Genomic DNA, 71600 nt, shown 5'->3' on the forward strand with positions numbered 1-71600 from the left:
TGAGCAGGAGAGGGAGAGAGAACAAACCAACAAGGGAGCAGGGCAACCAGCTGGGGAGAAAGGGGGCACTCCGACAGACAGATGCACACCTAACTTAGAAAAAGTAATTTCTAAGTTAAATGTGCCGTTTGTCTGCGCTCCTTGGGTCGTTTGTTCGGAGCACTCCTGCAGACAGATAGCTGCACACCTAACTTAGAAATCAAAATTCGAAGTTAGATGTGCTGTCTGACTACAGGAGTGTTCCGAAAAAAACGACCCATTATTGCCCCAAACCAAAATTAATAATGCCCCCTTAATGCCCCACCTGGTATTTCCTACCCATGTATTGTCGTCACTTTTAAGTAAATAACTAAATAAATACTCGCCTATCCCCATTCCCACAGTGCAGCTCTGTGTGTCTTAAAGTATTAAAGGGGTACTCCAGCGAAAAGCTTTTTCCCAGTAATTGTAACACATTAGAAATTTACACGACTTTGTAATATGCTTCAATCACCTATCTGCCCCCCTTCCCTATCATTCCCCCCTCAGTCCCTCACCAGGAAGTGAAGTAAAATCATTCTTACTTAATGACTGTTGACCCCATGCTGTTCTGTGGCAGCCATTTTGTGACAATGACAGCATCAAGAGGGAGGCGAGTCTAAGCCCTGTTACGCCGGCCTCCCTTTGTCAGATAACACAGGTTACTCAGCTCTGATTGGCTGAACAAGCTGTAAGCCATCTAACAGTCTTACAGAGTCAGTTAGACATCACAGGAGACAAAGAGCATCATGGGAAAACCCAAACCAGGAAGTGAAGAAAAAATGAAGTCACCAACTAGAGCTTCAGGGACCTGCAAACAGCGGGAAATTCAAACGGAGACAGACTCAGTAGGGATGGTAAGTGTAAATACTATGTTTATGATTGATTGGTTATTTATTTATTTATTTTTTTAATCAGTGCCAGAGTACCCCTTTAAGCCCACGAGTTGCCATATAGAATCCCTGAGCAGATGTGATGATGTCATATTATTTCACCAGAGCATTCAGGAACACTTTCCAATTGGCTGCAGGCCTGAAGTGCTTTTGGCCTATGAGACTAAATGGTAGGGCAGGGAACTGGCAGATTTTTGGTCCCCAATTGTATCTAAGTGTACCTGCATCTAGATGACACAGATCAGGGGGTCAGCCAGAGATCCAGAATGGTGGCCATAAAGTTCAGGGCTTGCGTACCAGATAATTTGAGCTGGTAATGCCTCTCCACCCACCCATCTGGTATTCGTGGCCTATCCTAAGGGCCCTATTCCACCGGACGATTTTCGTTCAGATTATCGTTAATTCGTTCGAATCTAAACGATAATCGTTCGGTTGAAATGCAGTTAACGATTAACGACCGAACGAGAAATCGTTGATCGCTTTATAAGACCTGGACCCATTTTTATCGCTGTTCGCTCGCAAAACGTTCGCAAATCGTTCGCATTGAAATAGCGAAGAAAAAACTATCGCAATTACGATCATAACTAACGATTATGGTTCCATGGAAATGAGTGAACGTTTTCAGGTCTTTCGCAATAGCGGTCATTTGAGATTGTTAATCGTTAACGATTATGCAAACGATCGTCCGGTGGAATAGGGCCTTAAGGGTGCCTTTACACAGAGAGATTTATCTGACAGATTTTTGAAGCCAAAGCCAAGAACAGACTATGAGCAGAGAACAGGTCATAAAGGAAAGATTGATATTTCTCCTCTTTTCAAATCTATTCCTTGCTTTGGCTTCAAAAATCTGTCAGATAAATCTCTCTGTGTAAAGGCACCCTAAGGATGAATATCAATATTGTAGCCCAGTAAAACCCCTTTAAAAAAAAAAAAAAAAAAAAAAGGAGAATATGTTGCTTCACGGCTTCGATTTACATAACATCCCTCACGCAGGAAATGACCTCCATATGCTCAGATCTGGCCTCCTGCCCGAGGAAGAGAGACATATACCTCTAATTGTTTTCTTCAAAGCCGCATTATGTCTCCAAATGAAAAGCCAATTACGGCACTTCCTCGTCTATCTCACTCTCTCCCCTGCACCAAACAAGGAAAAACTATTTTTGAAGAAAATAAAAATGTTCTTTTCATGAGTCTAAAAGGAAAAAATCTGCAAAGAGTACATCACACAACCTTCTATTTCTGGACATGAAAACATGTATAACACTATATGAGTTGTGTTCTCTACTGGGGATAGCCGGGGATTGTTAGTAGTCTTTGACATCTATGTGAACTAAACAAAAAAAAAAAATCAGTGTCACGCCAAAAAAACAAAAACATTCTAATTCATATTTTGTATGTGATGTTAGTATTAGTCATATTGACTGCTGTGTCCTTGAGTGCCCTAATAGATCTGACCACTTGGATAGAAATATATGGTGAGAAAAATAATAGAATGCTGATAGGGGTTTGTGATAAGCCGCCAAATAGAACAAAAGCAGCAGAGAATCTATTATTAAAGGGGTACTCCAGCAAAAAAACTTTTTCTTTCAAATCAACTGGTTTCAGAAAATTATATAGATTAGTAATTGACTTCTATTTAAAAATCTCAAGTCTCAAGTACTTATCAGCTGCTGTATGTCCTGCAGGAAATGTTTTCTTTTCAGCCTGACACAGTGCTCTATGCTGCCACCTCTGTCCATGTCAGGAACTGTCCAGAGCGGGAAAGGTTTTCTATGGGGATTTGCTACTGCTCTGGACAGTTCCTATCTGAGACAGAGGTGGCAGCAGAGAGCACTGTGTCAGACTAGAAAGATAACAATATTTCCTGCAGGACTTGAGGTTTTTTTACATACAAGTAAATTACAAAATCTATCTAACTTTCTGAAACCAGTTAATTTGAAAGAAAAAGATTTTCGCTTGATAACCTCTTTAAGGCCAGTGTCAGACTGGGGTTCATTAAGCCCACCAGGGAATTTAATTCTAGGGGCCCACCCTACATATACCAGATATAACCAGCGCCAAATTACTATAGCGACTTTGCACAGAGCTGTTTATGTGACCAGTGATGGTAGCTTACTGCTAGTGAGTTATCAGTCACTCTATGCGAACAGCATAACATGCCATGTAAGGAGAAGTCCCATGAAACTAACAAATCTCAGACTAGCAGGGGGGTATAACAAAATAACTAAAGTATACTTACCCGTCCCCATGCACTCATAGCGCTTCCTTAACCCCTAGACGACCCTGGACGTAGGGTTACGCCATGGAAGTCTGTCCCCAGACGACCCATGACGTAACTCTACGTCCTGGGTGTTTCTCCTGCTATTAAGCGCGCTCCGGAGCGGAGCGCGCTTCATAGCAGGTGGGGGCCGGCTGCAGTGAGCAGCCGGGACCTCACCGGTAATGACACGCTGCAGCGATCGCGCTGCCGCGTGTCATTAACCCCTTAAACGCCGCGTGACAGTGTGACTGCGGGGGTCCCGATCGTTGAAACGGACCGCCGGAGGTCTCTCACCTGCCTCCGTGCGGTCCGATCGGCGATCTGCTACACTGAGCCTGCACAGGCAGGCTCAATGAGCAGATCGCCGATAACACTGATCAATCCTAGGCCTATGGCATAGCAATGGTCAGTGTAAAAATCAAAGTAGTGTATGTAGAAGTCCCCCAAAGGGACTTCAAATGTGTAAAAAAAAGTTAAAAACACTACTACACTACCCCAAAACCCCTCCCCCAATAAAAGTTGAAATCACCCCCCTATCCCATTATATAAAAAAAAAAAAAATTAAAATAAATAAATAGATAAACATATAATATAATGTAGCGTGCGTAATTGTCCGATCTATTAAAATATAACAAGCGTAATTGTGATCGGTAAACGGCGTACACGAAAAGAGGGGAAAAAGTGCGCAGATTACCGATTTTATGTTACATTATATATTTTAAAAAAATCAATAAAAAGTGATCAAAACGTCCGATTTTCACAAATATGGTATTAATAAAAACTAGAGATCATGGCGGAAAAAATGACACCCCATACAGCCCCATAGGTGAAAAAATAAAACCGTTATAAGCGTCACAATAGGCCCATTTTATTAATATTTAATTCCCAAAAAAAGGATTTCATAAAAAAAATACATATATAACATTAGAGAATCTGTGTAACCTGCATATGGTTGTGTTCGGACTGACCTATAGACTAATAGTATCATGTCGCTGTTACCATATAGTGCATTACGTAGACACAGGAACCCCCCAAACGTTACCATATTGCATTCTTTCTTACGATTTCACCTATTTATATCTTCATAAATAATATATTTGAAATTCCATCATACATGTTATGGTAAAATGAATGACGCCATTACACCGTACAACTATTCCTGTAACAAACAAGCACTTACATGGCCTGTAGATAGAAAACTGAGAGTGCTAGAGCTCTTAGAAGGGGAGGAGGGAAAAACGAAAACACTAAGATCAAAATTTGCGCGGTCCACTGGGTCATTTTGGGCCTGGTCCTCAAAGGGTTAAAGGAGAAGTCCGCCAAAAACTATTTTTTAATATGTTATTACTTATGTAAAGTTAGACAAATTTCTAATGTACATTAATTATGGGAAATGCACATATAGAGCTATTTCCCTTAATTTAGTAGATCAGGGAGACTTCAGATTCTCTAAAAACACGAACTGGGGGTGTAATTCCAATGGAGTGTCCAGCAGGGGACGCACTATATACAGAAGTCAATGAGTACCATTGACTTCTATATATAGTGCGCCCCTGCTGGACACTTCATTGGAATTGCAATGGATGTGTATGTAAATGTATTATACAGTATGTTTTTGATTGAATACATTTATGGAATACTTTGGGGAGCAAGTGTCCTTGCTCCCCAAAGTAATCCATAAATGTATTTAACCAGTACATTTGGAGGGCACCGAGCAGGGAGGGAGAGAGGTGCATCTACCTCCCCCCTCCCTCCCTGCCTGATGCTGCTGCTGCCACATATACACAGTACTACTAGTCCCATTATCTGCTCATATTATGAGCAGATAATGGGGGAGTAGTACCTGTGCTATCCCCATAACGAACGCCGCCGCCGCACAGCTGCTTGTCACAAGAGCTTCAGGATGCCCCCTCCGCCGCTCCCCCTCCTCCTCCCAGCTAACAAGTTCAGGCAGATGTCCAGCTTTAGGACTCAATATGTGATGGATCCCCAACTCCCAAGCATAATATGTTAAACCAAAAAACGTGAAAAAAAAGACACAACACATTGTAATCAGGTGTCAAAGGGTCCCAATTTTATTTAAAATTACAAGACACTGAAAATGGCAGACCCCCGACTCACGAAGAGTCACCCTCCAGCACTCAGGCAAGAAAAAACCCCTGTGGGGGAAACCTCAAGGGAGCCATGGCTGGAAAGTTGCCCCTCCCCTGGGCTTAGAGGGTAATACCATATTATACATATAATAAACTGGATGTGAGAGAGATGAGTCTGCAATATCTGTCACCTTATTGATGGCTGGCGGATGTATCGCTTCTCCTTCACAGATCCAGGTCCACTTGTCAAGAAGGTGGAGACTCGATGAAGGGGTAGTCTAAAGCAGACCACCCCTTTTCCTCTGCTGGAACCTCACAAAAAATTAAGGGTAGGGGACAGAAAAGTAGCCAAGCTCAAGGTCCTCTGGCGCATCCAAGATGGCACTGATCAGGGCGCGGTGCATTGCTTTATGGAACCTTCTTTATGACATCAGCGCTTGTCATCACACTGCACGGTTGCAATGGTTACTGCAGGTGAACGCATCTGAAGCATTAACCCATTAATGACTGGCGATGCACTTTACTGCAGAGGTCACTAAACACATATGTAACCAAGCAAACAGCTTATGGTTAGGCCACACCATAAAAACTAAATAATATGGTTTGATGTGGCCCCTAGCAACCAATCACAGCTCAGCTTTCCTTTCTCAATTAACTCCGGTAAAATAAAAGCTGAACTGTGATTGGTTGCCATGCACAACTAATAGTGTGTTTAAACAGAGACATTTATCTGACTTTATCTGAGTTTTGAAGCCAAAACCAGGAATGGATTTAAAAAGAGGAGATATCTCAGTCTTTTCTTTATGGTCTTTTCACTGTTTATAGTCTGTTCCTGGCTTTGGCTTCATAAATTTGTCAGCTCAATCTCTCTGTCTAAACACACCATAAGACAGTCTAACTTGCCCATAGCAACCAATCAAAGCTCAGCTTTAATTTTATAAGAGCTTCTTAAGATATGAAAGGTGAGCTGTGATTGGTTGCTATAGGCAAATCAAATCAGATTGATAAAGCTGCTCCATTGCTGTAAAGTTTATGATTATGATGATGATGATGATGACTGAAAACACAGGACATCAAGCTTTCCCATAATGCTTTGCAGTCAGCCCTTCCTCCATACCACCCAACTTTTTTCTATTAAAAAAATTTCAAGTATTCCAGTACTTATCAGCTGCAGGAAGTGGTGTATTCTTTCCAGTCTGGCACAGTGCTCTCTGCTGCCACCTCTGTCCATGTCAGGAACTGTCCAGAGCAGGAGAGTATGTATGTAATCCACAGTTATTCGTTCTGCAATGCCATCTATGTATTCTGTATGGTCATAAAGGGGTTAAACATTAAAAATTAATTAATTTTATATTTTTTCATAATATCAACAACAATAAAAAAAAAAATGTAAAAAAAAAAACATGAAGCCCATAGCAAAAATCAAGGACAAACAAGTCCGAGGTGCCACGGATAGCGAAGCTTATATCTTCTCTAGTCCAAATAGTATCAAATTCAGTAAATTAATAAAAAGAGGATTTAGTCCTCCAAGGATAATAACATGTTATATATATAGAAAGTGTAATAAAAAGACATCCTGCCAGTTCGCATGCATCTATAAGACGTAATAATATTGAAGGCTAGATGTCTGTAGTCGCCATAATCCGAGTAACCATAAAGAATCCGCATCATATTGAATTTAACACATCACTGTCACCTGCAATGGGACGAGGGGAGTCTGAAAGCATCTACAGCTGAAGGGGGGTGATATGTTGTGGCATTAGTTATTTATACAGTATTGCGCCATTATTTATGTCTACTGTAAAGTGTCTTCATTAGGTATGTGTACAGATGTGGCAGCATTATGTGTACGTTATATTACATAATATGTACAGTATGGCAATATTACCTACATATATTATTGAAGTGATTTATCCTATGGGTGTTCATGGGCCTGTGTGTGTGTGTCTGTCTGTGTGTCTGTGTGTATGATGCAACAGTTTGATCATATAGTATTGTCGCATGTAAAAGAGAAGGCCTGTGCAGAATAAAATAAATTATTGTGCATAAAAAACTATTGCTTACATATATTATTGAAATGATTTATCCTATGGGTGTTCATGGACCCGTGTGTGTCTGTGTGTATGTATGTGTCTGTGTGTATGTGTCTGTGTTCTTTTCACTGGCACTAAGGTATCTAGCCCAAATCCCTGACAACATCTCCAAGGCATTATTTGTTCTCTACTAGAGATGAGCGAACCTGGAGCATGCTCAAGTCCATTCGAACCCGAACTTTCGGCATTTGATTAGCGGTGGCTGCTGAAGTTGGATAAATCCCTAAGGCTATGTGGAAAACATGGATATAGTCATTGGCTGTATCCATGTTTTCCAGACAACCTTAGAGCTTTATCCAAGTTCAGCAGCCCCCGCTAATCAAATACCAAACGTTTGGGTTCGAATCGACTCGAACCCGGTTCGCTTATCTCTACTTAACACCTCTCCGTCCAATGTTTGGCATTGAGCTTGGTGATGTAAGGCTTGCATGCTGCTGCTCAGACATGAAAACCCATGCCATGAAGCTTTTTGTGCTGATTTTAATGCTAAATGAGGTTTGGTCTCTGCAGTTATGGACTTAGCAGAGTGTTGGTGACTTTTCTGTACTGTGCTCCTCCACATTCAGTCACCCCACTCTGTAACTTTACATGGTCTCCACTTTATGGCTGAGTTGTTGTGGTTCCTAAATGCTTTTACTCCCAATAATATTGCTCACAGATGATGGAGAAAGATCTAGGAGGAAAGAAATCTCATGAACTAATTTGTTTCCGAAATGCCATCCTTGGATCCTGGCATCATGTGGATGTTACTGTGACACGTACCACCTACCTAAACGAAGACCAAGTCACCTCTTCATGGCAGCGGGACTACCTTTCAGCAGCATAATGCCCGGGGTCATGCTGCAGGCATTGTTCATGACAAAGGGGTCACGTTGATGACTCGGTCTCCAAAATTCTCTAGTCTCAAGTTGAATTCATGAAGGGTGAACCTCACAACTTACAGGGCTTAGAGGAGGGGTACTCAACAACTTTTAGTGAAGGTCCACTTACCGGGGTCTATTGTCAGAAGGTCCAAGCTGAACATCAGTAGTAAACGTGTTTTGTTAACTTTTCACAAACGTTGTTGAACTATTTACATACAGAATAGATGCTTAGTAGTGGCTTTTTTTTCTCTGTCACCGGCCTTTATATAGACCCCCTGTTGCTCCCCCAGTAGTATATAGACCCTTGTGCTCTCCCCCAGTAGTATATATACCTCCTGTGCTCTCCCCCAGTAGTATATAGTCCCCCTGTGCGCTCCCCCAAGTAGTATATAGTCCCCCCCAGTAGTATATAGCCCCCTTGTGAGCACCCCCTAGTAGTATATAGCCCTCCCAGTAGTATATAGCCCCCTTGTGAGCTCCCCCTAGTAGTATATAGCCCCCTGTGCACTCCCCCCAGTAGTATTTAGCCACCCCCAGTAGTAAATATCCCCCCTGTGCGCTCCCCCCTCAGTAGTATATAGCCCCCCGTGAGCTTCCCCCAGTAGTATATAGCCCCCCTGTGTGCTCCCCCCAGTATTATATAGACCCTCAGTAGTATATAGCCCCCTGTGAGCTCCCCCCCAGTAGTATATAACCCCCCTGTTCGTTCCCCCTACCATATAGTATCACATAAAAAAACAAACACTTATACTCACCTGGGTCCGGGTGTCTCCTCTTCTCTTCGCTCTTGTGGCCGTACTGCAGCAGTAACTAGAGGCCGCTCTCGTCGTCGCTCCAATGACGTCACTCGAGCGCCAAAACCAGAGGTAGAGTGCAGCCTCTTGTGACTGCTGCGGCCACAAGAGTGACTGACAGGAAGGGAGCCAATGGTTCCCTCTCTGTCAGTGCTGCCGCACGGTAACTATGAGCGCTCGTTACAAGTTCTCATAGTTACTATGCAAAGGGGAGCAGCGCAGCTCTGTATACAGGTATACTGAGCTGCAGCAGGGGACTGGACAGCTGGCCTCCGCGGTCCGCCAGTTGAGGACCCCTGGCTTAGAGCATCTGCTCTTGGTGAAGATGCCACAGGATACCGTATCAGGTTGTGTGGAGTCCAGGCCTTGATGGTGGCACCACAGTATTAATGTTGTGGCTGATATATAGATAGATAGATAGATAGATAGATAGATAGATAGATAGATAGATAGATAGATAGATATGAGATAGATAGATAGATAGATAGATAGATAGATAGATAGATCGATCAATTAAAAGAAATACTCCGAAAATAATATAAGACCCTGTCTTATTTTTGGGGAAAACACATTATATAAATAAGCTAGGTCACATGACTGTATGGGCGCCGTTGGAGTAATTGGCGCTTCTTTCTTTATTGTCTTCCTGTTTTGCTTTGTGCTCCTTTCATTATTAGCCGTAATTAGTAGGGGTGGAAATGCTGCTGATAAGATATCAGAGGGCAGGAAGTGGTCTGCTTGTGTGTGCCCCCACCGCCAGGAGCCCAGGCCGCCCTGCACTGTTTGCCAGTCACGCTAAGGGATCTGGCCCCAGAGGTCAGGCCTTCTCATGATGGAAGAGATAGCGACCATTTTAAAGCTTATACAGAAGCTAAGGGTCACCAGGAAGTTCTCAGAATTAGCAAATTCTGGAAGCTAGAATCAAGTGAAGCTTGAAATAAATAGAATTGTAATGTCAGCAATTTACTAACGTTAGGATAGACCATCAATATGTTATTATTAGGGGTCTGACAACTGGAATCCTACCAGACAGCAGTAATTGCTTGTTTATTCATGAACAGTGCCATGCATACAGATGAGGCTGTGCCTGGTATTGCAGGTGAGCCCTACTCACATACATTCACTGGAAGAATGTAGTACCAGGCATAGCCACAGCTATATACTGTATATGGCACACAAGGTCAGAGAAAATATGAGTGCAGCCTGTAAAATGCACAGTCCGTATGGGGTGATTTTTGTTAAGCAGCTGGGCAATGTTCAGGAGTGTTAGGGTGGTATTACACGGGCCGAGCAGGGCCCGATAATACCTGTAAACGAGCAGCGATCTGCTAGATCGTCGCTCGTTTACTGGGCCTATTACACGGCCCGATAATCGTTTGACAAGAGCTGCAAGGACATCGTTACCGATGTCCTTGCAGCCCTTGCTAAACTGGCATACATTACCCATCCACGTTCCAGGGCTGCTCCTGCCGGCCGCTTCTCCCGGGGTCCCGCGCTCTAGCTTCACAGAGGCCTGTCAGCTGAAAGGCCGCTCAGCCAATCACAGGCCGCGGCGGTCCCGGCCTGTGATTGGCTGAGCGGCCTACCAGCTGACAGGCCGCTGTGAAGCTAGATCGCGGGACCCCGGGAGAAGCGGCCGGCAGGAGCAGCCCTGGAACGTGGATGGGTAATGTATATCGTTAGTCGCCGGCCACGCACCGCTATTACACGCAGCGGTGCGCGGTCGGCGCCCGACGAAAATAGGGTCTAACCTATATCAACGATCAGCCGATGATTTACACGGGGAGGGATGATCCCAGCCCAGTCAGGAGGCACTTCTTATGTATTGTGTTGGGGAATATACCCTTATGCCTATCAATTCCCTGCGGACTAAAATTTAACTTTTATTTTATATTGATTAAAAGCAAAAGGGAAAAAACGTTACCAACAAAAATACAAACAATATTTACCGAAATCATCTAATTCACAAGTCGGTGCAAACAATTATCAGCTTTATAACCCATCACAACAATGTATTACATCATCTTATGCATCTTCCTTACAGCCTGCTCTTACACCTTCGACAATGACACACACGCTGCCAACAAACAACGCTACAGACAATCTAACCAACATACAACCATTGAACTTTCCGGCACCCCTGCATACTCAAATACAAATACCACAAAATATACAACAACCCCAAGTACCTTTTTTAGGAATGACAGGGGCACAACTCAGGGATCGCAACAAATGGGGCTACAATGTCAGAGCCTAACAAATCAAAACGCTTGTGACAAATTACAGATTTGCAATCTATCTAAAACAAAGTTTGATCAGGAGGAACTGGAGATTTTGCGCAAAGGCTTGTCTTTTACACCTACTCCAAAATATGATAAGTTTTCATGGGTGAAAGACATTCATTTGTTCGCAAGAAAACTTGTGTTGTATAAATATTACAAAAACAGACAACAAAAAGAGTATGGCCTCTCTATGAGAGAACGAGAGGCACTAGAATCACTAGTAGATCTTCAGGTAGAAAATGAGACGGGAATTATGATCTTTGAAGCTCCAGCAACAACGCTGAGGCCAAGATCACAATTCACCCCCTCTCTAGCCACCTGTCATGCCATAGACAGATTTGTACATTTAGTGTGTAACGAATTAGAGACAATACAATGTAACGTAAATGATTACAATTCAAATCTTAGTTCAAAAGAAAGACAGTCATTGAACCGACTCATAAAAAAAGAAAATGTAATATTCAAACAGTCAGACAAAGGGGGAAACCTGGTCATCCAGGATACAGAAGATTACAAAAATATGGCCCTGAGACTATTGGAAGATAAAAATACCTATCGACAGCTGAAAAATGATCCAACTAAAGATTATCTTAAAGAACTAAAAACAATCCTCATGATTGCAAAAGAGAATAACTTGATTAGTGATAATGAATTTAAAGTGCTATACAATAACACACCTACAATACCTACTTTCTATGCACTCCCGAAACTGCACAAGGAACGCACCCCAATACCAGGCCGACCAATCGTATCTGGCAATTCAAGCCTTACAGAAGGCATAAGTAAATATGTAGAAGAAATATTGTCACCATTTGTAAGTACGTTACCATCTTTTCTTAAAGATACTAAGGAAACTGTAGGCAAATTACAAGACATCAGTGTAACACCAAACACGAAATTGGCCAGTCTCGATGTGGAGGCTTTATACACAAGCATTAAACATGAATTAGGGCTACAAGCAGTTGAGTTTTACTTGAAAAGCAAAGGGACATCATTTGCACAACATAATAAATTAGTCCTACAACTACTCACTTTTTTGTTAACACATAATTATTTCACATTCGACGGGAAATATTATTTACAGATCACCGGCACAGCGATGGGCACAGTTTGCGCACCAACTTATGCAAATTTATTTCTTGGGTGGTGGGAGTCCGAACACGTTTTTACCGATTCTTTAGAAATACATACCGATCACGTGGTAACCTGGAATAGGTATATAGATGACGTGTTCATCCTTTGGGACGGCACAGAAGCAGCCTTCCATGACTTTGTAGAGATCCTCAATAGGAACAATTTGGGGTTATCTTTCACCTCTGAAATACATGAATCACAGATTAATTTTTTGGATCTCACTATCCAAATTAATGATGAGGGGACTATCACGACAAACATCTTTAGGAAAAAAACGTCAACCAATAGTTTCTTGCTCTGGAACAGCCATCATCCTGCCCCCTTAAGGAAAGGTATTCCAGTCGGGCAATACTTAAGAGCAAAACGCAATTGCTCGAATGACCAAGATTTTGAAAAGGAATGCTTGGAACTTCTGAGGAGATTCACTGAAAGGGGATATCCAAAGAGAGTTCTACATAAAGCATATAATAGAGCAAAAAATACCCCTAGATCTGACCTCCTCAGACCATCCACACAAAAAATAAAAAATGACAGGAGAATCATACGTTGCATAGGGACTTACGATGCGGCTCATTGGAAAGTAAAACAAGTTTTGGGAAAATACTGGCCTTTACTAACATCAGATCCAGATTTAAAGGACATAATAACAGTAACACCTAGTATTACCTATAGGAGGGGAAAGAATCTTAGAGATTTAATAGTGCACAGCCACTTTGTACCATCAGAAACCCCCCCATCAACTTGGTTGAGGTCAAACATAAAGGGATCCTACCCATGTGGAACCTGTACTTTTTGCCAGTATTTCCCAAAAACTAAAGAATTTGTAAACCCCAAAGATCAAAAAAGTTATGCGATACGCGACTTTATCAATTGTCAGACCTGTAATGTTATATACGCGATAAAATGCCCCTGCGACCTAGTGTATATTGGTAAAACGACACAACAAATAAGAAAAAGGCTAGGTTCACACATTAGTAATGTACGACATAATGTCGAAACAAGTGTAGCAAAACATATAAATAGCCATCATGCAGGTAATATTAAGAGCATTAAAATATACGGGATCCAGATAGTCAAACTTGGACCGAGAAAGGGTAATCTGGACATGAAGCTTCTCCAAGTAGAAGCAGAATGGATTCACAAGCTAGGAACCCTAGCTCCTCATGGCCTCAATGAGGGATTTGCATTTGCACCGTTTGTTTAATAACAAAAAATATATATAAAAAATAGAGTTTTGTAACTCAATCACTCTAACCCAGTAGCAGCAAAAATACAGATTTACAACAACAACACAATAAAATAAAAACCAGGGAAAACTAGTGCAGAAACATTGACATCGGAAAAATCTTGCAAAATGATAAATCATAACATCTAATATGGACGTATATATAATTTTGGTGGTGAAATAACGATACCCGTTGTATCTTAAGATATGAACTCCAAGGAAATCCATTCAAAAATATACAAAATTACCAAGGTCACATAGATAGAGAACAACATTAATTAATAAACCATAAAAATAAAAATAAAGAAAAATAAAAATAAAGAGGTACCTTATGTATGAGCTATGATCCGGAGCATTAGGTTATTGTTTCAAATAGGTCAGAGAAATCAGCGAGTGACCTTGAGTCCATCACTTTAAGTACTGAAAATGGTCCAGATTTATCGGCTCTACATCCTTGTGTAGGTAATGGAATAAATTCTAAGTCCCTTGACATGCGCTGTGAGAAATCATTAGCCCATACCGATGCGCAACCAACAAAAACTAAGTCTTGTGACATGCGTGCTTGAGAATACATAAGTCTTCGTAGACTAAGTCCGATGACATGCGCACTGACCCTGCTTAAAATTAGCTGAAGTACTAAGACATGCGCATTTGCAGGACAAGAGATAGCAACTAAGTCTACCGACATGCGCACTAAGCATATGTGGTTTCTCTATTTCAAGTCTTATGACATGCGCAGTCTCTCAAATCTTGCACTAGAGAACCTAATTAGCATGACATGCGCAGTAGAGGTTTGGTGTTTTTCCATTTGCTAAGCATTATACCAAGGATCACATGCTCTATGATGTCACGATAGGAATGTCCTGCCATCCAGGTCCGTGACCCACTCATTGGCTAATGGGTGAAAAGTGGGCGGTTCTATCACTCCCCTCTCTGCAAGTTTGTCCCTATAAAATGCCGGCTTCTACTGACAGCGGGTTAGATTGCCAATTCTTTGAGAAAGCTGATGAGATATCAGCGAAACATGTAAGGTTGCAGGCAGATAGTGATTTTAATTGAGCTGTATGGTGTAGAACGGGTCCATCGTGCGTATACAAAATCGCACTGCTGAGCGTACTCGCTTCAGCCCCTTATAAGGGAATCCTTTTTTCAGCTTAGACTGAATTACAAATTACAGGCAGCCATTGTTAGTGGTTAGAGAGATGAGTGTGTCTTGCTTATCACTCATCGCTAAGGTAGAGTAAAAGTCGATAGAACTTAAGTTCACTTGCTAAGCACCAACGGCCGTGGTGCTACCTGTGTTAACCACTATTCGCCTAAGTAATTTGTGACATACATGTGGAAGAAATACACGTAACCCAAAAGGTATTATACACCGCAGCCATTTTAAACCAATTCACTGTTTAGATTGAGCACAAACTGTATTTCATTCATTTATTTTTAATCAATATAAAATAAAAGTTAAATTTTAGTCCGCAGGGAATTGATAGGCATAAGGATGATTTACACGGAGCATTTATTACACGGAGCGATAATCGGCCGAATCGGGCCAATTCGCCGATTATCGTTCCGTGTAATAGTACCCTTAGAAGTATACAGTGGTGCTCAGCGTCAGCTAAGTAAATAGTCCATAGTCTCAAGTACAGAAAAGCATGAAAAAAAGACTTGATGCGGCACTCACCATTAGTAGAAATCTTCTTTATTTCATACAAAAAATGAAAGTCCTGGATCAAAGCAAAATGATCAGCCGTTAGGCTACAGCATGTTTCGCAGGCACTTGACCCGCTTCCTCTGGCCTCTATATACTGTATGTGGCACTGTGCACAGGTAAACAACCAAGCACCCTGGTTACTTTGTTTTGCTAAGGATAGGCTATCAATTAAAGGGCTTGTCTGGGCTTAGGAAAACATGGCCACTTTCTTCCAGAAACAGCACCACTCTTGTCTCCAGTTATGGTGTTGTTTGCAACTCAGTTCCATCCTGGACAATCCCTTGTACCTTTACCTGCACCACGACGTACAGTTACGTTGTGGTGGAATAGAGAGGGTTCCCAACTGGAGGCCACGGCTAATAACTGGCAATGGAGCAATCTCCTTTGCTGGCTATTTCAACTGTTTAAATGGCCCTGGGAATTCTGACAGTGGCATGTAAAGGATATAAATACCTTCCATTGGTGGTGCAGTGGCCAGATCAGCTTCCTGTGATGCCAATGCTGTTTTGAAGGCCTTTGCTATGCATCACAATTGCTACAGCCTGCCTTCTGTAGCCTGTAGCAACTGAGTGCCGCTATAATGAATCAATGCAGTACATAGTACTGCATTGATCTCTATGAGCAATTAAGGTATTGCACATAGAAGTCCCCTAAAAAGACTATGAAAGTGTTTAAAAAAAAATAAATAAATAAATAAAACTTTTTTAAAATATAAATAATATTCATTTGATAATAAAAGTTAAACGTTTCCTATTTTTCAAATTAAAAAAATGTAAACAAAAAATAATAAACATATTTAGTATCATTGAATGCGGAATCGGCCGAACTTTTATAGCATCACATTCCAGATCTTGCACGGTAAACTACGTAAGCACAAAAAAAAAATGCCAAAGTGCAAAATTGTTGATTATTGGTCACAGGATCTCTGGCTACCTTAATAACCGATCGGCACCCTACGACAGCCAGTAACTGACACACACAGGGCAGGCTCAGCTCACTCTATATATAATGACCGCCATGCTGCCGTAAAAAGGTGTATGGGTGGTCATTAAAAGGTGAAAAAAATTCTATAAAGTAATAAGGGTCTCTTGTATGGATAACAAAAAGTTTGCGACAAGAGCCTGTTGGGGGCCAGCTAGCCTCCTGGGGACTCTAAATGGGTCAGTATTGGGTCCTACTCTATGCCAGAAACTATAGAGAATAATTTCTACACTTGCAGATGGACTTTAGCAATCAGAGTCAGGCAGCTGCTGCCAAGGCAAATACAGTCGTGAGGGGCAAAATTACATATAATGAGGACTAAGTAAATAAACTACTATTCACACCTCATATGAAATATGGTGTATAGCTTCTGACATCTGTGGGTAAGAATGACATAGCAGAGCTGGAGCGGCTTCAGAGGAAAGTGACAAGATTAATTGAAGGAATGGGTGAATTACAGGCATGGTTAGCACCAGCATAATAAAAGTAGCATAATAAGCTATGTACACATATTAGCATGTAACAAAAATGTATGTGGTCAGCATTTCATTCTACATCTATGTCTAGGCATTGCTGTGTGGGGAGGAACATAGGAAACTGGGTGGTAGAGGTCACCTAGGTCCCCAGGACATGTGCCCCAGGTGTCCTCCCTATAATCCAGCCCTGACATACGATCCTTCTAATGTACCAAAGCATCTATCATTGTAATGTCACATCCATGATGACTGTATATACACAGCCACATACAATAGGAGCCTCCCATATACAGTGTCGGCCCATCTCCCCCCCAGAAACATTGATTGAAGATGATTGATGAGGAATTCCAGTCTATGGTTACATTGGAAATACTTTCAGAATTAACTAATGACACAGGAAGGGTTAATATACACAGAGCGGCTGGTACAATAACACCATGTACTGTACATTACACAATGTCCTCCAAGACAGGGCTGTTATGTCACAGTGTAAGTCGCCCGTCTGTCACTCCTCTGAGTGGGAAGTGAGAAGAAAAGCCATTGTTAGCGGAGATGGGCGTAACGTTCCTGTACCAGCTCATAATTGCCATTAGCCGGCTTTTGCTTTGAGGTCGGATCCACACAGACGTCTGGATGTACACAGTATAAACACATAGATCAGTCACCCCCTGACTCGCCCACATCTGAGGTGATTGCACCGACCTCCATGTCTCATTCCTAGTCATATTGATCATGACTGCTGCTATCTATACCTATATTCTTATAGAGAAGATTCCCATACCTCCCAAGTGTCCTTCTTTTAGAGGGACAGTCCCTACTTTTGACCCATGTCCCTCTGTCCCTCTTTGCCCCTTACATGTCCCTCTTTTTTACCCAGAAATGAGATTGGCATTAATATACTTCCTATGTTGCTCTAGAAATTGTCTGGTTTCTTACTGTATAAGGGTATGTTCACATTGAGTAACTCAGGCGGGATTCCTGAGTCTATGGGAGAGTGCGTGCTCCTCCGCTGCCACCGCTCTCCGCTCAAAGTAGTGGCATGTCCAATATTCCAGACTAGTCGTACCCAATAAACATTGACATACACAGAAACCATAGGCCCCTATAACAAAACTCATGTCCATATTAAAGTTAGAGTGTTTGTTCCTATAGGGCATACAGACATCGGATTGATGAAATCCCACATGGCAGTTTTAGTTTTTGTGCCAAAGACAGAAGTTGGAAACTCTTCTGGTTTTGCCACAAAAACTGCAGTGACAGTTTCCCCCAAAAACTACCATGTGTGATTCCAGCATAAACACCAGCTTCCCTGTTGCAATGGACAACTACTAGTGAAAGAACCCCACCATGTATTATATAGTGTCCCGTTAATTTAGATATGTGCATTAGATGTGTGCATTGTAATACCACAAGGTTCCTGCAGGGGGAGCCTGCAGCTACCTATTAAAAAGTCCTTCATCTAATAGATCTGATTAAAGGGGTTATCCAGTGCTACAAAAACACGGCCACTTTTCCCCCTCTCTTGTCCCCAGTTCAGGTGTGGTTTGCAATTAAGCTCCATTTACTTCAATAGAACTGAGTTCCAACCCCCCCCCCCCCCCCCCCCCAATCTGGAGACAAGAGAGGGGAAAAATGGGCATGTTTTTGTAGCGCTGGATAATCCCTTTAATAAATCTGGTGGGTTACATTACTTGTCATCCCGCATTGTAACCCTTCTCCTGCCTATTCCCCCTCAGCGTGGTAAAGAAGATGTCTATCTGCCAATACTAGGGCCTTCAAGGGCTTGAGCCAATCTCTCTAAGTCCTCTTGTGGTTGGCAGGTTGGGTACCCAGAAGTCTGACATTCCTGTTGCCAACCAGACTAGTCCAATACGGTAGCTCCACTGGGCATCCCAACCATCTTGAAACCCCTACAGGCACACTAAACAATGCAATGTGGCAACGTACATAAGCGTGTATATATATATATATATATATATATATATATATATATGTATATATACAAAGTCAAAACAGACAAAACTGTTCCTCGAAACAGTCTCTAGGATGAAAACTATCCGTTAACAATGACAGGCAACTGTTTATAAAAGGATATAGTCTTGCAAGGGAGACTTGACACTTCCCCCCCCCCCACCCACAAGGTCCTGAGTGGTCCATTACCCTTCCATGTCCTATTGTGGTCTTCCTACATGAGGACTTCTGCTCTCCAGATGCTCTGCAGATGGAAGAAGTGAAACTTGAAGAAAGCTGCCAAGAAGAAACGGCATACATTATGTACAGTAAAGAGACGGATCTGGTTTCCTCTAATTGTATCGATGGTTTTCCACAACATTCTTGACCAGGTCGTAGGAATGACAAAATGTAAGAGCTCACTCATCAATCTCCATTATTGTAAAGAAGACGGGACTTCTCCTCCCCTAAGCTCCTGGACATGACCACTTCTGCTGGAGGAACAATCATTATCGGACTTGTAGCCATGATGTCAGCACCAAAAAATCTAAGACTATTCCAGGTCATTTGCTGATGGAGAAGTCAACTGTGCCAAATCTCCCATTGCACCAGAACATCACCTCAAAAGACCTGGTGGTCCCCGCACAAAAGTAACATTCTTCTTCATCAAGGCGCCCTGCGTGACCTGGGATTACAGGTCCCTCTCTAAAGAGTAATCAAAGGCTGCAATATCCAGGTTCTATGAGTCATTGACCGATTAGCTAAAGCTGAAATAAAAGCCGACAAGAACATGAAACCAGCCATCGTGTTCAGTCTCTATTCTGGAAATTAGTATAAACAAACGTCTTCTCGAGACTCTGACACTAAAGTACTTAGTAATAGACTGAGTCATGCTCGCTGCCCCATAGGAAAACTCCAATATCCTGGAGCAGGGAATAATAACCAGTCCTCTAGGTGAGGATCAGTGATGTCACCACTACCGTCTAGTGATGTCACTGAATGTCATCCATTCTCTCTTAAAGGGAACCTGTCACCCGGCATTACGGCGCAGAGCCCGCCGGGGATACTTACCCTTTCCTGCAAGTCCCGGGATGAAGATCTCGCCTTCAGAAGTCGTGCGCGCGCTCTGCAGAGATGAGTCCGACACCTATAGAGAATGATGGCTCCAGTCATTCTCTATGGGCATCGGACTCATCTCTGGTTATAAGCATACAGCGCACACTCACCTTCGGGCGCCGATATCTCCGTCCGGGGCCTGGGTACAGGAGCGGTACTTGCAGGAAAGGGTAAGTATCCAGGGCTCCACCGGGGGCTCGGGTGGGCTCTGCGCCAGAATACGGGTGACATGTTCCCTTTAAATGAATCCCTCTCACACAGCTGCTAAAATTATAATTTCCCATTTAGATTACTGTATTCCAACACTATATGGCTTATCACTAGACCAAATGGATCCACCACAATCCATTCACTGCAGCCAGGGCGATCTTACTTTATTGCAGTAAACAGAGAAGAGCTAACATCTAAAAGTTCAGCTCGGCAGGGTTTGCCGAACTTTAACCCGAACCAACCCTTAGGCCATTGCAGGCGTTTAGCTGTCTTAGTGCGGTTCAGCAAGTTTACTCATCGTTACTTACCTCTCTGTGGTCCTCCGGTGTCCCCTGCTGTTAGCAGCCGTCTCCACTTCCTGAGATGAGAAGAGCTCGCTCAGCCAATGACTGGCCACAGTGCTGTCCCATCTCAGTCAGTGATTGGCTGAGCAGCTGGAGGCAGATTCGATCACTGGGGAAACTGGAGACCTGTAGGAGGACACTAGGGGAGCTTGGACAGGTAAGTATAGGCCTTTTTTTTACTAGGTGTATTAAAATGTGCGGCCGCCATCTTTACAAACTCGTTACAAACTTTGCAAAAACTTTGGTTCTGTAATTAATCGAACTTGTTCATGAAGTACGGTTTGCTCTTCTTTAGTACTTATACTAATGCCGCTATCCTTTGTCACGTCTGACTCTGGCTACCTATTGCACCACCCAATATCTCTGCTCTAAAACCCATTCCTTCAAGGATGCCTATGTCATATAACCATAGTCCATGGCTCACACACAAGCAAGCAGTAGCAAATCCCAATAGAAAACCTCTCCTGCTCTGGACAGTTCCTGACATGGACAGGGGTGGCAGCAGAGAGCAATGTGTCAGACTGGAAATAATACACCACTTCCTGCAGGACATACAGCAGATGGTAAGTACTGAAAGACTGGAGATTTTTAAATATAGTAATTTACAAATCTGTATAACTTTCTGACACCAGTTGATATGAGTTGAGTAGTAAAGTGCTGCAGAATTTACCAGTCCTCAGAATAAACAGCAGAACTCCTACTGTTGTGAAATGGCTTGGCTGACTTTCCTTTACATAACACATTCTCTCAGTCCCAGGTAAAGTTAAAGGGGTTATCCAGGATTAGAAAAAAAAACACAGCTACTTTCTTGAAAAACAGCACCACCCCTGTCCTCAGGTTGTATTAGGTATTACAATTCAGCTCCATTCACTTTAATGAAAACCCCACACCCAAACTGAGGACAGTAGAGGTGCTGTTTCTTGAAGAAAGCTGCCATATGTTTCTGAGCCTGGATAAACCCTTTAAAGTCTTAATCTGTATTGTGGCTACAACTCCCATACCTCCTGCAGTTCTACTGAACTATACTGGATAGCTATGATTTATGTTACACAAAGTCTTAGAATACCACCGGCACTACTCTTTTTATCCACAAAGTTGTTATGTTGTGCACTACTGGACCTTGACACGCTTGGGACTGCAAAATAACGCAACGGAGGTGCACCTCACAAATAGAGGTATTGTGAAAGCAACAAGTTCAGTAAAAAGCTGAGGGCACTCACCGGAGTATTGTGATGCTTCTTTATTTCAACATGTAGTAAAACCTTCTGCGACACATGACCATTTCGCGCGCTTGCGCGCTTCATCAGATCATTAGGTACTGTCCAGAGCAGGAGAGGTTTTCTATGGGGATTAGCTGCTGCTCTGGACAGTTCCTGACAAGGACAGAGGTGGCAGCAGAGAGCACTGTGTCAGACTGGAAAGAATTCATAACTTCCTGTAGGATATACAGCAGTTGATAAGTTGAGAAACCTTGCCAAAAATTTTGGTTCAGCAACATTCATCTGAACCTAGACACTCAGGATTAAATTCCTGGTGGCTGAGAAGCTGGATGCAGCCTTGGTTAGTTCTGAAAAATCTGCCATAGGCTGTATCCATGTTTTTCTGGCAGGCGTGGGGATATACTCCAGTTCTCCATTGACCTATGTGATCCAATGGTGCAGATCAGAAGGGTAATGTGCCTTGTCGTAACAAGTAGGTTGCACATATCACACAGCCGTGTGCCCACCCATTCATCATAGTACTGAACCAGAAGGATCACAGAGGCCTGGGTGCTGCATAACCCCAGGGGTGGACGACCATCACTAACATTAGGGTGACCATACTCTAGATGTATAATGTTATGTAACAACATCACATGATCAATACTATGGTTACTATGTTACTAAGATGGCATTACACAGAGATTCGTGTGTGTGTCTAATTTTCTCAGCACAGATTTGGCCACAGCAAACCAATTGCAGGTTTTTTATGGGGATTTGCTACTGCTCTGGACAGTTCCTGACGTGGACAGAGGTGGCAGCAGAGAGCACTGTGTCAGACTGGAAAGTGTACACCACTTCCTGCAGGACATACAGCAGCTGATATGTACTGGAAAACTTGACAAATCTGTATAACTTTCTGGCACCAGGTCATTTGACAATAGTTTTTTTTAAATCTGGAATACCCCTTTAAGTGAGTTCTGTTAGAACTGACAACAAAGAGGGTGGGCTCTCACTGAGACCCCCAGGCTCGATCAGGTTCATAGCCCAGGTTTATTGAGCAGCCCCTCAGAACCGTCTTGTGATGAGGCCTACCTTACGAATGCCCTAGTACATGGTATATGGTGGTCACCAACTTATAGTATCCCTAAGACTGGAGAATAGGTCCCTCTAGTGGTCATACCTGGAAATGCAGCGTGGTATACTAATGAATAATAGCTCTAATAAATCTCCATGAATTAGGCTGAGGTTACAAAGGCTGCAAGATTGGGAATCACTGTGTAGCCCCAGTCTTATATGTATCTCTCTTTCCGCACCCTTTATGCAAGAATCATACAAGAGAAAATGATCCAAGTAAGAGGTAGAAAACTTGTTAAAAAAAATAAAACAGCATCCTTGGTCCAGCGTTGCACCCCAATGCATCCTCAGCATATATGCTGTAGCCAAACACTGCAATTACATGCAAGAGCAGGTGCACATAACCCCTGAGGACAGAGTTAGTAGCTACATCCCATGTCAAGCTTTTAGTGCTCGTCTGCCACTGGGTCATTTTCACCAAGGGACAAAAAAAGCCCCTTTAATTTATTTGGTGGGGGCACCAAGGGGTTAATATGTGAGGTAAGAGCTCCTGAACCTGATGTAATATACAGTATATGGGTCCCAATGCATGAGTTTATGGCAGACTTAGCTTTCTTGTGGCATACACTGCCATCTAGTGGTCACAGACAGGTAGTGTTAGCAGTACAATATATTGTTTGCATTCTTGCTGTTTGATTTTCTTCTGCATCCAGGGTAACAATCTCTCCCAATCACAGATATTGTTGTAGATTGGTCATGTCTTGAACCTACTGATCAATGCGAGATATTGTAACATTATAATATATTCATGCATGGCGGAGTTGAACAAGCTTGCCAACATTTGGGTTCAGCAGCATTAATCTGACCCTAAACTCTCAGCATTAGACTCCTGGGGCAGGAGAAGGTGGATGAAGCGCTAGTGAGTTTTAAAGGGGTTACAAAGTGCTACAAAAACATGGCCACTTTCCTCCAGAGACAGCACCACTCTTGTCACCACTTCAGGTGCAGCTTCCAATTAAGCTCCATTCACTTCAATGGAACTGAACTGCAAAACTCCATCCAAACTGGAGACAAGAGTGGTACTGTCTCTGGAGGAAAGTGTCCATGTATTTGTAGCACTGGATAACCCATTGAAATAAACCAGTTACAGGTTATAACCATGCTTTCCTGGCAGGGCTGTACTCTAGTTTTCTATTGACCTATAAAAACCAATGGTGCAGATCAGAAGGGTAATGTGCCTTGTCGTAACAAGTAGGTTGCACATATCACACAGCAGTGTGCCCACCCATTCATCATAGTACTGAACCAGAAGGATCACATATTGCTGGGTGATGCATAACCCCAGGGGTGGACGACCATCACTAACATTAGGGTGACCATACTCTAGATGAGTAATGTTATGTAACAACATCACATGATCACTACTATGCTAAAGTAAGATGGCTGTAAGATGTTTCCAGCCACAGCTTATCCATTGTGAATCCTGCAGATTGGATGCAGATTTGCTCTGTGCTTGTTGCAGCTTACCCCCAATGGGGGAAGGGAACCTTGGCCCTACAGCTGTTGCAAAACTACAATTCCCAACATGCCTGGAGAGCTAAAGCTATGGCTGTCCAGTCATGATGGGAATTGTAGTTTTGCAACTACCGTTCCAATGGAGCATGTAATCCATTGGGGATCACTAATGTCCCATCTCCCATAACGTCCTGAAGACAAGAAATATTGTGCTCTGGCGATGGGGTAAGAGATGTTCTCGATGGTTTTATTTAGACCATGTGACATACGCAGAGTTGCTCTCCAGATCGCCACCGCACGCCCCAAGGCAGCTGATCCTAGAAGATCAGCTTATTCTGTGTTTTCAGCCTCGCTTTTTATTGTTTCGTTTTAGGCCTTTTTTATTAGGTCAGAATCCATAATCATTGAAACCGAATGATATTTTAGCTTTAGTTATACAGTGGCATTCACACTCAGCTATATACATTGCTGCTATAATGTGCCTGCACTTACACTCAGCTATACACATTGCTGCTATAATGTGCCTGCACTTACACTCAGCTATACACACTGCTGCTATAATGTGCTTGTGCTTACACTCAGCTATACATATTGCTGCTATAATGTGCCTGCGCTTACACTCAGCTATACACATTGCTGCTATATTGTGCCTGAGCTCACACTCAGCTATATACATTGCTGCTATACTGTGCCTGCACTTACACTCAGCTATACACATTGCTGCTATAATGTACCTGCACTTACACTCAGATATACACATTGCTGCTATACTGTGCCTGAACTCACACTTAGCTATACACATTGCTGCTATACTGTGCCTGCACTTACACTCAGCTATACACATTTCTGCTATAATGTGCCTGCGCTTACACTCAGATATACACATTGCTGCTATACTGTGCCTGAGCTCACACTCAGCTATACACATTGCTGCTATACTGTGCCTGCACTTACACTCAGCTATACACACTGCTGCTATAATGTGCCTGCACTCACACTCAGCTATACACATTGCTGCTATACTGTGCCTGAGCTCACACTCAGCTATACACATTGCTGCTATACTGTGCCTGCACTTACACTCAGCTATACACATTGCTGCTATAATGAACCTGCACTTACACTCAGCTATACACATTGCTGCTATACTGTGCCTGCGCATACACTCAGCTATACACATTGCTGCTATACTGTGCCTGCGCTCACACTCAGCTATACACATTGCTGCTATACTGTGCCTGCACTTACACTCAGCTATACACACTGCTGCTATAATGTGCCTGCACTCACACTCAGCTATACACATTGCTGCTATACTGTGCCTGAGCTCACACTCAGCTATACACATTGCTGCTATACTGTGCCTGCACTTACACTCAGCTATACACATTGCTGCTATAATGAACCTGCACTTACACTCAGCTATACACATTGCTGCTATACTGTGCCTGCGAATACACTCAGCTATACACATTGCTGCTATACTGTGCCTGCGCTCACACTCAGCTATACACATTGCTGCTATACTGTGCCTGCACTTACACTCAGCTATACACACTGCTGCTATAATGTGCCTGCGCTCACACTCAGCTATACACGCTGCTGCAATAATGTGCCTGCACTCACACTGCTGTATAGAGAAGTTTCTGTCACTGTCCTCCTGCACAGTTCTGTGGTTCTCAGCTCCTGATTGGTCCATGCTGAACACACACCCCTTCCCCATTGCTGTCATGTGACCACACAGACCTCTGACAGCAGCCCTGCTTCTCTATTCTAGCCTGTTGTACTACACTACTGCATTATGTGGATCTGCAGCTCCATCCTGTATCTACAAACTGCTGCTGTGTTATCAGGTTTATGAACTTACTATACATTATACTCCACATGCTGATTGCTATACTGTACAGTAACTTATAATATCACATATTCAGCTGTTTCTCATTGATTGTTTCATTAGTTTTACATGTTATTCAGAATAAATAATCATGATTTTTGGGGTGTGGAACCAATTGTCTGCATATCAGTGATTTCTTATGGGAAAATTTGCTTTGGTGTAAGAGTGGATTTGGATTACAAGCACGGTCCTGGAACGAATTATGCTCGTAATCCAAGGCACCACTGTACTACCTTAAAGTGAGCAGCAGTTTGAAAAACCAGAATCTGCGCAGTGGCGCCCATCAGGTCAAATGAAAAGATTTATTTACTGATGATACTGAAAAGGTGCATTCGCTTTGAATAAGCTGTGCAGTTTTTTTTTTATTTCCTCCCCTGCTGCAGGTGGATATGTATACATACCGTTCAGATCCCGCTGGTGAGGACATTGTGGCTCTTCTGACCCTCTTCTTAGCCACGGAAGTTAGGGTCTCCAATGCATCTCTATGAGAGACCATATTAAAGGGGTATTCCGCTCAAACATAACTCTTGATATGTTACTGCCCATGGTGAGACTAACAATTCCTTCTATACTTGTTATTTTCTATTCAGTCTCCTTCCCCCAGTTCTCAGCTGCCGCTTTCTGCTGAAGACACAAAAATCTATGCGTGAGCTTTTTTTCTCTGTCTCCCCCTCCTCCCTTCTGAAGCAGATTATGTAAACATCTGCAACTGTATCTGCAACTCTGTAATGCTGGAAGAATAATCACAGTGAGTTCATCAGCAACTTGACCTCAGAATAACCCTCCCAGCATTACAAAGAAGCTACAATGTTGCATTTAAAGCCTGCCTGGGACTTGTTCACATCAGTCGTCTCAGAAGGGAGGGGGGAGGAGGGGGAGACAGAGAGAAAAGGTCACACACAGATTTTAGTGTCTCCAGCAAAAAGCAGCAGCTCAGAGCTGAGGGGAGGAGACTGAATAGATAGTAACCAGTATGGAAGGAATTGTTAGTCTCACCATGGGCAGCAACATATGAAAAGTTATGTTTGAGCGGAATATCCCTTTAACTAACACTCTATATGCTTTAGTTGTTGACCCTAAAACATAAGCCCATGTACAGACTATAGTCTGTGGAGTCCCGCTTATACCTGCAGCACATAGGCGTGTATATACTTATACAGCACATTCTATCATACACATGATGAGGACAGGTTGAGAGTCAGAAGGGTAATGTGCCACGTCGTAACAAGAGGTTGCACAAATCACACAGCCGTATGATCACCCATTCATCACACTTCAGAACCTGAAGGATCACAAAACATTGGGTGTGGTATTACCCCGGGGACTGACGGCCATCATTTATATTGAAGAGACCTCAGGCACATGACACGTGACACATGACACGTGACACATGACACATGACACATGACACAGCTACGATACCTGACTAGTTGTAGGGTAATGTGCCATGTAGTTTGGAATGGAGCCACAGGTCGGCAGGTAACCCGCAGCTCCATTCATTCTCTATGGAGCCAGGTTGTAGTTTTATAACAGCTGGAGAGCCACAAGTTGAGGAGCACAGGTCTGGCATCTGCATTTATTCTACAGTGTCCTTAAAGGGTTACGCCAGTGAAAAAAAAAATCTTTCAAACCAACTGTTGCCAGAAAGTGCAAGAGATTTGTAATTTACTTCTATTTAAAAATCTTCAGTCTTCCAGTACTTATCAGCTGCTGTATGCTGGATTCTTTTCCAGTCTGGAGACCAGAAGAGGTTCTCTATAGGGAGTTACTACTGCTCTGGACAGTTCATGTCATTGACAGAGGTGGCAGCAGAGAGCACTGTGTCAGACTGAAAATAATACATCACTTCCTGCAGGACATACAGCAGCTGATAAGTACTGAAAGACTGGACATTTTTTTATAGAAGTAAATTACAAATCTCCGGCACTTCATGATACCAGTTGAAATAAAAATAAAATAAAAAAAAATTCACTGGAGTACCCCTTTAAGGAATCATAGGTCTGTTTTGTGATTCAAATGTCAAAAGTTAGAGGTTGTGCCCTATCAAAATAGATGGGGCATATGGAAAAACAACTTGTGTTCTTCTTGTTTGCCTATTCAGAATCTCCTTGAGGTCCCTTGTGTAAAGTTGGGGAGTAATGAGGGAACCCCATAACTATGATGACACTTGTGATCAAATGCCAGTCATGATGGGAATTGTAGTTTTGCAACTACTGTTCCAATGGAGCATGTAATCCATTGGGGATCACTAATGTCCCATCTCCCATAACGTCCTGGAGACAAGAAATATTGTGCTCTGGCGATGGGGTAAGAGATGTTCTCGATGGTTTTATTTAGACCATGTGACCTACGTAGAGTTGCTCTCCAGATCGCCACCGCACGCCCCAAGGCAGCTGATCCTAGAAGATCAGCTTATTCTGTGTTTTCAGCCTCGCTTTTTATTTTTTGGTTTTAGCCATTTTTTAATAGGTCAGACTTATTCTACGTTTACACGGAACGATAATTCGCCCGATCGCACGATCAACGATGTCGGAGTAATGATTTTTTTTTTCATAACGATCAGCGTTTAGATGGTACGATATATCGTACGGAATATTCGTTTTGCGATCGCTTAAGCCTATCTCACACATAGGAAATATCGGTGAACGACTGTTTACACGGAACGATCTGCGAATTTTTTGCGAACGACGATTTTGGAACATGTTGTAAGATCAAAATGAACGATTTCTCGTTCGTCGCAGCATCGTTCGCTGTCTTTACACGCAACGATTATCGCTCCAATGCGATTGTTATCGTGCAAATTCGCACGATAGTCGTTCCATGTAAACGCAGCATCAGAATCCATAATCATTGACACCGAATGATATTTTAGCTTTAGTTATACAGTGGTACCTTGGTTTAAGAGTAACTTGGATCAAGAGCGTTTTGGAAGAAGAGCTCAGTTTTTCAAAATTGTAACTTGGTTTAAGAGCATTGCTTTGGTGTAAGAGCTCCCTGTACTGGGTGGGAGGAGGAGTGGAGGAGGGGCATGGTCTGCATAGCGGGGTCTACAGCCCTGTACTCTGACCCAGGAAGTCTCCCTCACCTTCCAAATCATAGCAGATACACTTCCTTCCTAGTTCATGCTCCCCGCAGTCTCTGTCAGCCATTGTGTTTCCTATTATCTCCATTCCTGGTATACTCTGCAGGGTTTTTGTTGGTTGTCAGTTTAGTCACTGAAACCCTTGCTAGTTTACAATTGATGTCAGAGATCCTAATTATAGGTTTTGTAACTCTTGATATGTTGCTGCCCATGGTTAGACTAACAATTCCTTCCATACTTGTTATTATCTATTTAGTCTCCTTCCCCCAGTTCTCAGCTGCTGCTTTCTGATGAAGACACAAAAATCTGTGTGTGAGCTTTTGTCTCCGTCTCCCCCCTCCTCCCCTTCTCCCTTCTGAGACAGATGATTTAAACATCTGCAACTTTGTTATGCCGGGAGGATTAATCACAGCAACTTGACCTCAGAATAACCCTCCCAGCATTACAAAGAAGCTGTTGCAGATAAAGCCTGCCTGGGACTTGTTTACATCAGCTGTCTCAGAAGGGAGGGGGGAGGAGGGTAAGACAGAGAGAAAAGATCACAAACAAATTTTTGTGTCTTCAGCAGAAAGCAGCAGCTCAGAACTGAGGGAAGGAGACTGAGTAGATAATAACAAGTATGGAAGGAATTGTTAGTCTCACCATGGGCAGCAACATATGAAAAGTTATGTTTAAGTGGAATATCCCTTTAACTAACATTCTATATGCTTTAGTTGTTGACCCAAAAACACAATCCAATATACAAACTATACTGTGGAGTCCCGCTTATACCTGCAGCACATAGGCGTGTATATACTTATATAGCACATTCTATCATACACATGATGAGGACAGGTTGAGAGTCAGAAGGGTAATGTGCCACGTCGTAACAAGAGGTTGCACAAATCACACAGCTGTATGATCACCCATTCATCACACTTCAGAACCTGAAGGATCACAGAACATTGGGTGTGGTATTACCCCGGGGACTGGCGACCATCATTTATATTAAAGAGACCTCAGGCACATGACACGTGACACATGACACATGACACAGCTACGATACCTGACTAGTTGTAGGGTAATGTGCCATGTAGTTTGGAATGGAGCCACAGGTCGGCAGGTAACCCGCAGCTCCATTCATTCTCTATGGAGCCAGGTTGTAGTTTTACAACAGCTGGAGAGCCACAAGTTGAGGAGCACAGGTCTGGCATCTGCATTTATTCTACAGTGTCCTTAAAGGGTTACGCCATAAAAAAAAAAAAATCTTTCAAACCAACTGTTGCCAGAAAGTGCAAGAGATTTGTAATTTACTTCTATTTAAAAATCTTCAGTCTTCCAGTACTTATCAGTTGCTGTATGTCCTACAGGAAGTGGTGGATTCTTTTCCAGTCTGGAGAACAGGAGAGGTTTTCTATGGGACTTTGCTGCTGCTCTGGACAGTTCCTGTCATGGACAGAGGTGGCAGCAGAGAGCACTGTGCCAGACTGGAAGGAATACACCACTTCCTGCAGGAAGTTTGTAAACATCCTATTAAGTATTTAAAGGGAACCAATCCCTTAAAAAAACGCCTGCTATGCTATGGGAATGTGCTATAGCAGCACCCAGCTGTAATTTTTGACTTTTGAGACTTTAATTTAGAGTGTGTAGTTATACTTATAACCTGATATTAGCGTAGGGCTGATCATGTGATGACGCTGTGTCATGTGACTCGGCTGTGGTCGGGTCGCCCTGATAGAGATGAGAGGAGTCAGACTCTGGGGTTGGATGGCGCCCGTTGGTTGCTGATCCTTCAGGTTCTGAAGTGTGATGAATGGGTGTTCAGTGTGATATGTGTGACCTTCAGTTACGACGTAGCACATTACCCTTCTGATTCAGAACCTTCTCCAATAAAATAAGAAGTTGAGTCTATGAAAGAACAACCTTAAAGAAGAAAATTATATTTTGATATGTTGTTACTTATGGAAAGTTATACAAATTTCTAATGTACATTAATTATGGGAAATGCACATATAGGGCTATTTCCCTTAATTTAGTAGATCATGGAGTGTTAGAATTCTCTCAGATCCAGTGACGTCACGACGAAAGGTGTCATTCCTATGGAGTGTCCAGCAGGGGGCGCTCTATATGTAGAAGTCTATGGGACTTTATTGTGTCTATGGATGTCTATGTAAACTAATGGAATGGAATGTACAGTGTACTTTATTGAATGAACACATCTATGGAATACTTTGGGGAGCAAGTGTCCTTGCTCCCCAAAGTATTGCATAAATGTATTCAATCAGTACATTTGGAGGGCACCGAGCAGGGAGGGAGAGAGGTGCCTGTGCATCTACCTCCCCCCTCCCTCCCTGCTGCCACATATGCACAGTACTACTCCTCCCATCATCTCCTACCAAAGAGGCCTAGATAGTGCGGTCTATGCGCACCCAAAACTATCCAACACAAAATCCAAAAACAAAAGAACTGGAATGCAAGACCAATATAAATATGAATGTTTTTTATTATTATATCAAAAAAAGATTATTAAAAAGTACATAATGGGGGGGCTAGAGACTTATGGGGATTTGTATTAGCTCTAGCCCCCCCATTATGTACTTTTTAATAATCTTTTTTTGATATAATAATAAAAAACATTCATATTTATATTGGTCTTGCATTCCAGTTCTTTTGTTTTTGGATTTCCTCCCATCATCTGCTCATAGTATGAGCAGATGATGGGGGAATAGTACCACGGCCGATCTCCATCATTGATAAGCTCGCCGATCCGCTGCACTCCCGCCGCCGCCTGCCCGCCACACTGAACTATATACACTGAACTACTACTCCTATCATCTGCTCATAGTATGAGCAGGTGATGAGAGTAGTAGCTGAGTTATGCCTACCACTTGTCTGCCGCCGGGCGCAGGGGGAGCCGCTCATCACATAGGAGCCATCATGCCCCCTCTGCTCCCCCCTCCTCCTCCTTCTTCCCGGCTGACTCCCCGCCTGGCCGCCGCTCTCACATACCGGCTCCCAGTGCTTCCTGGTGTCCCCGGCTGGGACGTGTGGGAGAGGACGATCAGTGCAGACACCAGGAAGCACCGGGCCAGGCGGGGAGTCAGCCGGGATAGGGGGAAGTTTGCCCGGAAGAAGGAGGAGGAGGGAGCGGAGGGGGCATGATGGCTCCTGTGTGATGAGCGGCTCCCCCTGCACTCCATAGGAATTACACCCTTTGTCGTGACGTCACTGTTTCTGAGAGAATTCTAACACTCCATGATCTAATAAATTAAGGGAAATAGCCCTCTATGGGCATTTCCCATAATTAATGTACAATTAATTTGTATAACTTGTAATAACATATCAAAAAATAATTTTCCTTTAAAGTGAACCAATCATCTAAAAAAACGCCTGTTATACTATGGGAATGTTTTGTAGCATCACCCAGCACACTTCCCATACATGCTTTTACAACCTGAAAACTTACTTTATAAACTTGGTGCCCTGTATGTAAATTGACCCCAGGTAGTCATCTGGGCGTTGAGCCGCCAGCAAGTAGTCCCTGTCCCCTGGGCGTTCCGGAGCAGTAATCACGCCCCTCTGGGCATGATTGTGGTGACGTCACTGAGAGGCGCACCGCCCCTCACGTTGCCGCGCCTACGTTCTTGCTGCGCCGAACTGCGCAGGTTCACAATAGTCTGTAACTCATTGCCGGATCTCCAGCAATGAGTTCGAGGCGATTCTACACCTACGCAGTATGGCGCAGACCGGACCCGCTGTTCTGTGCATGAGCGGCGCAGCAAGAGCGTAGGCGCGCCAACGTGAGGGGCGGTGCGCCTCTCAGTGACGTCACCACAATCATGCCCAGAGGGGTGTGATTACCGCTCCGGAACGCCCAGGGGATAGTAGGGACTACAGGGGGGCAATATACATACAGTGCGCCAAGTTCATAAAGTAAGTTTTCAGGTAATATATAGCAGAGAGGGGGTAAGTGTGCTAGATACTTGAACAATGCATTCCATAACTGGATTAATTTTGAACAATTTGTTCCCTTGGAAATTATTAATGATTAATCTTACTTTGATACACATATTAGTTAATTGGAGAAGGTTCTGAATCAGAAGGGTAATGTGCCACGTCGTAACTGAAGGCCGCACATATCACACAGCCGTGTGAACACCCATTCATCACACTTCAGAACCTGAAGGATCAACGACCAACGGGCGCCATCCGAACCGAGAGTCTGACTCCTCTCATCTCTATCAGGGCGACCCGACTACAGCCAAGTCACGTGACGCAGCGTCATCACATCGTCAGCCCTACGCTAATATCAGGTTATAAATATCAATACACACTCTATAATAAAGTCTCAAAAGTCAAAAATTACACATGCTAATATATGCAAGACAGATTGACCAATCGCAGGGCGCCGGTCGCCATGTTGGATGTGGCGGCGGGCGGATTCCGGACGGAAGTGACGTAGGATCTCGCGAGATCTGGTCTTTTTGCACATGGCGGCTGTGTAAGAGCTACACGCGTGGACAGTGTGATACCGGGGATATAACTTGGAGCCGCCAAGATGCAGCACGACGATGTAAGGAAGCGATGTATTACTGTATAGTAGTATTAGCTGTCAGTAATGTTAGGTTCGTTATACATATGTCAGATGGATGAGACGCATCATGTGACCAGGGACTTAAAGGGGGTGTCCTAGGGATAATATAGGATAGGGCAGGAGTAGGGAACCTTGGCTCTCTAACTCTCGCAAAACTACAACTCCCATCATGCCTGGACAGCCTTCGGCTGTCCAGGCATGATGGGAGTTGTAGTTTTGCAACAGCTGCTGAGCCAAGGTTCCCTACCCCTGGTGTATGATCATGGGGGACCCCTTATGTGTGTGCAGGGTGTCAGACCCCTGTGCTGGTATGGTGTTCCCATGCTGCTCTATTCACTGTGTATGGGGGCGGCCAAACATAGCCCAGCGCTGTACTGGTCCCATAGACGGTGACTGGCATGGCCGTGCGTATGTGGGACTGACAGGGACTTCGTGTTCTAGATCAGACCTGTCAGCCCCCCATGATCATACACTTATCTTCTATCCTGTAACAATGGAGAGTCGCCCCCACCCCACTCCTAGATGACTGCAAGGGGGTCACATAGTAATCCTGCTGGGGAGTACAGTATATAGTCACTATACAGTATATAGTCACCATAGTGTACTCAGCCGTTGCTGCATCTCCCATAGATGTGTATGGAGAAGGCCCCTATGCTTGTTTATAGCTAGAGAAGATATACACAAGGGGAGGACTGAGGCTGCATTTCCCACGTTCCATGTTCCTCTTGGATCACGGACGTGGTATGCCTGTAACGGACTCTCCCCCCTTGGGCAGCATCTGTGATAAGATGCTGGGAGCGGGGGAACTGTACAGATATGCGCCGCGCTGTAATGAATCAGCCACACGGCTCTGTCACTACAGCGCGGCGCATATCTGTACAGTTCCCCCGCTCCCAGCATCTTATCACAGATGCTGCCGGGGGGGTCCGTTACAGGCATTCCATGTCTGTGGGGGGTCTCCTAGCCATCAGTCACACCCCTCCAGTCTGTCTGTAAATTGTGTCCTTGTCAAAAGTTTTTATCAGTCAGGGTCTGGGTGTTCATACCCATATGATCTAAAAAATAAAGAGTTTAAAGAGGTAATATATATTTTTTTCTTTCAAATCAAGTTTAACAGATTTGTAATTTACTTCTATTTAAAAAATCTCAAGTCTTCCAGTACTTATCAGCTGCTGGATGTCCTGCAGGAAGTGGTGTATTCGTTTCAGTCTTAAATAGTGCTCTCTGCTGCCACCTCTGTCTGGGAGGAGGTTGGGACTAGTCCGGCCATCAGTCAGCTCTTGGAAGGGGCACTGGCTCTCAGGCCTCTATTGTTCACCAGTGATAGCAGCGTACATATAGTAGCAGAGCATTGTGTCTAGTGTTGTCGCTGGTTGGGACGCCCGATTTAGTCTGAACCCGAGTGTGCGACATTTGAATACCATTGGCTGAAGCCCTAGGGAGTGCTGGAATTCCTGGATACAGCCATAGGCCACAGGCTGTCAGCCATCCCCCTGAGGTGTAGACCTGTAGCTTATGTAATGATGACACTTACTTTGTATCTTCTGTTATTTTCATGCTCCTTTCTTCTCTTACAGGTCATCTGGGATATTGTGGGAAACAAACAGTTCTGCTCCTTCAAAATAAAGTGAGTATTATTTGCTCATGATGCTTTCTATAAGGTTAGCCAGGGACTTTCTTCTGTAAGTGATGCATAATATTTAAAGTGTCACTATCACTTTAAAAAAAAATTTTTGATACATCAAAGTTTTAATCAGTTGAGATGTGGCTGCTCAGATTAGATAGAGCCAGGAGAAGCGTGTGGCTGAGTGCTTCTCTCCATAGCTCGCTGCTCCCCCATGCCATTGCAGTGAGGTGGGGAGAGCAATGAACTGGGACCTGGTGATCTCATGCTTCTCCCAGCTGTAGCTAATGATCGATAGGGGTCTCCGCACCTGGACCCCTCTGATAGACACGTCAACATTTTTTTAAAGGGGTTATTCAGTGCTACAAAATAATGGCCACTTTCTTCCAGAGACAACACGACTCTTGTCTCCAGATCAGGTGCGGTTTGCAATTAAGCTCCATTCACTTCAATGGAACTGAGCAGCAAAACCCGCCCAAGCTGGAGACAAGAGCGGTGCTGTCTCTGGAAGAAAGTAGCCATGTTTTTGTAGCACTGGATAACCCCTTTAAAGTGACAGTAACACTTTAAGTTTGGCTTTGTCTTATAATGGAGCCTTATCCTCTACCAAAAATGGAAGAGATCAGTACACAGTTTTTTAACAGAGGGGTCATGTGGTCACTGGCTGGTATATGGACGTTGTAGATTCTCAGCTCTCGCTAGTGCTAAGAATCTACAACAACCATTTTCCATGTAAATCAATGCTGACATTTTATTTTTCTAGGACAAAGACGCAGAACTTCTGTCGGAATGAATACAACAACACTGGTCTGTGTAACCGCAAGTCCTGCCCCCTCGCCAACAGTCAGTACGCCACCATTAAAGAAGAGAAAGGTGGGTGATAGACACGGGTGACATCATGCCCTGATTATGGAGGAAGGAGATAAGTGACATCATATCCTGATTATAGAGGGAGGAGATAAGTGACATCATACCCTGATTATAGAGGGAGGAGATAAGTGACATCACACCCTGATTATAGAGGGAGGAGATAAGTGACATCATATCCTGATTATAGAGGGAGGAGATAAGTGACATCATATCCTGATTATAGAGGGAGGAGATAAGTGACATCACACCCTGATTATAGAGGGAGGAGATAAGTGACATCACACCCTGATTATAGAAGGAGGAGATAAGTGACATCACACCCTGATTATAGAAGGAGGAGATAAGTGACATCACACCCTAATTATAGAGGGAGGAGATAAGTGACATGACACCCTGATTATAGAGGGAGGAGATAAGTGACATCATATCCTGATTATAGAGAAGGAGATAAGTGACATCATACCCTGATTATAGAGGGAGGAGATAAGTGACATCACACCCTGATTATAGAGGGATGAGATAAGTGACATCACATCCTGATTATAGAGGAAGGAGATAAGTGACATCATACCCTGATTATAGAGGGAGGAGATAAGTGACATCACACCCTGATTATAGAGGGATGAGATAAGTGACATCATATCCTGATTATAGAGGGAGGAGATAAGTGACATCACACCCTGATTATAGAGGGAGGAGATAAGTGACATCACACCCTGATTATAGAGGGAGGAGATAAGTGACATCGTGTGTCTGTTATCCACAGGTATCTGCTACTTGTACATGAAGACGATAGAGAGGGCGGCATTTCCAGCACGCCTGTGGGAGAGGGTAAGTGCTGACAAGACTTTTTTACCCATTCCACTCTACCTCTACCGATCACTAGAACAAAGGGGCAGACATGCTCAGCAGCGCACGCTCTGCCCCTTCAACTCCACTCTTTCTAAAAGTATCAACGGATTGAATTATAAGGCAGCCTATGGAACCTGCAGTAATCACGTCTACCAGATGTTCCATAGCCTGCCATTATAATTCCATTCAACACTAGGTTACCAGTGACAGCGGAGATGATGGGGCAGAGCGCACTGATTAGCACGTCTGCCCCTTCGTTCTGTGGCTGTGACATAACACAAGCTTGTTTAAATAATAGGTACACTTTAAAGGGTTAATACACAGAGGTCGGTTCTGTCATCCAGGGATTGTTTTGAACTCATCACTGATATATAAGATGCTTTTCCCGCTAGGTACGCCTGAGCAAGAACTATGAGCAAGCTCTGGAGCAGATCGATGAAAACCTGATCTACTGGCCCCGATTTATCAGACATAAGTGCAAACAGAGGTTCACCAAGATCACACAGTACCTGATCCGGATCCGTAAACTCACCCTCAAGAGACAGTAAGTGCCCTGTGTTTCCATGTTACTCAGTCACTATGCATAAGGCTTATGGCTGCTGTAGAAAACAGTCACCGTATTAGTCTTTGTTTTGGGGGTAAATTCATCTAATTTATTGTATACCGGAAAAATGTAAATGGATAGACTTTAAAGTTACTGATCACACTCGGTCTCTCTCCTGGTCCCAAGATACAGCTGGGGACGTGTGCTGCATCTTTTTCTCCGACTGTCAGTCAGATCTGAGTCTTTGTCTTTATTATAGTCTATGGAGCAAACCAGTCAGATGATGTGTATGTTAGGATTGCTGCAGGTCTCAGGAGTGAGATCCAGTACGATCAGTAACTTTTGTGTAAGGACCTGTTATTGCAAATGATCATAATGCTTTAAACTCTCTGAGAATTTGGGATTTCCTGACAATAATCCGTATTTATGGTCCTTTTCTATAGGACAGGTTGTACAATTTCCTGACCTATTTTCCAGAATGGGCACCTTTCAAAAAAAGGGTGTCCATGTCCAATAGAAGTCTATGGGTCAGGAAAAGAAAACCTACTCGAATTTTCTGATTGAAAAAAAGGTCATTTTTTCCTGACTTGTGATGGGGCGTCAGTGTGTCTGCGACCTATCCATACCCTAATATCATTCCCCTTGATCTATTTTGTGGGGACAATAGTAGAAATGTACAATGGAATAGGAATATCATACAAAGGTTTCGTTTTTACAGATTAATGCATAACAAGTGTTCAGGCTCATTGCAGTCGACTTAGTATCTGTAACCACCTTCCCCATCACGCGCTAGAGACTTTTCACAATGAATGTAAGATCAGGCAGAAGAGCGACGTTTCTGACTCTTTAGATGAAACCCAAGACATATAACACATGCTGAGGGCTTCTTCTTGCTGAAGGGCCCAGAGTTATGGAGATAGATAGAAAGCAGACATGTTGCAGCTTTAGGCTTTTTCCCGGCTATGACATGTAATTCATCTTCTTCTCCAGGCGTAAACTTGTCCCACTGAGCAGGAAGGTGGAAAGAAGAGAAAGGAGGAGAGAGGTCAGTATTATAATACATCGATATAGTAATACGTTACCGCTCATGCACGTCATTGTGAAGCAGATCACAGCTCAGTGTTAATATTCCTTGTTATTACAGGAAAAAGCCCTGGTGGCCGCTCAGCTGGACAACGCCATCGAGAAAGAACTGCTGGAGCGTCTGAAACAGGGAGCGGTAAGATGAGCTGAAACCTAGCACACAGGTATCAAACTCAGCCCCCCGGCTTTTACAAAACTACAATTCCCATCATGCCTGGACAGCCAAAGCTAACGCTTTGGCTGTCCAGGCATGATGGGAATTGTAGTTTTACAACAGCTGGAGGGCCTAAGATTGACACCGCTCTTCTAGTCCTATCTTTTATCTAATATAGTGATGTACAGGGGCGATGTCTGTCAGACATGACATGCCCTTACAGATGGTTATAAATCGGAATACAAATGTATATGCAGTACTGGGCAAAGCCACTATAAAATATACGGAGCTTTGCTTCACTTCTGCAGCCTTTTCAATAAGCTGATCAGCCATAGGACCCAAGGGTAGGTCAGCAGTATTATGGTTCCAGAAAGCATTTTCTATACCATAATACTATTGGCTGCCTATGAGGGCCAGTTGTACACTAAAGAAAAGCTTTCTAAAGGGCAGACATTGTGCCAGTCACATAAGCCTGTATTATATAGGGTGCTTGCCATGGAGAAATTGTCAAGTGCTCCAGACTCTCTTAGCACCTGTGGAAGAAGGAATACATATTAGAAGATAGATACCAGACATGGTGGCTAGTACAAGGAGGTTATTATTGATGATGGCTGACCTGTTTTCTTCTCTCTTCACAGTATGGAGACATCTACAACTTTCCTATTCAGGCCTTTGATAAAGCTTTGGAACAGCAGGAAGAAGCAAGCGAGTCAGAAGAAGAGGAGGCGGAGGAGGAAGAGGAAGATGATGAGGTATGTATGACCGCCATGATATATATATATTGTATCCTGATCATCCAGTTGGGCAGTCACTGTAGATAGAATTGTCAGGACATGTTCACACAGTAAAGGCAATGCATATGAATGAGGATTTACAAAATCCCGTTCACATATTACAGAAAAAAATCTCATGTTAAACATCCCAGATTTTGCCAGACACGTGATATCTGCAATGGAAATTTTTTTGGCTGGTGAGAACATGACTAGGCTGGGTTCACACTGTGTTTTTGCTGTCCGTTTACCGTATATGTTTTATAGGGGGGGAAACGTATGCAATACTGGGGAATCCGTTTGGTTTTTTCACCGACTACCATTATAAAAAAAAAAAAAAAAGTATGAAAATGGATGGGTTTATCTTCTTTTTTTAGTGCACACAAAAACGTGCCTGACCATTTTTTTCTATACGTTAAAGGTAACCATTTAAAAACGGATCCGTTAAACGGCCGGCAAAAAACGCAGCTAGAACCCAACCTAAGGGCCCTATTCCACTGGACGATTATCGTTCAGATTATCGTTAAATCGTTTGAATCTAAACGATAATCGTTCAGTTGAAATGCAGTTAACGATTAACGACCGAACGAGAAATCGTCGATCGCTTTATAAGACCTGGACCTATTTTTGACGTTGCTCGTTCGCAAATCATTCACATTGAATAAGACATTGTTCGGTCGTTCGCAATAGACACGAACGCAATAGCGAATAAATAGCGAAGAAAAACGATCGCAATTACTGTCATAAGTAACGATTATCGTTCCATGGAAATGAGTGAACGTTTTCAGGTCTTTCGCAATAGCGGTCGTTTGAGATCAATGATTATGCAAAAGAATCGTCCGGTGGAATAGGGCCCTAAGAGATGAGTGAATCTTCAATTTAGGAATAGAACTGATACAAAGGGAAACTATAATGGGAAGAACTGCATTTTCTGGTCTTGGTTATAATACTGACCAAAAATTACATATGCAAATAGCCCCATACCAGACTTGTCTAGGGAAACAACACTCATAAAGGGGAATGACTCTCTACATGGCTATGTAAGTTGCTAGCAGAATCTTTATATGTGGGTTGGGCAAATCTTATGGTAGACTGTCTTATCACTTTGTATATCTGTCATCCTCAGTCCAGTTGAATAGTCATGACAATGGATTTTTACTTTGATTGTAAGACTACTGTTACTTTCCAGGGGTAACAAAGGGAAAAGCAGTAGTCTAAAGGCCCTATTCCACAGAACGATATTCGGCCGATATTCGTCCCGTGGAATAGAGTGCAACGATAAGCCGACATCGTTCATGTCGGCTGATCATTGCAGTCGCTTGTTTTTCAACATGTTGAAAAAGAAGCGACTGATATAGCAGCGATCTGCTGCCGTCGCTCCGTTGAATAGGAGCATCGGCAGCAGACGCTGCTATATCCTATGGGCTGCCCGGACGATCTAGCGATCACCTGGGCAGCCCCCCCGCAGCTCCCCGCCGCCCCCTCCCGCACTCTGCAGCCGCGTTGAATAGCGGCGGCAGCAAGCAGGGAACGAGGAGCAAACGAGCGCTCTCTCGACCCGTGTAATAGGCCCTTAAGGCCTCAGTCACACTGTAGGGGAAACCAATGACCATCCACCCTGGAGCCAGGACAGTCACTGCATCTACTCACGTTCACCTATTTGTTTTCAGGAAAGCGGCAAGAGAGAGTTTGTGGAAGATGAAGAAGTTGAGGAAAGTGACCTGAGTGATTTTGAGGTGAGTTGAGGTGATGTAGCTGTAAATTTAACTCTTTGTTGTCCCGTTTTATTGCCTCATCTCCTTCCACTCCCCCCTCCATAAGAGAACCATGAAGGGGGGGGAGAGCTTCAAATTGCTTTCTCATGATAAAAATGCATTTTTAGGCAAATAAATCCAATGACAAAGTTTCTTAAAATCGCCTGTACTATTGATTTCTGGAAAAAAAAATGTAAACAGTGACTCTTTAATGTTTGATTTCAAGTTTATGTACATTGGCCACCTGCTTCTTAAATAAATCATGAAAACTGGGGACTTCAGTAATCAGATACTTTCTACCTATTCATTTTACTCGTATGATATCATGATTAACAATGACTTTGGTTCACTCATTGCCACCATCTTTCTTTTGTAGGATATGGATAAACTAGGCAGTGATGAAGAGAAAGAATCCAGTGAACAGGAGTCTTCAGAGGAGGAAGAAGTAGAAAATGCAAAGACCACAAAAGGAAAATCCAAAGGCAAGACGCCTCTGAAAGGACCGGTCAGAAGAAAGAGAGCCTATGTGGAAATAGAGTACGAGCAAGAGACTGAGCCACAGAACAAGGCCAAAGCCTCATGATGGCGGAGGACACTGTAACAATACTGAACTTTTTCTAAATAAATCCATTTCCCGGGTGACGAATCAGCCTCCTGATCCTCTACAATATTACTGAATGTTACTGTAAAGCCACCAGTGTTCTGTAAGGATTGGACTCCATTCTCCTTCACAATCACTGATGAATTCTGGAAGGGGGAAGACGGTTTACAAAACACCAGGTGCCTGAGTATTGTTCAAGGATGAAGAGGAAGCCATATGTATGAGTGTTATGCACGTACTGCTTGAACAAATAGACATCACAGGGGAGAGTCTCACTTAAAGGGGTATTCCACCCAAAATCTTTTTTTTTTTTTTTTTGCATTACTAAATAGCCCCATTGTAGCTCCACATATTGCTTAAAGCAGGTAGATACCTGTTCTAAGCCATTTTGCGGCTGTCTCTCCTCACTCACCCCCTCTCAGCACAAAAAAGGAGCTAAACTGAGTCCTCTCTGTCTTGCTCCTTCCTCTTGGCCCCCACCTTCTGAGACATCTATTCCAGGGATAGGGAACCTTGGCTCTCCAGCTGTTGCAAAACTAAAAAGCTAAAGCTTTGGCTGTCCAGGCATGATTGGAGTTGTAGTTTTGCAACACCTGGAGAGCTAAGGTTCCCTACCCCTGGACTATTCAAGTAACATCATTGATGGGGGACTATGCCAAGCCCCAGGGGGTTGGGAACACATGCTACATATGTGGAGACGACTAGCTCTGCTACATCAGTGGGTATCAGCTCTGCTGCAGTGGGGCGGGTATGTGAACGGATCAATCGGAGAAGTACTGCATGATGGGAAATGTAGTTTCCTGGCCGGCCATCTTGGGAATAGAACAACTTTTAGAAAAACTTGTAAGGGTACGTTCATTCTTTGGACGGGCAACGGAATCTGTCCAGGCATAGAATAGAGTCTAAGACACAGACGTGCGAGCTGCAGAATGCACAATGGGTTTTCTGGCACCATTCCGTAGTGTGCAAGTACCCAAACTCAGGAATGGTGGCAGCTAGAAAGACGGGAAATATATCAAAATACTCAGGAAGACTTGGTGAGTAAAATTATCTAGGTTTGGGAGCATTTAATTTTTTTAAGCTCTTGTGTGAAATACCTCTTTAAGACAAAATGGACCATTTCTATCAAGCAGTTCTCATAGTGCTCATAGAGGGACACATCCCTATGACCTAATATAAGACATATGGCCAGAGGTTTCATTCAGAAAACAGACTCTTCAAAACATTCACTAAAATTATGTCAGAAAGAGAAGACACTGCATATAACTTTATTAGCTTGTGTTGCTGTCAGGTATCCTGTAGCACTCTGTGGATGCATTTCAGAAGAAGAGGTTCATTGCACACTGAGGGGATGCCTTGCAGGGCAGTCTGAAATAAAAAAAAGTGACAAGTCTTTGCTGTGTTAGAAAGGATACGGCTAATGCATCGGTCGTCTCAATGTATTGCATTCAAAAACATTTATATTATAGTATTAAAGAGGTTATCTGGGTAGCAAAACCAATATTCTAAAAAAATTCCCCTTACTAATATCACCCTATGTCGGACATATCTTGCACACTTTGGCTGGGTTCACACACAGTATATTTCAGGCAGTATTTGGTCCTCATGGCAACCAAAACCAGGAGTGGACTGAAAACACAGAAAGGCTATGATCACATAACATTGTAATTGAGTGGATGGCCGCCATTTAATTGCAAATATTTGCTGTTATTTTAAAACAACGGCTGTTGTATTGAAATAATGGCAGTTATTAACTGTTATATGGCGGCCATCCACTCAATTTCACCATTGTGTGAACAGATTCTTTCTGTGTTTTCAATCCACTCCTGGTTTTGATTGCCATGAGGACCAAATACTGCCTGAAATATACTGTGTGTGAACCCAGCCCTGTTTTTTCTCATTCTTATCCGCTCTGGATGTATAAAATCCTCTACTCTGGGTCCACTCTGACCATGCCAGTCATGCAGCACATAGTTACACCATGTGCGTGTCAACTCTGCTAGAATAGAATACATACTGGGGTGATGTGATACAAAATCAGTGGGGGGAAAAAATCCTGTGTTTACTGTGAAATAGTAATGACAGCAGTGGGCAGGAAAGGAAGGTAAGAGGGCGAGTACACAAATGGACCAATTGAGGAGATGCATGATGGGAAATGTAGTTTCCTATCTTGGATATAGACCAGCTTTTAGAAAAACTTCTAATTCTGAAATGGCAGCAGCTAGAAAGACAGGAGACGGCTCAAAATACTCAAGGGGACCTGGTGAGTAAGACCAGTTAGCATTTTAATTTTTTTTCTCGCAAGTGTATAACCCCTTTAAGGCTTTGTTCACACATGGCTTCTCTTTCACACATCAGTTCAGCTCTCTAAACTACATGAGGGTCACATACAATGAAAAGGCAACACCTTTTTCACTTTAAATATTTTGCAGTTAACATAGAGAAAACGGTCCCCAAGGCATATAGGAACCAACACATCTATTTTTTATTGGGCCTGCAGGATATTTCCAAGTTCAGCACCCCATAGAGAATGAATGAAATGCTGGCCACACATACACCATTTATTTCAGGGACGATTTTGCCCCCAATTTCTGGATTGATGAGTGTCCCAATGGTCGGACCCGCAGGATCATGTTATCCTCTATCCTATAGATGAGATGTGCATACTCTCTTTGTGTTCCCATTCCCATCAGTCTGTTACTCACTTTGACTTGTCCTTTGGAGCATCTGTCTAGAAGCAGCAGGCACTCGGTAGCTCCATTGAGTAAAGCTTCCGTCACAGGCACAGAATTCTGATTTGACTCAGAAGAAAGTTCATATATAAACTTTAAGAGAGTCTTTAATAATAGAGGAAGCCTTGGAGGAATCCTAGGAAAGGATAATAATGGACAGATTACTGAACTTAAGTGCTGCAGCAAGTGTGAAGGACAGGTAAAACCATCACATACAAGGCCTGTACAGTCTCACCTTGGCCATGCATATTTGATGGTTCCCTGTAAAGTCTCCAGGATGCTGAGGCGAGCAGTTTCTTCCGGGCCATCTGTAACCTCCAGATACCCCACTATCACACGCAGCAGCCTCTTCATGTGACGGACGATCCTAACTCCAAGCCTATAGTGAAATATACAAATCCATAAGAAACAGGCTTATAGCTGCACAGTGTAATTCTATAAAGAGAAGGCCTCGTTCACATGGGACACTTTAATTTATCCTTTAGTTACTGAACGCTTTTCTCCTCACTACAGGAGACTACAAGAGAATGATCAGTGGGGGTCTCAGCACTCAGAACCTGACTCATCAAGACTTTTGACAGGACCATGGTAAAAATTTCGGCAGTAAATCTGAGCCAATCAACAAAGGAAAGACAAGTCGGCATCAGATTACGCAGAATGGTTTTGACATGGTCACCTTTCCTGAAGAGCGGGCAGGTTGCGGGCATACAGTCTGCGTAGTGCGAGCTTGTGTTCCATCTCCATGTAAGTGAGAACCAGCTGCATGATGTCGTCTGAAGGATTCTCCTCGTCTTTTTGGTATGCACCCACTGCGGGTGAAGGTTTCTGGAGGACAGGAAACAGATCCACTAAGCAGGGCAGGACCACCTGATGGGGGAAAACAGAAGGATTAGTGGTCATCACCATCTCATTATCGGCTGCCATCACCAGCTTTTATAAATAATGGTAGAGACCAAGTCCAGCACTATGGCTGTATCCACCTTCTCCACAAAGCAGGCAGACATCGGGATTCAAATGCCGATTCAGGGGCCCGCGCTGCTCAATTCTCATTGTGGGCACTAAAGACTATTGTCAATCAGACACCAAGGCTGCCAACCAGCTCCAAAGAGGGTTTATAGAAAATAACTGCAGCAAAAACGGGAATCTTTCCCTATAAAAAGTATGCAAAAAAAAATCTTTAAAAAAACTCATGTCTAAGGAAACAAGGGCTACATGTATAATAAGTTTAGGTTTATAAAAAGGTTTTCCAGGCAAACTCTCCACCAGATCTGCTATGGGGCATGGGGAGACAGTGCTGGAACCATCTGATGCCCAGCAAGTATAATGTATGGTTCCTATATTATCAGCTGCTGTATGCCCTGCTGGAAAAGCTGTATTCTTTCCAGTCTGACATAGTGCTCTCTGCTGCCACCTCTGTCCATGTCAGGAACTGTCCAGAGCAGGAGAGGTTTTCTATGGGGATTTGCTGCTGCTCTGGACAGTTCCTTACATGGACAGAGGTGGCAGCAGAGAGCACTGTGTCAGACTGGAAAGAATCGGCCACTTCCTGCAGGACATACAGCAGCTGATAAGTAGAAGTAAATTACAAATATGTATAACTTTCGGACACCAGATGATCTAAAAGGAAAAGATTTTTTTACTGGAATACCCCTTTTAAGGAGAAATCTGGCTACAGGAAAAAAAAACAGAATGGGCGGGGGGAACAAACTATTCCAACTCACCATTTCCTGTGCCTCTCCAGCGCTGGATCACCGGCCCTGCTCCAGGATATCCTGCGGAGCCGACATCACAACCCGGTTGATGGATCACCCGTCCAGCCAGTCAGAGACTGAGGCAGGACACTGCTGCAGTCACTGATTGGCTGAGCAGGCTGTCCATCGGCCAGAGCAGACATGTTTCCCCGAATCGTGACTTCATGACAACTTGAGGGGGAAAATTCCTTTTGGCAGGGGTACTTAAGCCGGTCATGGGGTACATCGCAGGCACAGGGAGAGGTTAGCAATGCTCGATTTATCCCCTGCAGCCTGTCAGATTTTTTCTATAGCTGGGCTTCTTTTTTTATTTTTAAATTCAGCAGAGGTGGGGGGGGGGGGGGGGACACACCATAAGGAGAAACTACTTATGTCTCCCTGTGCCCTGCGGAAGGCATTTTTTCCCCCCCAAGTTGTAATGCCTGGCTGATGGACAGCCTGCTCAGCCAATCAGTGACTGGAGCTGTGTCCGCCTCAGTCACTGACTGAGCGGGCCGTCAATCAGCAGGGTCTTGATGTCAGCACTGGAGAGGTGAGTAGTAGTGGTTATGTCCCCCCCTTCTCCTTTAAGTGGTCATTTATCCTATAGTTGAACAGTCAGATGTGACCAGGAATCTCTCTTACCTCAATGACCTCAGCATCTGTAGTATAAAGGTGATTACGAAGAGCATGATAGGCCACCGAGGCCCGATTATACTGCCTCAGCTCTGCCGCCGGCTGTCAATGGAAAGAACAGTAGACATCAGTCCCTATTGTTAGAATTCATTCTGATGATCAGTCTGACTACCAGGAAAATGTTAAATCCAAGAGTCATGGGAACAACGACCAGTGATACAAGAGGATATTGCACACAGTGCTGACACATATACTATATCACTAATCTCTACTCTCTATCTCTACCGAGCTGATACAGTAAAGATCACCTGGTCAAAGAACAGTAACAGGAGCCACCACTACTTGTTTTATGCAGTCAGACCCCCATGGATGACACATCTGTGGCCTCTCTTACTGATATGCTGTTAAAGTGGACATGCCAGCTTAAAGGGGTAATCCAGTTTTAGAAAAACATGGCTGCTTTCATCCAGAAACACCTTTCTTGTCCACAGTTTGGGTGTAGGGTTTTGCAGCTCAGTTCCATTAAAGCAAATGGTGCTAAATTGTAATACCACACACAGCCAGTGGACAGGAGTGTCGCTGTTTCCACAGGAAAGCTGCAGTATTTGTTTTCTAATCCTGGATACTTTACTCTATCTGTCGTGGGGGAAAAGACTTGACGTTTTGACTGTGCACCACAATCTACAGTCTTACCACATTCCTGATGATATGATGCAGGCACCGTACACCCAGCACTTTATTCTCCAGCCTGTAATCATCAGAGAAGAGCAATGAGGGCGGCATCACCCTGCTAAGAAAGTCCGAGAGCCACGGCCGAGGGACCTGTAACAGCAGCCAGGAGAAGACAAGACTGGCCTCCGGGTGAGACTCCCATGTGTCTCTACAATAGAACAGATTACATGTCAAGATGGATTCACCCCTTTAAGGGCTCATGAACACAGTAATATTACTGTACTAGGGCTTCCATAGAGAAACATGGAACCATCAGAATCCTCACGTATGGAGGGATAGAGAAGAATTGCGCATAGAGGAGACCATCTAGCTTCTTTCTGGCAATACATTGGATGCTAAATCAAAATAAACCCATAGTGGTCCATGTAGTTTGCAAAATAAAGGGGGAAGGAAATGACCGGATGGGTGCACACACCTTCAGGTAATGCACACACTTGTTCACGTGACACACGCATCTACCCCCTCTTATTCTCATGGCGCAAACATCTGCCCTTTCGTTCATGCGGCGCACACAGCTGTACCCCCCCCATGTTCAGTTGACGCACACATCTGCCCTCTCATTTACATGACGCACACATCTGCCCTCTCATTTACATGACGCACACATCTACCCCCTCTCATTTACATGACGCACACATCTGCCCCCTCATTTACATGACGCACACATCTGCCCCCTCATTTACATGACGCACACATCTGCCCTCTCATTTACATGACGCACACATCTGCCCCCTCTTATTCACGTGGTGCACACATCTGCCCCCTCTTATTCACGTGGTGCACACATCTGCCCCCTCTTATTCACGTGGCACACACATCTGCCCCCTCTTATTCACGTGGCGCACACATCTGCCCCCTCTTATTCACGTGGCGCACACATCTGCCCCCTCTTATTCACGTGGCGCACACATCTGCCCCCTCTTATTCACGTGGCGCACACATCTGCCCCCTCTTATTCACGTGGCGCACACATCTGCCCCCTCTTATTCACGTGGCGCACACATCTGCCCCCTTATTCACGTAACACACAGGCACCTATATAATCCCTTCTATCTCTGTTAGTCCTCACTTGCGGAGTCGGGGTCCCAGCAGCCCCAGGGCCTCTGTGAAGCTGATGAATGGCTGATCTTGTGGCCCTTTGAGCAGCTCGGCCACCGATGTGCAGCGTGACGTCTCCAGCAGAGCTCGCAGCAGCTGTTTGGCCAGACGACGGGACTGTGCGTCACTCCATGGGGTGTCTGTAATATGGGCCCCGCAGAGGAGGAGCAGAGGAGCTGTGCAGCAGCGCAAAACACACCGAGGGTCTAATGTACAGGAGGAGTCGGGGCTGGGAACCTCAGAATGGGGGGCCCCTTCACTGTTACTATGTGATGTCAGGGTCTCTGCTGGTGTTGGGGCCCCTTCATGCCTTCCTGCTGATTCAGGGGCCACATATTCAACCTCCCCCTTAGAAATAGACACATTACACCCCTCCTCTGGAGATTTAGGGCTCTCTTCATCCTGTGGGGTCACATCCTCCACCAGCAGGCCGGGGCCCCCAGATTTCCCAGCCTCCTCTGCGTTCTCCGCTTTCAGTCCTAGCTCCGCCTTCGCGGTGCCAGCGCCGGTCACCTGACCGCCACGTGACGCTTCATTCACAGCCTCCAAGAGCAATAGAGAGGCCCGGAGCGCCGCCGCTGCTCTAGCCGGAACTTTTTTCTCACTTCCGGGATTTGGAGCGGGCGCGGCCCAGGTAATCAGCGCCTGCAGCAGCTCCGCACAGCCGGCCGGGGTGCGGGGGAGAGCGGGAGTCCGGCCGAGACAGACGCAGAGCCCGGAGAGGGCGCGTGCTAGGGGATGCTCGGCAGCTGCCATGCCAACGCCGGGACGCCACGCCCCCCGGACGTACTAGGTTATAAGAGGGCGGCCATCTTAACTGCTGGCAGGGCAGTTCCTTGAAAGGGATGGCGGGATAAGTTAACATTTGAGGAATTACTTGTAAAGTAGCTGAATAGTGATATAGGGTGTACAGCGAGGGCACACTCCTATACGTGATTTATGTATGTGCATACTAAGCTGAAGCTGTAAAGCAGGGATGGTGAACCTTCGGCCCTTCAGCTGTTGCAAAACTACAATTCCCATCATGCCTGGACAGCCAAAGCTTTGCTTTGGCTGTCCAGGCATGATGGGAATTGTAGTTTTGCAACAGCTGGAGCGCCGAAGCTTCCCCATCCCTGCTGTAATGTATAGTGAGGAGCAATACCCAGCGCGGCCTGCAGGTGGCAGCATCACAGTGCCCAGGAGGAGGTAGGGGAGGGCTGAGGCTGCTGCTGCTGTGTCACGTGATGGGGCTGCTAAGTTTGGAGGTGGTGGACTGAAGGAAGAACAATTGTAATTTTTTTTTTTTTTAGGTTCTTTACATTTTCCCTGCGTGTTTTAGAGGCGTCACATGTCGAAATCGTTTTAAAATTGACTTGATGCAAACATATGAAAAACGCACGTAAAATAGGGACATTACATCAAAATAAGTAGCCTGCAGTATTTTTATATACAGTCATAAAAAAAACAACAACAACTCAAGAACGGTCAAAAGGACGTATGTTGTGGTGTAAAATGGCTGTTTAAAGTCTTGATATACCAACATACACTCCAAAAAATATCGGGGAGGAATTTAGCAATGCCCCAGTTTTCTAGTGTAGGAAAAAAGTTTTGTGCAAAAATGTGCTTTTTTTAAAAAAAAAATTTTTACAGTTGCCAAGACAACCATTTCCCTAAAGTGTATGGTGACTTTTAGGGCCATATTACATGAAAAGATCATCATGTGAAAAATCGTTACAGCGTTAGAATTTAAGTGATAATAATCTTGGTGTGTATGCGAGCAACGATCAAACGACCAACGAAAATTTGTTGGTATGTTGTTGATCGCATCTTTTGAGCTGACAATAAAATCATTAATTGTTTGCAAATCTTTCGGTGTATGTACTCATTGGGGGAGATTTATCAGACATGGTGTAAAGTGAAACTGGCTCAGTTGCCCCTAGCAACCAATCAGATTCCACCTTTCATTCCTCACAGACTCTTTGGAAAATGAAAGGTGGAATCTGATTGGTTGCTAGGGGCAACTGAGCCAGTTTCACTTTACACCAAGTTTGATAAATCTCCCCCATAGTGTGTGTTACTTTTATTTTATCTTCAGCCTGATCCAGCCTGCAGGTTGTGTGATGATTATACAAGAAAAGATGCATATACTACAACGTGAGCGCCATCTGTAGGCAGATCATAGTCATCATCCCTCAGGCTCGATGGAATGAAGGGCCCAAGGTCTGCCTACTTAAAGGGGTACTCTGGAGGAAAAAAATATATTGAAAAGCCGCATTAGACTGCACAATATTGAGGAGGGAGCGAACGTCAGTCTGCCATGTCAGCGTTCTATTACACACACAGACAGAGAGCAGGGAAGGGTTGTGGGGAGCAGCAGGAGGGCAGACGTCCAGGCTGCTCATTCAAGACGGCGGTGGTCTGCTGCTGCTGCCGCCGCTCCAGTTACGTGGAGCGACAGTCCGTCATTATCGTGATCAGGAAATTTCAACATGTCGACTGACCACGATCTGATGGTGGTCTTTTATGCTGGCTTTACACGGAGCGATAATTCGCCCAATCCTACGATTAACGATTTTGAAGTAACAATTTTTTTTATATCGATCAGCGTTTAGACGGAACGATATACCGTACGGAAAAATCGTTTTGCGATTGCTTAAGCCTATCTCGCACATAGGTAAAATCGGTGAACGACTGTTTACACAGAACGATCTGCAAATTTTTTGCGAACGCCGATTTAAGAACATGTTCAAAGATCAAAATGAACGATTTCTCGCTCGTCGCTTGATCGTTCGCTGCGTTTACATGTACGATTATCGTTCGAATTCAATCGTTATCATGCAAATTCACACGATAATCGTTCCGTGTAAACGCAGGATTAACAGGAGCTATTACACATAACGATTATTGTCCGATAATCGTTCGGTGTAATAAAGCCTTAAATCAACTGGTGTCAGCAAGTTACCATATACAGATATGTCATTTACTTCTATTCAAAAATCTGATGTCTTCCAATACTTATCAGCTGCTGGATGTGCTGCAGGGAGTGGTGTATTCTTTCCAGTCTAACACAGTTCTCTCTTCTGCTACCTCTGTTCATATCAGGAACTGTCCAGAGCAGTAGAGGTTTTCTGTGGGGATTTACTACAGCTCTGGACAGTTCCTGACATGGACTGAGGTGGCAGCAGAGAACACTGTGTCAGACTAGAGAGAATACACCACTTCCTGCAGGACATATAGCAGATGATAAGTACTGGAAGACTAAAGATTTTTTAAATAGAAGTAAATTACAAATTAATATAATTTTCTGACACCAGTTGATTTGAAAGAAAAAAAAAAATCACTGAAATGCCCCTTTAAACCACAGTAAGAGGGTCTAATAAAAAGGCTGACCTCCTTACCTCTAACTCTTCTAAAAGATATTATCAAGACATTGAGGTACAGACTGATGAGTCTTCTGTCTCCAATCTTTGGAATCCTAAGATTTGTCACAAAATTTCTATAGAAGATTTGAAAGCCTCAGTGCAACACCACCTGTATTTCTGGAGAGTGGGAAGTGAGAGAAGACTGTAGTCGAATCTGCAAACTCAGACTGAGCTATAGTTTAGTACGTAAAGAAATCCCAGAAGAATACCATGAGGGGCAAGTGGTCAAAGATCAAAAGTTTTTAGTGTTTGAATCTTGCTTGGACTCCTTGCAAGGTGAAATGCCAGGGAATATGAAGTTGTTTTATACCGAATACCGTCCCCAAGAGACAGGCGACCCTGGGATCGGATGTGTGTGGGACAGAACATCTGAACGGACGGTTCAGATTCGCTTTAATGTTACATACTTCATCGGGCACCTAAAGCCACCATGAAAGGCACCAGTATCAGGGTGCACACTACGGAATAGCGACAAAAAACCTGTCGCGGATTCCGCAGCTTGCACCCACTCACAGACTCTGGCGGCTGCGCACGTCTCCACCCGTGTCATAGAATCCATTCTATGCACGGGCGGATTCCGCCAAAAGAAGTGACATGTTCTTTCGGCGGAAGGCGGAATCCGACCGTGGAGTCTATGACACATGCGGAAATGCGTGTGGCCGCCAGAGTCCACGAGTGGGTGCAAGCTGGCGAAACCTGTCGCGATTCCGTAGTGTGCACGTACCATAATGGTTATTACGTTATACATGTATTTACTAAAATACTCTTGCAGGATGCTTGGAGAAAACGTGTAAATTAAAGGAGAAGTCCAGCAAAAAATGTTATTTAAGTATTGTATTTCCCCTCAAAAGTCATACAAATCACCAATATACACTTATTACGGGAAATGCTTATGAAGTGCTTTTTTCCTGCACTTACTACTGCATCAAGGCTTTACTTCCTAGATAACATGGTAATGTCACTTCCTGGATAAAATGGTGATGTCACGCCCCGACTCCCAGAGCTGTGCGGGCTGTGGCTGCTGGAGAGGATGATGGCAGGGGGATGCTCAGTGTCCCTCCAGTGCCCTGTGTACCTCAGTGTCCCCCTGCCATCATCCTCTCCAGCAGCCACAGTCCGCACAGCTCTGGGAGTCGGGTCATGACATCACCATTTTATCCAGGAAGTGACATCACCATGTTATCCAGGAAGTGACATCACCATGTTATCCAGGAAGTGACATCACCATGTTATCCAGGAAGTGACCATCACCATTTTATCCAGGAAGTGACATCACCATGTTATCCAGGAAGTGAAGTCTTGATGCAGTAGTAAGTGCAGGGAAAAAAAGCTTTTGGAGGGCAATATAATACTATAATAAAATTTTTCGCCGGACTTCTCCTTTAACCAGAAGAGTTAGTGCAGTTTCTTGTAAGAAATATGGAGAAACAGGTTTGGACTGAATGTCACCATTGGCAGATTATTGAGGAAGTCAGATGGCTGCAAAGAGAAACCTGCTGGAATACAATGGCCATGCCATGTTCAGTGAAGTGCGATAAGTCCTATATTGTTAGAGAGTCGTATTTTGGATATTGAGTCGTAGGTATAGTTGTATTGTAGTATTTGTGGGGTCGCTTCCTTTTGTGTCGGTAAGCCAGGAGAATGAGCTTCCAGCATACACCAGATCATGCTGCTGCTAGATCTAATAATTTCAATGTGCTGTGGTCGAATAGTGACTGTGTACATCACGAGTGTGAGCGTATACTGTTTTTTGCGGGGGAAAAATTGGAAGATTTACTTAACAGTGTGCCGAAGATTACCAAAGGAATGCTGAACCATAGCTGGACCTCCTGAACCCCATCACTGCCACCCAACATTACAGCTGTGGAGAAGAAGTCATGAGGCATCAGTGTCATCAGAAGATGAGAGAGCAGGGCATGTCATGAAGCTTGGACAGATGAGAATTGTCGGACTGTCACTACCACTCTCTGTTCTGTGAACATCCTGGATATGGGTCCTAGGGTCTACAAAAAAACTAGTAGTTACAGTGATGTTTCTTTAACCCCTTAAGGACCGGGGCAATTTAGATTTTTTGCGTTTTTGTTTTTTCCTCCTTGTGCATAAAAGGTCATAGCACTTGCATTTTTTTCACCTAGAAACCCACATGAGCCATTATTTTTTGCGTCACTAATTGTACTTTGCAATGACAGGCTGAATTTTTGCATAAAGTACACTGCGAAACCAGAAAAAAATTCAATGTGTGGTGAAATTGAAAAAAAAAAACACATTTTGTGTATTTAGTGGATATGTGTTTTTACGCCGTTCGCCCTGGGGTAAAACTGACTTGTTATATATGTTCCACAAGTCGTTATGATTAAGACGATATATAACATGTATAACTTTTATTATCTGATGGCCTGTAAAAAATTAAAACCATTGTTTACAAATATATGTTCCTTAAAATCGCTCCATTCCTAGGCTTATAGCGCTTTTATCCTTTGGTCTATGGGGCTGTGTCAGGTGTCATTTTTTGCGCCATGATGTTTACTTTCTATTGGTACCTTGATTGCGCATATACAACTTTTTGATCGCTTTTTATTAGCATTTTTCTGGATTTGATGCAACCAAAAATGCACAATTTTGCACTTTTGGATTTTTTTGCGCTGACGCCTTTTACCATGCGAGATCAGGAATGTGATTAATTAATAGTTCGGGCGATTACGGACGCGGCGATAGAAAAAATGTTTATTTATTTACTTTTATTAATAACCTGGGAAAAGGGGGGTGATTCTGACTTTTATTAGGGGAGGGGGCTTTTTATTAATAACAACACTTTTTTTTTTACTTTTACACTTATACTAGAAGCCCCCTGGGGTTAGGGTTATGCCCCCTAGGGGACTTCTAGTATAAGTGCACTGATCTCTCATAGAGATCTCTGCAGCATAGATATGCTGCAGAGATCCATGAGATAGGCACTCGTTTACTTCCGGCTGCTGCAGCCGGAAGTAAGCGAGTGCCGAGCCGGGGACGGTGCCATCTTGGAGCGGTCCCCGGCCGGCTTCAGTAACGGAGACAACGTCCCGGAGGAGCGATCTCCCCACTAGACACCAGGGATGACGCTGCAAACGGTAATCGGATGCAGCTGTCAACTTTGACAGCTGCATTCGATTACTGTATTAGCAGGCACGGCGATTGGACCGTGCCTGCTAATACCTGCGGTCCCGGGCTACAAGCGGCACCCGGGACCGCCGCGGTTCAGAGCCCGCGGTCGTTAAGGGGTTAATCCATGGAGATATATATATATATATATATATATATATATATATATATATATAATTTTTTATTTTTTTTTTCATTATTATTTTATTTTTTGCTTTAGGCTGTATTCCCAGTGGGCTCCATGACAGCAGCAGCCAGATGTTTCACTGCACATTCATTTTCAGGGCAAGTTGTAGTTTTCTGAACAAAATCTGTCTGACTTAAAGGGGAACTATTAGCAGGTTAGACAAATCTAACCTGCTGATATGTCCCTATTAATTTTTATTAAAGTATTGTATTGCCCCCCAAAAGTTCTGCAAATCCCCAATATACACTTTTTACGGGAAATGCTTATAAAGTGCTTTTTCCCTGCACTTACTACTTCATCAAGGTTTCACTTCCTGGATAACATGGTGATGTCACTTCCTGGATAACATGGTGATGTCACTTCTTGGACAACATGGGGATGTCACTTCCTGGATAACATGGGGATGTCACTTCCTGGATAACATGGTGATGTCACTTCCTGGATAACATGGTCATGTCACTTCCTGGATAACATGGTGATGTCACTTCCTGGATAACATGGTCATGTCACTTCCTGGATAACATGGTCATGTCACTTCCTGGATAACATGGTCATGTCACTTCCTGGATAACATGGTGTTGTCACTTCCTGGATAACATGGTGATGTCACTTCCTGGATAACATGGTGAAGTCACTTCCTGGATAACATGGTGATGTCACGACCCGACTCCCAGAGCTGTGCGGGCTGTGGCTGCTGGAGAGGATGGTGGCAGGGGGACACTGAGGGACACAGGACACTGGAGGGACACTGAGCATCCCTCTGCCATCATCCTCTCCAGCAGCCACAGCCGCACAGCTCTGACAGCACTCGGCTAGAGGGAAGAAGTAGAGCACCGGGGAGCAGAACAGGTAGGGCCTTTTTTGCGGCTTAGTTGACCCCTTTAAATGCCTTTCATACATCAGATGGACTCCCAACGAGCTGCTACAACATAACCCATGGGCCTTCAGTGGGAAACATCAGCCATGCAGCTCCATCCCTACTGCAAGCTCCTAGAAGGAATCCCCAGGGAAGTTTTGATGATGTATTTTTCTAGTTAAGAAGCGATGTCAAAAGTTTGATCAGTTGGGGTCTGGGTGTTTAGATACCCACTCATCATGGGCAAAAGACGAGTGACTTCAGACACAGACGTGGCCTCCTGTCTCCATATAGTGAGCTACTGACCCCTTGGGAGTATGATTGTTAATGTAGCATTAATATCTAGCACTATTTTAGGAAAGTGAGAAAAGATAAATGTACCATGACTTATGAGATATGTGGTCAGTCATTGCCCCTTCTCTGCAGGGGTCACATAGAGCTCCGGCAGGTGATGTATTGCAGTACCAGATACAATGAACACTGCCGGGCAGCCATCCATCTGTCTCACTGCCCTAAATCTAATATTTGTCCGTCTATTGTCTGAATTGAAATAAAGCAAACAGCTGGGGGCAGTAACTCTCTCACTGCCAACTTGGAGAATCCACCAAGCACTGCAAGGCACGTGTATTAGTATATACATGCACAACGCCCTTTCCATCTTTATACCTATATGACACCATGTTTTACCATAGACATTGCAGCACATTGATCTGTCTAACGTAACTGCTGCTCCATTCAGCAAGGAGAGCTGGGACCCCCGTGCCCACTATTGGGGGGGGGTATTGGCAGAGGAAACAAGTCATCCTAGTGGCCAGGAACCAAAGTGGCGAAGGTTACCAGTAGTGGCATTGCTAACAAGTGGGATGAACTATGGGAACGTGGCCTTAGGAACCAATAGAAGATGAAAGGTCACGCAGCGACACAACAACATTTGAGGCAGTGTCAGGTCTTTTTATTAAATAAGAATAAGACTGAAATCTGAAGCTTACAAGTGGTGTCTCTATAGCATAGAGTGTTATCTGTCTTTTTCTATCTGAACCAAGAAGCCGATACATAGAAACTTCTCAAAAACAGGTTGCTCATACTAACTAAAGGCCGTATTACACGGCATAATAGAGAGGGGAACGGCCGGTAATCAGCCAAGTAAGGCCGATAATGGTTTGGTGTATTAGGGCCTTAAAGTGACACCACTACGTGTTTCCAAATCTGACTTAGACCACATGACCTTTGCTGTATTATTGGGTGCTTTTCCATGCATACAAGACCAGTGGTTGACACGATTAAAAAATATGTCTGCTTTCTTACAAAAACAGCATCAGTTCTGTTCGGTTGAGTGTGGTATTGCAGCTTACCCATTGTCAATAAGGCCAAGCTGCAATACCAAACACAGCCTATGTACAGGGGTGGCACCGTTTCTAGAATTAAGCAATTTTTAACCCACTTAAAGGGATAGTCCAATGTTAAAAAAACATAGCTACTTTCTTTCAAAAACAGCACCACCCTAGTCCTCAGGTTGTGTGTGGCATTACAACTCAGCTTCATTCACTTCAATGGTGCTGAGCTGCAAAACCCATAGCCAAACTGTGAGGACAAGAGTGGGGATGATTCTGGAAGAAAGCGTCCATGTTTTTGTAAACTTGGATCATCCCTTTAAGTTCTAGGTGTATATATAAAAGTTTCAGCTCTTTGGCAGGTATGGTATCTGTTGAGAACTGGGTCTCAGTTTAAAGGGGTTGTCCAGGGAACAAAAAGTATCTTACCTGTTATGCTCCCTGGAACACCCCTTTAAGTTGACCTCATTTCCTTCCCTGGGAACATTGTGAATTAGTAGATTTAGGAAACGTTTAATAAATAAATATTAGCAAACGGAAAGGGATATGACTGGCCATAGGGTGCCAACACTGGTAACACCATTTAGGTGCAAGGGCATTTGTACCAGAGAGCTGCTGTATGGTCCATCTAGAGAGGGTGCCCAGATGACATTGACCCCAAATCACTGTAAGGACTGCAACATTAATGAAAAAGGGGGTAACAGGCTGATGGGCCATACTGCCCCCATTTCCTACAAAGAAGAGTAGGGATGACCTGCCAATAAGGATGTGTCAGTGATGGTGGTATAAAGGCTCTTTGTAGATGTTATATGATGCAGTCTGAACAGTGTTTTCTACAAGGATCTGATAAATCGAGGCACTGTGTAGCATGGTAACAGTCCGCAGGTTCCTGTATGGGACTTGTCAGCGAAGGATCCTCATGGTCCTGTTTTGGGGGTTGCTGAGGTCCTCCTCGCTACTGTGGTCGGAGAGTGGTAGATCTGGAGTATTGCTCTGTGTCATATAGGTCTTGGTTTGCATAGGGCATTCTTGGGTAATGATGGCCTGAAAACAAAAGAAATGTTACATTAAATACCTTCTATAGACACGTACAATCTAGCTGCTACGGGGCCCCTAGACAGAGGAAGCCCACACTAAGTTGGATCGGATGCCTAATTTGTATCAACCTTCTTAACCCATTAAAGTGGGTTTTCTAGTTTCAGAATGTTATCCCCTATCCATAGAATAGAAGAAACAAAGTGTGAAACCGTACTGACATAGCCCCCTGCTCCCCTCTGTTCAGCTTTGTCTGGTCCCCAATCTTCTCTCTTCTTGAGCAGGGTCCCATCTTGGCCTGTGATTGGCTGAGGGAGGTCCTGATCCCAAGCAACCATCTTGGAAGCAGGAATAAGAGAAAAGATCGGGGGACTGGATATAGACGAAAAAGAGTCTGGAGAGAAGGGGGGACTGCGACAAGGTAAGTTTTTTTTTTTTTTTTTTTATTTCCCCCACCCAGCAGCATATTAATTTTTACACAGGGCCAGAAATTAAGGACAAGGCCAATTTTCATTTTTGAGTTTTAGTTTTTTTCTTCTCTTCTTTTAAGAACCAATGAGGTTGTTTCCTTTTACAGGACAATGTACTTTGTAATGGCACCTCTTATTTCATTTTATTTGTAGTTTTATCTACCATTTTGGGGTAGATGGGGCTTTTAATCCTTTTCTTGTTAATTTTTTTATTCATAAATTTATATGTACATAGTTAAGACATATCTACATGTTGCATTACAAAATATTTGGATTTTTTTAAATGGGAAAATTGAGTTATTAAATGTACCATCTCAGTAGTCTTTTTTTTTTTTTTCATTAACCTGTCGGTGCCAGTGCAGTGATCCCAGTGACGTGGTCCATTTTCAGAACGCCCGGTTCCCATACTCGGCACTATATTTTTTTTTGAAAAATGGACCATGCCACCGGGGTCACCGTGCTGGCAGGGAAAATGGAATGGAAAAAAAATTTACTTCTGAAGTGGTACATTTGCTTTAATATTTTTATGGGGCGGGTGTATTTTCAGCCCAAATTTTTTTTTATTTACATTACGGTACATTTTTGTTTTATTACTTTATAAGTCCCCCCGGAGACTTGACAATACAGTAGTTTAATCGCTCATACAGTTTACTGTAATACATATATAGAGAGAGTGAAACCTATGTAAAAGACCACCTCTTAGAGAAGACCACCCTTTACCTTTTTTTTTTTTTTAAAAAGAAGACTACTCCCATACACCACTTCCCTAATGGTGCGTTTACACATAACGATTATCGTGCGAATTTGCGCGATAACGATCGAATTTGAACGATAATCGTGGGTTAAATGCAGCGAACGATCAAACGACGAACGAGAAATCGTTCAACATGTTATCAAATCATCGCTCGTCGTTAACAAAAAATTCGCTGATCGTTCCGTGTAAACAGTCGTTCGCCGATGTACTGTCTAAACGCTGATCGTTATGAAAAAAAAATCATTACTCCGACATCGTTAATCGTATGATCGGCAAATTATCGTTTCGTGTAAACGCACCTTAAGAAGTTTCACTGTAGTACTGCAAACTCTCAGATTGATGGTCTGCTAGTACAGCCTGCCGGCAGGTTGTACTAGCGGGTCTGTCACAGTGGCCATGGAGGCCTAAAGACAGGCTCTGGCTGCCATGACAACCAATCTGATCCCTGCAAATAGCATCATAAGGGAGCTGATCAGGCTTCTGAACCACCAATAATAATCAATATTACTGTCAGCGTTGCCAGCAGCATCTGGGCCAATGTGCTAGTTTTATAGGTTGGGTCATTACAGACTTGACAATACCAACTATGTTAACTTTGTTATTCTTCTTCATTAAATTTGAAATATAATACAATATTTGCTTTGTATGATTTATATAAAAAGAAACTTGCTCACCATTTTCTCTTCCCTGGCTGGGGGACTTCTAAGAAAGAAGCAGAGAGGAGCGTATACAATGTTCAGGACTCCAGTGATCACCATTAACCAGGGGAAACCAAGGGCCTTTGCAATTGCTCCACCAGTGGATGGTCCTGAAAGGGTATATCACATTTACTGTACAGTATCAGCACAACATACACACCAAAGACCAGAGAGTAGTTCTAGTATATAGATAAAACAAGCCGTATTCCAGCAATCCAATAAAATCCAGTATTTATTTTAGAAAATTCATGAAAATCGCTACATACAAAAATGCAGGGTCGCTCTGAGCCTTAATCACAGAATGCTAAAGAGTACGTAACGCTAAAAGTTGTCGGCGCAGGAGCTGCAGCCCTATACCCAGCGTAGTGACAGCCACGCACCATATCACTGGTCTGGTCCAGTCTGGCTCCTTGGCTGACACTCTGTTATGTACATGACATTTATACACAAGAGACTGTGTCCTATACACTGGGATAAAGACTATTAATATATAAATATGTGGTATCCCACCACTGGTGTTTCGTGTCTCTCCTTGGCACCTTCTTACTTTAGTTTAAAGTGGTGATGGAGTGCACTTTAAAGTTTCACCACTAGTAGGGTGGTGTCAGTATTTTTTCATATGTATGCTCTTATGTGATGCACTGCTGAGGTTGGGACTTGGTTACTGTTTTATATGTACCATATGCGCTTGCTGACCTATAGGAGATGCTCTCTACTTCTAGCCTATTTCTTTCTTTATTTCTTTCTTTTGCACAAAGTCCTTTCCACCACTCACAGGATAGATTACTTAGCCCCTGTAGGAAGTAGTCACTTGGTGGAAGGAGGTCTAACGTCAGTTCTTACCCAGATTCTCGTGGGAGAAGGATACACAGAACCAATGTCCCTGCGGTACCCAAGCCAGGACCTGGCTCACGCCAGGACCCTCGTCCCGAACAAGTCAGTTCAGTGCAGTCTAGTCTAAGACATGTGTGTATGCAGATGCAGCAAGGGACACCTAGTTGTTTCAGCACTTATACTATATCTACTATACAGTGCTAAACACTACAAAGGGAGAAGAGCCTAGGAACATCCTAGCCCACACCGTGAACCAGTCTTAAAAGTGCAGGGCAGTATCCTGATACACAAGAGGAACTAGCCCGGATAGGACACAGCTACCGGAAGGTCTATGTAGCAGGTAACTGGGACACCCCCGGGAACTTAGCTTCACCCAGGTAACCACAACTGGGGCTTGTGTCACCCTAGGTCAGGCATGTCCAAAGTCCGGCCCGCGGGCCATTTGCGGCCCGCGTTCCGAACTTTTGCGGCCCCCCAGGTATCCGGCAGCAACACTGCTCTAGTGCACAGAAAAGGAAAGCCGAAATCTCGCGATGTCCGAGATTTCGGCTTTCCTTTCCCGTGCACTAGAGCAGTGTTTTCCAACCAGTGTGCCGCGGGCGCCGTCCCCCTCACCTACTGGCCCGGACGTGCTCCTCCAATCAGGGGAGACCCCTGATTGGAGGAGCACGTCCGGGCCAGTAGGTGAGGGGGACGGCGCCCGCGGCGAGCATCTCAAGGAAGGTGAGCAGGGATGGGGGAGAAACAGGGGAGAAGCAGGGGGGAGAGAAACATGAGGATGGGGGAGAAGCAGGGGGGAGAGAAACATGGGGATGGGGAGAAGCAGGGGGGAGAGAAACATGAGGATGGGAGAGAAGCAGGGGGGAGAGAAACATGGGGATGGGGGAGAAGCAGGGGGGAGAGAAACATGGGGATGGGGGAGAAGCAGGAGGGAGAGAAACATGGGGATGGGGGAGAAACAGGGGAGAGAAGCAGGGGGATGGGGGAGAAGCAGGGAGGAGAGAAACATGGGGATGGGGGAGAAACAGGGGAGAGAAGCAGGGGGATGGGGGAGAAGCAGGGAGGAGAGAAACATGGGGATGGGGGAGAAACAGGGGAGAGAAGCAGGGGGATGGGGGAGAAGCAGGGAGGAGAGAAACATGGGGATGGGGGAGAAGCAGGGGGGAGAGAAACATGGGGATGGGGAGAAGCAGGGGGGAGAGAAACATGGGGATGGGGGAGAAACAGGGGAGAGAAGCAGGGGGATGGGGGAGAAGCAGGGAGGAGAGAAGCAGGGAGGAGAGAAACATGGGGATGGGGGAGAAACAGGGGAGAGAAGCAGGGGGATGGGGGAGAAGCAGGGGGGAGAGAAACATGGGGATGGGGAGAAGCAGGGGGGAGAGAAACATGGGGATGGGGGAGAAGCAGGGGGGAGAGAAACATGGGGATATCCCTTTTGTGTTTTTCGAAACAGGCCCAGGTTTCACACTGAGTGAGTATAAATACATTTAGAATCTATATTATTATTATTATGTATAATATGTCCTGCTTTAGTGTCATTTTGTGCCATTTTGGTTGGTGGTGTGCCCCGGGATTTTTTAATTATAAAAAGTATGCCGTTTTCAATAAACTTTGTAAAAAAAAAAGTTTATTTGCATTCATTTTAATGGTCCAAAGAATGTCAAGCAAAATGGTCGGCCCCCGCACATGTTCACTTCAGCAAATTTGGCACTCTTCGAAAAAAGTTTGGACATGCCTGCCCTAGGTGGATGAGTCACTAAGTCTGTGTAAAGATCTATTTACTGCAAAAGTGTATTGTACTACCAATAGACTGTACAGTAAAGCTGTTATATTTTTATATCACTGGGACTCAGTCATCCTTTCTTTCGCACCAGCACCTATACACACTAGCCGCACACCTTGGGTTATTTAACCCCTTTCTGTGGGTGGCGGTACTGATAGTCCGGGTGGGTCAATTGCCACTTAGGACTACCATGACAAGAGCCCGAAGGACCCATCACAGCCCGGCAGGTCACCGACCATTTGGGGAACACTACATACTGGCCACACTAAAGCAGGTACTAACATCACCCCTGTGTGCTGAACTAGCACTGGCGTCACGACAATACCATTCCTGGCTGAGTAGTGCACAGCAGTACTATCCCACCACATATATATATATATGGAACTGAAATAATATTAAACAATAAATTAAAAAAAAAATCTTACCCACTGCAAATCCCAAGCATAGTGCGATGTCTGAGATGGCATAGATCCCACCATATACAGAAGTGTGTCGTAGATCTACTAGGTGTCCCATGATGGGCATGATTGATGCATCCACCATCCCAAGGGCAATGCCAATGCCAGCATTAGGACCAATAAGACCATATATGCTGACAGCTAGTGGAACCTAGACAGGAAGATGAGTGCATAGATGCACAATAAACAGAATAGGAAAGTAAAGTTTGAATATATTATGTGAATATGTTTGATGCTAGGTGTACACATAAGCAGCATAACTTGGAGTAAAGTTTCCATATTCCAGATAAAGGTATAGGTTCAAATGGTTCTAGTAGTATATTCTCTCCAATCTGACACAGTGCTCTCTGCTGCCACCTCTGTCCATGTCGGGAACTGTTCAGAGAGGCAGAGTTTTGCTTTGTTATTGGACAGTTCATGACATGGACAGAGGTGGCAGCAGAAACCACGCTGTCACACTGGAAAGAACACACCACTTCCTGCAGGACATACAGCAGCTGATAAGTACTTGAGGGATTTAGGGTCCATATACACAGAAAGATTATCTGCCAAAGATATGAAGCCAAAGCCAGAAACAGACTATAAACAGATAAGGTCATAAAGGAAAGCCTGAGATTTTTCCTCTTTTCAAATCCATTCCTGGCTTTGGCTTCACATCTTTGGCAGATAATGTGTCACATAATCTATCTGTGTAAAGGGACCCTTAGTTTCTTAAATAGAAGTAATTAACAAATCTGAATAACTTGCTGGCATCAGAATTTTTTTTTATTCTCTCCAGGATATCCCTTTAAGAATTTTCCAACAATATCAAGTATTTTATTTATTTATTTTTAATTTACCCTTGGCACTCTGGCCATTCATGTTAAAGTTGTCAGGATAAGCCTACTATCTAATATTTAATCATTCGGACAAATTCTCTGTAAAATCTCTGGGCAGCTTTAGAGATGATGCTATCCATTCACAAGGTGCAGCTTTTCACACCCACATCTACACATACTCATCTCACTAACAGAAACCAACTTCTAGCAAAACTAAGGTATTTTAAAGGTTATCCTGGGTTGAATAAAACATATTTTCTTGCAAAAAAGGCCCCACCCTTGTGCTCAGGTTGTGTTTGGTATTACAATTCACCTAAATGGTACTGAGCTGCAAAACCTCACACCCCAAACTGAGTTTCTGGAAAAAAGCGGCCATGTTTTTGGATAACCACATTGAATAGAGGTGAGTTGTAATACCACACACAACCTGAGGACAGGTGTAGCGCTGTTTTGGCGCCCTTGAACAGGTTCACAGGCTCAGACAACTTTTTTTGTTATGTATTGGCAAGGGGGGGCTTTGCTTTAATCATATATGGAACTACTTATACTCACACAAAGTAGACTAATTCCGACAACAATCATTCCGACAAGTGTGCACAACCACCTGAAAGAAATAAGATGCTATGTGAGTTATCAGTAAATTCCCGACATACCGGATACCTAAAAGTAATAAAGGAAAAGACCCACCTCCCCATCTTATGAGACAACATGCCAAATAGGTTGGTGCATAGGAGGTACGAGATGCTGGCCGGTAGGAAAGCCAAACCTGTTAAAGAAAATAGGTACGGTTTATACCAGGTCAGTTGTGGTCAGTGTGTTATTACTGAGAGAATTTGGTTCTTCCCCTATGAATGGTACAATAATGGGCTTATCGTACTACATGAAAACACTCTGGTGTAGATATGTTCCGCAATGCCTGCTCCAGGTGCATGCACCTCTTAGTAAATCCGTCCAGAAAAAAAGGGATAGTGTCCCCCACTATGTGGACTTCATACAGTGCGTCTCTATCTGGGTGCCAGAACTTTCTGAGACAGACAGAGACACTTATGATATTTTGGTGCTAGATAGTTATGCCAACAAGCAAAAGGGTAAGGCTCCGTTCACACGGAGTAAAACTGGCGTAATTCTCCGCTGCGGAATCCCGCCAGCCATTTCGACGTGTCCATTCTTCCACATGGAGAGAGGAGGCGCGTGAGCCTCCCATAGACTACCAGTATGAAATGGAAGCTGGCCGGATTACTCTGTGTGAACGGAGCCTAACAATGTTTTGAACTTTGGACTTAGGCTCCATATTTCACCATCCGCTAGAGCTTTGAACGTGAGGCTCAGCCTTATTAGGTCACAAGTGAAAAGTCACTGGTTCATATCGAGGAGCAGTCATGAAGATTTCCCAAGAAAACAAAAACAGCATCATCCAGTTAATCGATAACGGTCTCTCGGCCAAGAAAATCGACAAAACTTCATCATGTGCCATGACAGATGGAAGAATAAGAATTAGGTCTATCCATCCATTCAAAAGCCAAGAGTCGGACATCCAAGAAAAACATCAGCAAGTCGGCCCATCAAAAGGTTTATCAGTTCTGGCGTGACAAAAACAGTAGTGGAGGTGGCTCGCATGCTTTGCAATAGTAAGACGTCCGTGCGATGCACATTACACAAGTCTGGGATGGTGTTCCAAAAAGAAGGTGAAGAGGCCTCGACTTCAGTACGGTCAGAAGAAGCACAGGCTTGAAAAAGGTACAAAAAGTGAACAGCAGAAGATTGGAAATGGGTGATTTGTAGAAATAAGACAAAATTCAATAGACTGGGCTCTGGTGGATCTAGAACTATCAAGGAAAAATGAGCTAATGGGTGGAGAAATTTAAGGAACTGTCGAGTTCAGTAGAGGAAGGAGGTTGTTTCACAGCCAATGGCATTGAATACTTGACCAGGATCAATGGTGGTCTCAGCTATATTTGAGTAACCTACTCGAGTACTATGGGTATGAAAAGCACAACATTGGGGGGAGATTTATCAAACATGGTGTAAAGTGAAACTGGCTCAGTTGCCCCTAGCAACCAATCAGATTCCACCTGTCATTCCTCAGACTCTTTGGAAAATGAAAGATGGAATCTGATTGGTTGCTAGGGGCAACTGAGCCAGTTTCACTTTACACCATGTTTGATAAATCTCCCCTATATATAGTTTTCTAGCAGGACAAAGACCTGAAGTTGGCAGCACCTTTCCTGTTATATGGGGAGATGTGTGACCGATGATTTTTTGGTTGGTCAAAATGACCCGATGAGCATCAGTGCTCCTTCGTTGGCAGGGCCACTGGCCTTATTACACATAATCGCCCCATGTAATAGGGCCCTTAGCATGTAATTGGTAGTTTTGATCACACATGGATAGATAGTATAGATCATCAGTTTAGTTCCCTTAAACCTGTTTAATGGTGCGTTCACACCTACAGGATCTGCAGCTGATTTTCTGCAGCAGATTTCATTTAAATAACTGAACACAGCATCAAATCTGCTGCAGATCTGCTGCAGATCCTGTAGGTATGAACGCACCCGAGGGTGCCTTTACACCTACCGAATCCACAGCAGATATCACTTCTGCGGATTCGAAGCGAGAACCGCTGCGGTTCCGGTACCATTCACCCCTATGATAGCACATATTCGCAGCGGGAGTAACATCCCGCTATGAATATGTGCTTTAACCCCCCCCCCGCTGTCCGCAGCCCCGCCGCCGCATTAGCCCACCCTCGGCCGCATCCCCCGCAGCATCCTGCAGCCCGCTGCCGAGAGCATAAAGTACCTGCTCTGTGGCGCGGCTGCAGTGAGGCTCCCGGCTCCAGTCCCGCTAATGAGCCGGGGATAGGGGATGCGGCCAGGGATGCGGCCAGGGATGGGGGATGCGGCCGAGGATAGGCTAATGCGACGGCGGGGCTGCGGACAGCGGGGGGTTAAAGAACATATTCACAGCAGAATGTTAATCCCGCTGCAAATATGTGCTATCATAGGGGTGAATGGTACCGGATCCGCAGCGGTTCTCGCTTCGAATCCGCAGAAGTGAGATCCGCTGTGGATCCGGTAGGTGTGAAGGCACCCTAAAGGAGAACTATCAGCAGGTTAGACAACTCTAACCTGCTGTTAGCCCCCTATAGTACCGGGGGCGCTGAGGAGGTAGGTATTATCTTCCTCTTTGATGGCGATGTTAGTCGGGGTAAACTCCGCTCCGGAGCATCATTGGAAGCGCTGCTGCGTCACCCGGCCCACCCCTTCTAATCATAATCAATGGAGGGGGCGGGCCAGATCATGCAGCAGTGCTCCTAAGGGTGCTCCGGAGCGGAGTTTACCCCGACTAACATCACGGGACCGGTTCCAAGGAGAAAGAAAAGACACATACCTACCTCCTCAGCATCCCCGGCACTATAGGGGGCTATCAGCAGGTTAGATTCGTCAAACTTCCTCATAGTTCTCCTTTAGGGTGTGCTCAAACGTACAGGATCTGCAGCAGATTTGATGGCCTAGAATTGATTTGCTTTGAATCTGCAGCTTCAAATCTGCGCCATCAAATCTGCTGCAGATCCTGTATGTGTGAACGCCCGCTTAAAGAGATTATTCCACTTTTAGAAGTTACCCTATATCTTACTTCAGAGATCGGACATCCCACAAAAACAAGAACTTCAGGCTCCATTCATTCTCTATGACAGCTGCTGCCATAGAGAATAAACAGAGTGTCGGGGCCACCCAAATTCTCTGTTTAGCTTTAGTATTGTGTAATAAAATTACTTACAAATGCAGTGAAGAAATGGTTAAACCTTCCAGCCTGTGTCATCCTTTTGGCTCACAGGGTGTACAGTGATATAATTATAGGCAAGACCTTAGGAGAGTTCTGTCTAAGTTGTTAATGGTCCTGTAATAAGATTGTGGAGGCTGGAGGTTGATTGAGTGGTTTGATTTCCAGGAGATACTTATTGTGATGCTGAGCAGTCACCGATATACGAGACAGCCGCCTAAAAGAGACGTCAATTTCCCCTGCTTTTCATACATTGTACAGACAGTGACAATACATAAAGTACTGCCTGCGTCAGAGGTATTTATGGGCCAGAAGAAGGGAAGTTTAAAGGGATACTCCAGAGGAAAAAAATGTTTGAAAATCAACTAATGCCAGAAAGTTGTACAGATTTGTAAATGTATTCTATTTAAAGGGATATTCCCCCCAAGAGCTAAAAAAATGTAATGCACCCAAACCTAGCTGGCCTTACTCACCAAGTCCCCCTGAGTATTTTGAGCCGTCTCCCATCTTTCTAGCTGCTGCCGTTCCTAAGTTACAAGTTGGCCAGCAAGGTGAGATGCTGGGGAAGATGCATGCTGCCACCTGATGCGGGGGTGGGGGGAACATAGTGTGCCCGGGTGAACTTTTGGGGGGGGGGGGGTTGCTGGGGTTGTGGTGTTGGACGAGTTGAAGAAAGTGTGTCGGTGGAGAACTGCGGTGGGTGAACCAGGGCCACCAGGAGGTGAGGGGGGAGGGGGTTTTCACCACAGTGAAATGCGGGGCGTGGGGGACGTCATGTTAGTGTGATGGCAGTCTGTGGAACTACTGCTACCAGCCATCCTATAAGTGTCTTCCACTCTGCAATATCTGTTGCATCATCTCCTGTTATCTAGGACAGAGATACAGCAACGTTTTTCTTTCCTTTCACCGCTTCCTTCACTGGGCGAGAAGCAGTGTGCCGCGGGCAGCGATAAGTGGCACCACGGTATGCAATGGGGGGGGGGGGGTTGGTGAGACGTGCCGCCGGCAGCCACCAGGTGAGATGCCGGGGTTGGTGCAGGCGGCCACCAGAAGGTGACATACGGGGCAGGGGTGCTGCGGGCGGTGAGAAGCAGGGTGCCGCGGGCGGTGAGAAGCAGGGTGCCGCGGGCGTCGAGAAGCGGCACCATGGTGAGAGATGCGGGGGGGGGGGGTGCTTGATGAGATGTGGGGGGGGGGCAGGAGGTGACATATGGCGCGGGGGTGCTGTGGGCGGCTGGTGGGTGTGCCAGGGTGAACTTGGGGGCAGGGGGTATGCCATCAGGTAAGATGGGGGTTGGCACGGACGGCGGGCTTCCACCGGGTGAGATGCAGGGGAGGGGGGAAAGCGGGGCAAGTTGCAGAGAGTGTGCCTGGGTGAGCTGCGGGGAGGTATGGTGAGTGTAGAGTTGCAGAGAGTGTGCCCGGGTGAGCTGTGGGGGGGGGGGGTATAATGTGTGTAGAGTTGCAGAGAGTATGCCCGGGTGGGCTGCGGAGGGGGGTATAGTGTGTGTAGAGTTGCAGAGAGTGTGCCCGGGTGAGCTGCGGAGGGGGGTATAGTGTGTGTAGAGTTGCAGAGAGTGTGCCCGGGTGAGCTGCGGAGGGGGGTATAGTGTGTGTAGAGTTGCAGAGAGTGTGCCCGGGTGAGCTGCGGGGGGGGGGGTATAGTGTGTGTAGAGTTGCAGAGAGTGTGCCCGGGTGAGCTGCGGGGGGGGGGGGGCACACAGTGGGGGGGGGAGGAAAGAGGTTGCACGTTGCTGGGGGGGGCTGCTGTCAGAGAGGGAGACAGTGATTAGCTGCAGCAGCTGTCACTGTCTCAGTGTCCTCCCTCACTTCATTGGACTGGGTTAGAATCGCTAACCCAGCCCATTGAAGAGATGGAGGACACATGATGCCGACTCGGAGGGTGGGGGCCAGGAGCAGGGAGCATGTCGGGTTGGACTGAGATTTGATGATTCAATGCAATCGGTGGGGGTGAATGCACCTAGATAGCAGCAAAACTGTGCAGAATCCATAATAACTTTATATTGGAAAGATGGAAAGCTACGGGTGGGCAACGTATTAATGGTTAGTTGCAATGCGGGCGCACACGGATGCCCCTGCATTTTAATTCAGCACAAATGAAAATCATCTGGCTGGTACTGACCTCCACTAACACCAGCCATTCTGTGACCCAGACGGGTCACAGAACGGCCGGTGTTTGACGGTGTGTGAACATGGCCTTTAGAAAAACAAAAGAATCGGGCTTTGAAATTCAACATGTCCTATGCTACTTTTCCCCAACGTCATCTTTCGGAGAGAGACAGGTGGCCAATATACACATTAGATGGCTTGGCCATTCTCACCAATATTATCGGGTTTACCAAATGTTTATGCATAGTGGCTTCTAGTTGTCCTCACATGACTAAAGATAACATTTGTGGGGGTCTGTATGCTGAATACCCACTACTGCCACACACTCATTCTGGCAGGTAACTCGGGATGCCCATTCACAAGACTGCAGGGGTCCCAGCTGTTGGACCCCCCGTGATTATACCCTATGCTGTGTATAATGTATGGGTGATAATAAGACAACCCCTTGTATTAGTAGTAAGGTGCAAGTTCCTTAGAACCGGTTTGGCATAACATGTACCTAATTGCCAGTTGGGTGAACACATGGTTTCCATCATCCATATGGGCAGGGTGGGTTCCATAACTCCAATGGCCATATTAGCAACGCAAAGCGCACCTAGCGGGAAAAAAATAGAATACAACATGTCAGCACAAGGTTTCCAATCTCTAATACACATACCCCAAGGTAACACCATTGTCAGCTATGAATTGTTTATACTGTAACCTACCTGCAGCTACGATAATATAAGGGTCACTGAGGAGCGTTAGGTATGGTGTAGCTGGAATACTCTGTAGGAGAATGACAATAATCAACACTGGTTCTAGCAGTTCTGCCTGTTTTAAAGGTTCTTATCGCGGTAAAGTCATACTCACCCCCGGTGTAAACTTAGAGGGACGCAGAATAAGGAGTTGTAGAACTGTGGACAAAGAAGAACATTCCAATAAACAGCATGACATAGATTGATGATCAGACAAGTAT

The 71600-nt window shown here is 44.4% G+C and overlaps 3 protein-coding genes and 6 non-coding genes across 10 annotated transcripts in view; 2 read left to right on the forward strand and 7 right to left on the reverse strand.

The window, feature by feature from the left end:
• Positions 1-22103: 22103 nt before the first annotated feature.
• Positions 22104-22199, reverse strand: LOC138781852 (small nucleolar RNA U13). The gene has a single exon (XR_011361570.1). It is a non-coding gene; the product is annotated as a small nucleolar RNA U13 (small nucleolar RNA).
• A 1739-nt stretch (positions 22200-23938) lies between these two features.
• On the reverse strand, positions 23939-24034 carry LOC138781854 (small nucleolar RNA U13). The gene has a single exon (XR_011361572.1). It is a non-coding gene; the product is annotated as a small nucleolar RNA U13 (small nucleolar RNA).
• Positions 24035-27324: 3290 nt separating this feature from the next.
• LOC138781851 (small nucleolar RNA U13) lies at positions 27325-27419 on the reverse strand. Its single transcript, XR_011361569.1, has one exon. It is a non-coding gene; the product is annotated as a small nucleolar RNA U13 (small nucleolar RNA).
• Positions 27420-30050: 2631 nt separating this feature from the next.
• LOC138781853 (small nucleolar RNA U13) lies at positions 30051-30145 on the reverse strand. The gene has a single exon (XR_011361571.1). It is a non-coding gene; the product is annotated as a small nucleolar RNA U13 (small nucleolar RNA).
• Positions 30146-30976: 831 nt separating this feature from the next.
• Positions 30977-31064, forward strand: LOC138781856 (small nucleolar RNA U13). Its single transcript, XR_011361573.1, has one exon. It is a non-coding gene; the product is annotated as a small nucleolar RNA U13 (small nucleolar RNA).
• A 2219-nt stretch (positions 31065-33283) lies between these two features.
• LOC138781850 (small nucleolar RNA U13) lies at positions 33284-33378 on the reverse strand. Its single transcript, XR_011361568.1, has one exon. It is a non-coding gene; the product is annotated as a small nucleolar RNA U13 (small nucleolar RNA).
• Positions 33379-33662: 284 nt separating this feature from the next.
• MAK16 (MAK16 homolog) lies at positions 33663-42080 on the forward strand. The gene is made up of 10 exons (XM_069944346.1): positions 33663-33762; positions 35361-35410; positions 36171-36280; positions 37044-37108; positions 37522-37673; positions 38664-38718; positions 38818-38892; positions 39549-39662; positions 41351-41416; positions 41811-42080. Exons 1-10 carry the CDS (start codon positions 33748-33750, stop codon positions 42015-42017), a joined length of 909 nt encoding a protein of 302 aa, XP_069800447.1. The 5' UTR covers positions 33663-33747; the 3' UTR covers positions 42018-42080.
• A 1216-nt stretch (positions 42081-43296) lies between these two features.
• Positions 43297-49740, reverse strand: TTI2 (TELO2 interacting protein 2). The gene is made up of 7 exons (XM_069944343.1): positions 48935-49740; positions 47827-48013; positions 47143-47235; positions 45444-45634; positions 45003-45146; positions 44741-44903; positions 43297-43403 (listed from the first exon to the last, which is right to left on the reverse strand). Exons 1-7 carry the CDS (start codon positions 49717-49719, stop codon positions 43323-43325), a joined length of 1644 nt encoding a protein of 547 aa, XP_069800444.1. The 5' UTR covers positions 49720-49740; the 3' UTR covers positions 43297-43322.
• A 7738-nt stretch (positions 49741-57478) lies between these two features.
• The window catches only part of SLC18A1 (solute carrier family 18 member A1), a 33401-nt gene continuing 19279 nt past the window's right edge, over positions 57479-71600 (reverse strand). For both annotated transcript variants that reach the window (XM_069964056.1, XM_069963985.1), the window contains 8 exons: positions 71495-71538; positions 71350-71410; positions 71142-71237; positions 65417-65495; positions 65282-65333; positions 63879-64062; positions 60813-60946; positions 57479-58923 (listed from right to left, as the gene is read on the reverse strand). In XM_069964056.1, coding sequence (XP_069820157.1) covers positions 58783-58923; positions 60813-60946; positions 63879-64062; positions 65282-65333; positions 65417-65495; positions 71142-71237; positions 71350-71410; positions 71495-71538 — 791 coding nt within the window. In that variant the 3' untranslated portion in view covers positions 57479-58782. The remainder of the gene's footprint in view (positions 58924-60812; positions 60947-63878; positions 64063-65281; positions 65334-65416; positions 65496-71141; positions 71238-71349; positions 71411-71494; positions 71539-71600) is intronic.

Source organism: Dendropsophus ebraccatus, chromosome 1 (assembly GCF_027789765.1).
Source record: "Dendropsophus ebraccatus isolate aDenEbr1 chromosome 1, aDenEbr1.pat, whole genome shotgun sequence".
Lineage (NCBI taxonomy): Eukaryota > Metazoa > Chordata > Amphibia > Anura > Hylidae > Dendropsophus > Dendropsophus ebraccatus.

Bases quoted from the DNA above. Each gene is read 5' to 3' on its own strand.
- MAK16 (XM_069944346.1), top strand. The intron at 37,109-37,521 runs GTAAGTGCTGAC...TTTTCCCGCTAG, and splicing joins CAGCACGCCTGTGGGAGAGG to GTACGCCTGAGCAAGAACTA. The intron at 38,893-39,548 runs GTAAGATGAGCT...CTCTCTTCACAG, and splicing joins AGCGTCTGAAACAGGGAGCG to TATGGAGACATCTACAACTT.
- TTI2 (XM_069944343.1), bottom strand. From the start codon at position 49,719: ATGGCAGCTGCCGAGCATCCCCTAGCACGCGCCCTCTCCGGGCTCTGC. The intron at 47,236-47,826 runs GTAAGACTGTAG...TTCCATTGACAG, and splicing joins ATCATATCATCAGGAATGTG to CCGGCGGCAGAGCTGAGGCA. The intron at 43,404-44,740 runs GTGAGTAACAGA...TTTTTATTTCAG, and splicing joins GCTCCAAAGGACAAGTCAAA to ACTGCCCTGCAAGGCATCCC.